Raw genomic sequence first — 72089 nt, 5'->3', positions numbered from 1 at the left:
AAAATAGGCCCCTGGGCTTTGATTTCGTCCAATTCCGAGAATATTTCGTTACTAGGATTTCTGAAACCAAAAACAGCAGAAGACAGCAACTGGCACTTCGGCATCTTGTTAATAGGTTAGTTCCAGAAAATGCACGAATATGACATAAAGTGTGCATAAAACATGTAGGTATCATCAATAATATGGCATAGAACATAAGAAATTATCGATACGTCGGAGACGTATCAAGCATCCCAAAGCTTAGTTCTGCTCGTCCCGAGCAGGTAAAACGATAACAAAGATAATTTCCGAAGTGATATGCCATCATAACCTTGATCATACTATTTGTAAACATATGTAGTGGATGCAGCGATCAAAACAATGGTGATGGCATGAGTAAACAAGTGAATCATAAAGCAAAGACTTTTCATGAATAGTACTTAAAGACAAGTATTAATAAGTCTTGCATAAGAGTTAACTCATAAAGCAATAAATCAAAGTAAAGGTATTGAAGCAACAAAAAGGAAGATTAAGTTTCAGCGGTTGCTTTCAACTTGTAACATGTATATCTCATGGATAATTGTCAACATAGAGTAATATAACAAGTACAATATGCAAGTATGTAAGAATCAATGCACGAGTTCACACAAGTGTTTGCTTCTTGGGGTGGAGAGAGATAGGTGAAGCTGACTCAACATAAAAGTAAAGAGAATGGTCCTTCAAAGAGGAAAGCATCGATTGCTATATTTGTGCTAGAGCTTTTATTTTGAAAACATGAAACAATTTTGTCAACGGTAGTAATAAAGCATATGAGTTATGAAAGTTATATCTTACAAGTTGCAAGTCTCATGCATAGTATACTAATAGTGCCCGCACCTTGTCCTAATTAACTTGGACTACCGGATCTTTGCAATGCACATGTTTTGACCAAGTGTCACAATGGGGTACCTCCATGCCGCCTGTACAAAGGTCTAAGGAGAAAGCTCGCATTTTGGATTTCTCGCTTTTGATTATTCTCAACTTAGACATCCATACCGGGACAACATGGACAACAGATAATGGACTCCTCTTTTATGCATAAGCATGTGGCAACAATTATTATTCTCATATGAGATTGAGGATATGTGTCCAAAGCTGAAACTTCCACCATGAATCATGGCTTTAGTTAGCGGCCCAAAGTTCTTCTCTAACAATATGCATGCTCCAACCATGAAGGTGGTAGATCTCTCTTGCTTCGAGACAAGACGGACATGCATAGCAACTCACATGATATCCAACAAAGAATAGTTGATGGCGTCCCCAGAAACATGGTTATCGCACAACAAGCAACTTAATAAGAGATAAAGTGCATAAGTACATATTCAATACTACAATAGTTTTTAAGCTATTTGTTCCCATGAGCTATATATTGCAAAGGTGAATGATGGAATTTTAAAGGTAGCACTCAAGCAATTTACTTTGGAATGGCGGGTAAATACCATGTAGTAGGTAGGTATGGTGGACACAAATGGCATAGTGGTTGGCTCAAGTATTTTGGATGCATGAGAAGTATTCCCTCTCGATACAAGGTTTAGGCTAGCAAGGTTATTTGAAACAAACACAAGGATGAACGGTACAGCAAAACTCACATAAAAGACATATGGTAAACATTATAAGACTCCATACCGTCTTCCTTGTTGTTCAAAACTCAATACTAGATGTTATCTAGACTCTAGAGAAACCAAATATGCAAACCAAATTAGCAAGCTCTAAGTATTTCTTCATCAATGGGTGCAAAGTATATGATGCAAGAGCTTAAACATGAGCACAACAATTGCCAAGTATCAAATTATCCAAGACATTTTAGAATTACTACATGTAGCATTTTCCAATTCAAACCATATAACAATTTAACGAAGGAGAAACTTCGCCATGAATACTATGAGTAGAACCTAAGGACATATTTGTCCATATGCAACAGCGGAGCGTGTCTCTCTCCCATAAAGTGAATGCTAGGATCCATTTTATTCAAACAAAATAAAAACAAAAACAAACCGACGCTCCAAGCAAAGTACATAAGATGTGGCCGAATAAAAATATAGTTTCAGGGGAGGAACCTGATAATGTTGTCGATGAAGAAGGGGATGCCTTGGGCATCCCCAAGCTTAGACGCTTGAGTCTTCTTAATATATGCAGGGGTGAACCACCGGGGCATACCCAAGCTTAGAGCTTTCACTCTCCTTAATCATATTGCATCATACTCCTCTCTTGATCCTTGAAAACTTCCTCCACACCAAACTCGAAACAACTCATTAGAGGGTTAGTGCATAATAAAAATTCACATGTTCAGAGGTGACACAATCATTCTTAACACTTCTGGACATTGCATAAAGCTACTTGGACATTAGTGGATCAAAGAAATTCATCCAACATAGCAAAAGAGGCAATGTGAAATAAAAGACAGAATCTGTCAAAACAGAACGAGTCCGTAAAGATGGATTTTATTAGGCCACCAGACTTGCTCAAACGAAAATGCTCAAATTGAATGAAAGTTGCGTACATATCTGAGGATCACTCACGTAAATTGGCATAATTTTCTGAGTTACCTACAGGAGAATTAGACCCAGATTCGTGACAGACAAAGAAATCTGTTTCTGCGCAGTAATCCAAATCTAGTACTTACTTTTCTATCAAAGACTTTACTTGGCACAACAAAACTTAAAACTAAGATAAGGAGAGGTTGCTACAGTAGTAAACAACTTCCAAGACACAAATAAAAACAAAGTACTGTAGGTAAAAACATGGGTTGTCTCCCATAAGCGCTTTTCTTTAACGCCTTTCAGCTAGGCGCAGAAAGTGTAACTCAAGTAACATCAAGAGATGAAGCATCAACATCATAATTTGTTCTAATGATAGAATCATAAGGTACCTTCATTCTCTTTCTAGGGAAGTGTTCCATACCTTTCTTGAGAGGAAATTGATATTTAATATTACCTTCCTTCATATCAATAGTAGCACCAACGGTTCGAAGAAAAGGTCTTCCCAATATAATGGGGCAAGATGCATTGCATTCAATATCCAAGACAACAAAATCAACGGGGACAAGGTTATTGTTAACCATAATATGAACATTATCAACTTTCCCCAAAGGTCTCTTTTTAGCATTATCGGCGAGATTAACATCCAAATAACAATTTTTCAATGGTGGCAAGTCAAGCATATCATAGACTTTTTTAGGCATAACGAAATACTTGCACCAAGATCACATAAAGCATTACAATCAAAATCTTTGACTCTCATTTTAATGATGGGCTCCCAACCATCCTCTAGCTTTCTAGGAATAGAAGTTTCAAGTTTTAGTTTCTCTTCTCTAGCTTTTATGAGAGCATTTGTAATATGTTTTGTGAAAGCCAAATTTATAGCGCTAGCATTGGGACTCTTAGCAAGTTTTTGCAAGAACTTTATAACTTCAGAGATGTGGCAATCATCAAAATCTAAATCATTACAATCTAAAGCAATGGGATTATCATCCCCAAGGTTGGAAAAAATTTCAGCAGTTTTATCACAAGCAGTTTCAGCAGTTTTAGCAGTTTCGGGTAATTTTGCGCGCTTTGCACTAGGAGTAGAAGCTTTGCTAACACCAATTATTTTATCATGGATAGTAGGAGGTGCAGCAACATATGAATCATTAGCATTGCTAGTGGTGGTAATCGTCCAAACTTTAGCTACATTTTCCTCTTTAGCTAGTTTTTCATTTTCTTCTCTATCCCACCTAGCACGCAGTTCAGCCATTAATCTTATATTCTCATTAATTCTAACTTGGATGGCATTTGCTGTAGTAACAATTTTATTTTCAATATCCCTATTAGGCATAACTTTCGATTTCAAAAGATCAACATCGGAGGCAAGACTATCAACTCTAGAAACAAGAATATCAATTTTATTGAGCTTTTCCTCAACAGATTTGTTAAAGGCAGTTTGTGTACTAATAAATTCTTTAAGCATGGCTTCAAGTCCAGGGGGTGTATTCCTATTATTGTTGTAAGAATTCCCATAAGAATTAGCATAACCGTTACCATTATTATAAGGATATGGCCTATAGTTATTACTAGAATTGTTCAGATAAGCATTGTTGTTGAAATTATTATTTTTAATGAAGTTTACATCAACATGTTCTTCTTGTGCAACCAATGAAGCTAATGGAACATTATTAGGATCAACATTAGTCCTATCATTCGCAAGCATAGACATAATAGCATCAACCTTATCATTCAAGGAAGAGGATTCTTCAACAGAATTTACCTTCTTACCTTGTGGAGCTCTTTCCGTGTGCCATTCAGAGTAATTGACCATCATATTATCAAGAAGCTTTGTTGCTTCACCAAGAGTGATGGACATAAATGTACCTCCAGCAGCTGAATCCAATAAATTCCGCGAAGAAAAATTTAGTCCTGCATAGAAGGTTTGGATGATCATCCAAGTAGTCGATCCATGGGTTGGGCAATTTTTAACCGAGAGATTTCATTCTTTCCCAAGCTTGAGCAACATGTTCATTATCTAATTGTTTAAAATTCATTATGCTACTCCTCAAAGATATAATTTTAGCAGGGGGATAATATCTACCAATAAAAGCATCCTTGCATTTAGTCCATGAATCAATACTATTCTTAGGCGAGAGATAGCAACCAATCTTTAGCTCTTCCTCTTAATGAGAAAGGGAACAATTTTAATTTTATAATGTCACCATCTACATCTTTATACTTTTGCATTTCACATAGTTCAACAAAATTATTGAGATGGGCAGCAGCATCATCGGAACTAACACCAGAAAATTGCTCTCGCATAACAAGATTCAGTAAAGCAGGTTTAATTTCAAAGAATTCTGCTCGTAGTAGCGAGGTGGAGCAATAGGTGTGCATAAGAAATCATTATTATTTGTGCTAGTGAAGTCACACAACTTAGTATTTTCAGGGTTGGCCATTTTAGCAATAGTAAATAAAGCAAACTAGATAAAGTAAATGCAAGTAAACTAATTTTTTTGTGTTTTTGATATAGCAAACAAGACGAGTAAATAAAGTAAAGCTAGCAACTAATTTTTTTGTGTTTTGATATAATGCAGCAAACAAAGTAGTAAATAAAATAAAGCAAGACAAAAACAAAGTAAAGAGATTGAGAAGTGGAGACTCCCCTTGCGGCGTGTCTTGATCTCCCGACAACGGCGCCGGAAAAAGAGCTTGATGGCGTGTATTTCACACGTTCGTTGGGCAACCCCAAGAGGAAGGTATGATGCGCACGGCAGCAAGTTTTCCCTCGAGAAAGAAACCAAGGTTTATCGAACCGGGAGGAGCCAAGAAGCACGTTGAAGGTTGATGGCGGCGGGATGTAGTGCGGCGCAACACCGGAGATTCCGGCGCCAACGTGGAACCTGCACAACACAACCAAAGTACTTTGCCCCAACGAAACGGTGAGGTTGTCAATCTCACCAGGCTTGCTGTAACAAAGGATTAACCGTATTGTGTGGAAGATGATTGTTTGCGAGAGAAAATAGTAAAACAAGTATTGCAGCAGATTTGTATTTCAGTATTAAAGAATGGACCGGGGTCCACAGTTCACTAGAGGTGTCTCTCCCATAAGATAAAAGCATGTTGGGTGAACAAATTACAGTCGGGCAATTGACAAATAGAGATGGCATAACAATGCACATACATGACATGATAAGTATAGTGAGATTTAATTGGGCATTACGACAAAGTACATAGACCGCCATCCAAGCTGCATCTATGCCTAAAAAGTCCACCTTCGGGTTATCGTCCGAACCCCCTCCGGTATTAAGTTGCTAAACAACGAGACAATTGCATTAAGTATGGTGCGTAATGTAATCAACAACTACATCCTCGGACATAGCGCCAATGTTTTATCCCTAGTGGCAACAGCACAACACAACCTTAGAACTTTACGTCACTTGTCCCAGGTGTCAATGCGGGCATGAACCCACTATCGAGCATAAGTACTCCCTCTTGGAGTTAAAAGTAAAAACTTGGCCGAGCCTCTACTAGAAACGGAGAGCATGCAAGATCATAAACAACACATGTATAATAACTTGATAATTAACATGACATAGTATTCTCTATCCATCGGATCCCGACAAACACAACATATAGAATTACATATAGATGATCTTGATCATGTTAGGCAGCTCACAAGATCCAACAATGAAGCACAATGAGGAGAAGACAACCATCTAGCTACTTGCTATGGACCCATAGTCCGGGGGTAGACTACTCACTCATCACTCCGGAGGCGACCATGGCGGTGTAGAGTCCTCCGGGAGATGAATCCCCTCTCCGGCGGGGGTGCGGAGGCGATCTCTGGATCCCCCGAGATGGGATCGGCGGCGACGAGCGTCTCGGTGAGGTTTTCCGTATCGTGGCTCTCGGTGCTGGGGGTTTCGTCACGGAGGCTTTAAGTAGGCGGAAGGGCAAGTCAAGAGGTGGCACGGGGGCCCACACCATAGGCCGGCGCGGCCGGGGGTGGGGCCGCGCCGCCTAGGGTTTGGCCACCCCGTGGCCCCTCTTCGTCTCGTCTTCGGACTTACGGAAGCTTCGTGGAAAAATAGGCCCCTGGGCTTTGATTTCGTCCAATTCGAGAATATTTCGTTACTAGGATTTACGAAACCAAAAACAGCAGAAAACGACAAGCGGCACTTCGGCATCTTGTTAATAGGTTAGTTCCAGAAAATGCACGAATATGACATAAAGTGTGCATAAAACATGTAGGTATCATCAATAATATGGCATAGAACATAAGAAATTATCGATACGTCGGAGACGTATCAATGGGACAGCATGCTCCGACCAAAGTCTCAGGGAGGTGTGGACTTCCGAGATATGCACCTGTTCAATCAGGCCCTACTTGCTAGACAAGCATGGAGACTTATCCAATTCCCAGATACCCTGTGTGCTCAACATTTGAAAGCCAAGTATTATCCTAATGGTTCCTTAATTGACATGGTTTTTGCAGGAAATGGATCATCGACGTGGCACGCCATCGAGTATGGCCTGGAACTACTGAAGCGTGGCATCATCTGGCGTGTGGGCAATGGAGCTCAGGTACAAGCATGGCGGGATCCCTGGATACCTCGAGATAGCTCTCACCTTTCTAGGCCTCCCAAATGCCACTGCCGTTATAGATGGGTCGCCGACTTCCTCTTGCCGGACGGTACATGGAATGTTGATAGAGTGCAGCACTAGTTTGCACCAGATGATGCCACTGGTATTCTTAAAATCCAGACCTCTAGGAGGAATGACAACGACTTTGTTGCCTGGTGCCCGGAGAAGCGAGGTATTTTTACAGTAAAAAGTGCTTATAGTCTGGCCTTCGACATCGCTATGCAAGACCAGAGCTGGGGAGCCACGAGTGGGCGTCCTAATGGTGAGCGATCATGTTGGAAATTGAAATGGAACTCCCTTGTCCCTCCCAAAGTAAAATTGTGTGCCTGGAAGGTTTGCCGTAATGGCCTAGCAACACAGGAGAATATGGCAAGGAGGAAAATGGCGACGACTAGTGCATGTCCGATTTGCGTCCAAGAAGCTGAAGATACATTCCATATTTTTATGCGGTGCCCTCAAGCTCGTGTTCTCTGGTTGGCGATGAAGGATGAGTGGGAATTGCCAGCAGATGACCTGATCAAGCCAACATGGATCGAGTGGCTGCTCCAGCTGCTCATTGTAATCCCAGATACGCAGCGTGCGAGAACACTATTGGTCTTGTGGAGGATTTGGCACAACCACAATGAGATCACACATGCAAAACCATGCCCCTCTATTGAATGTTCCCGTCGTTTCTTGTTGGGCTACGCCAACTCCATAACTCTAATCAAACAACACCCTGCGGCGGACATTACCAAAGGAAAAAAAATGATCATTGATCAAGGCTCTGCCCTAGGAGTGAAGAACAAGACCCAGGACGGGAGGCAGGTGCGCATGAGATGGATGCCACCAGGAGCGGATCGAGCCAAGCTAAACACGGACGGAGCATTCCTGAATAATAATGAAGCGGGTATAGGGATGGTCGTGAGAGACCACCATGGCAAAGTAATTGTTGCTGCTTGCTGCGAGATACTACAATGCCAAGACGCAACGGAAACGGAGTTTATGGCACTAAACTCCCGTTCTCAGTTGAAACTGATTGCTCTGAAGCTTTTAAACTCATCCAGGAGGCCACCCCGAATACCTCTATATATGCGTTTAGAATTTCTGTCATTCGTGAGCTCCTAAGGAAAAGAGAGATTTCCGTATCCAAGATTAGATGTGACGCCAATATGGACAGTCACGATCTTGCTAAACTAGGTAGGGTTAACTAAGCATAGGTATAGGTCGAACGTGTGGTTCATGGACTTGCCCACGGATGTGCGCCGGCCGTCGACCAAGACTGTAATTCCTCTATTATTTAATATATCTTTCTTTCCCACACAAAAAAAACATGCAAGTACTTCGGATGAAAGAAAAGAAAAGTTATATCCGGTAGAGGCCTGAGAGCATCTCCACCGGCCTGGCCCATTTCAGACACGAAAGTGTCCGTTTTGATTGGGCTGCGGACACGAAATTGGCCTTGTTGGCTGGTATGTCCGTTTGGGTCGGGTAGCCCAGCGGTCCGACACATTTTTGTGTACAATTTTTTTATTAATAGAATTATTTACATAGTGCCAAAAATCAAAAAAATACTAAAAAATAGTCCTAGCTACTAGTTGCCCGCCATGGCTCCCTACTTGTCATCGTCGTCGTTGACGAGGTCGATGAAGACTGGAGGTGCTGGCCCAATGCCATGGCAAATGCTGAGGCGTCGGTGGCGGCGTCAGTGCGGGAGGATGCCGTGTAGGCACGGGAAGAGGCGGAATAGGTGCGGGAGGAGTCGCCGGAGGATGCGCTAGCCTCCCTTAGGATAGCGCGGACGCCCGCAGTTGGACGGTGAGGCCATCCCACTAAGCGAGCTCGTCGAGCTCGCTATTGCCGATAGCCATCTCCATGGCCTACTCCGCGAGGTTCGGTGGCTAGAGTTCCTCCTCCACCGCGGCGTCGAGGACTATGACTTCCTCCTCCTCGTCGTCAAGGTTGATGTCGCGCTCCCGGTGGAAGAAGTCGACGACGCCAAGGTAACCCGCGTGGCGGCGTGGGTCGAACTCCCAGGTCCCGAAGGTGGACCAGTTGTATGAGTCGAGGGCGAATGCTGGATCTTCGCGCAGATCCGGTGGTAGGATGAAATGGCGGCGGTGGATCTCGTACCATCCGCAGCTCGGCATGGCTGCATTAGGCCAAGGGACCGACCGGTTCTCCTTGAACAACGGTTGCACGGGGCATTCTCTTTAGTGGCGTCAGAGGACCCGACCTCGCGGTCGTTCTTCATCTTGCGGAACGGTCAGCCCTTTCCCATGGCGATGTAGGGTGTCTATAGGTGAGGAGTGGCCTCATAGTGGCCACACTACTCCTCTTAAAATTGTTGGGCATCATCTTCAACTGGAGGGATGCCCAAGCATCGCCCTCGGACACACTGGCGTGTGGGGATGCGGGGAAGCGCCATGAATGCGGCGCGAAAAACGGAAGCGGTACCGGAGCCATTACTAGGGCGCGGAAGACGAAACACGCACAACTGCTAGCAGGCGGGCCCAAAGGTGATCTGACTCAACGCATTCTTGCTGACAACTTACCTAGATCTGATGGGTTAAACAACCTTGATGGTATGTTAGTATCTAGGATATAGGTTATACTGACATATGATTCTGCCACTCTTTAAGAAAACCAGGAACAAGTGCACTATCAAGAACAGATCACAAACTCCCATGGAATTGTCCAATGTCCGACACTCTAGTTTTAGAGTATCATTGAGTGGAAACGATTCCACACTATTGATAAAAGTTAAGTGGCCTCTTGCATTCTTCACAACTGGATCTTATGAGTTTATTCTATAGGAGGTTTTTCTATATATTATATAACATAAAAAAGTATATCATAAAAAATAATATCTAAAGTTTTTAATGGTATAGTTTTTGTACTTCTCTCATAAATAAAAGGATGTCAGAGATTTGTCTAAATTCAGATGTATATGTATCATAAATAGTATCAAGATGCATCTAAATTTAAACAAATTTGCAACATCTATCTATTTATAAACAGAGCTACTAATATATATAATTGGAAAATTTTGCCATACAACACCGTTATTTTTAAGCATATGCTGAAACACACCACTACTACATATCCGTATGCTGATCCACTTATTGGTTTCCTGCTGCTAAGTGCCATTCTTGATGCAGAGGCAGCAGGTACAGCCCAGTCATCAAGTCAACCACCTACCAGACCAGGAGCCAGGAGAGATCACAAACGGCGACGAGGCGGAACATACTCAAAGGACCGACGATTCCTCGCCGCTTGCCGGCGAGTTCACCTAGGATTCCGGCTCGTCCAGGCGGCCACCCAACCACCACTACAGCCCGGCACTATAGTACACCACCGCAGAAGTGAGGTGCTCGTGAGGTTGCCGTAATCTCATCTCCGGGGTAACCAACCCAGTCGAGCGGCCGATCCTTGATCCGTATCGGAGGGAAGAGGAGTCGAGGAGAGAAGATGCGGCCGCGGCTGGTGCTCTTCGGTGCCTCCCTCACCGAGCAGTCGTTTGCCTCAGGCGGATGGGGCGCCGCCCTCGCCCACCACTTCGGCCGCCAGGTACTCTCCGTTTGCGCCGCCGCTAGCTGCTGCGTATGGAAGTGATGTCGGATTTCTGCTGATTATAGGCGGACGTGGTACTGCGCGGGTTCAGCGGGTACAACACGCGGTGGGCGCTGAAGGTGCTGGATAGAGCCATGGAGGGGGCGGCCGCCGGGGGCGCGGACCCCGCGGCCGTCACGGTGCTCTTGGGCTCCAACGACGCTAGCCTGCCGGACCGGGCGGAGCCGCACCTGCACGTGCCGCTAGCGGAGTACCAGGACAACCTCCGCGCGATCTGCGCCCACTTCAAGGTTGCTGCTATACTGTCGTCCTGGAGCAGGGAATGCTGCTAATTGCTCGTTTCTTCCCTCGTATGTGGTTGAGATCCCTATGTGGTTTGCTTTTGCAGAATAAGTGGCCGTCTGCTGCTATCATCCTCATCACCCCTCCACCAATCTACGAGGCCGCGAGGATCAGGTAACAATAGCCCCCTCACCCTGCAGATATGTAATTTACTTAGCTTTGTTAATGGTGAGTGGTAAGGTCTCAGGTCAACAGAATAGGGTCAACTAGATATCTGTATGCTGATCCACTTATTTGTTTCCTTTTGCTAAATGCCATTCTTGATGCAGGTCAGTGATGTATTACTGACATGTATCTTTAAAACAATGTATTCAACATCATCAACATTCATTGTATCCCGGATTATTGTGATGAAGAAAACAGGGGAAACAACTGATTTTTTTTTTATTTTATACAGTGAATTGCGTCAAGTAAAACCTGTTAATCTCAATCGGAATGTTGTCAAGGAGGCCTGTGATCTGGCTGAAGTTTTCTTTGAATCAAATATTAGTAATTATGCCTTTTAGCAAAGCACATTGGTGAACAAGCCACACTTATTCCATATCTTTCCATGCAGGCACATATATGGGGATAATGATCCTTCACGACAGCCTGAAAGAACAAATGAAGCTGCAGGCACTTATGCACAGGCATGCATAGCTATTGCTAAAGAATTGGATCAGCAATTTGTAGACATCTGGACACAGATGCAGAAATTCCCTGATTGGCAGACATCTGCATTATGGTAGGAATCTTTTTATCCCTGTGTGAGCAAAATTTGATCATGCAAATTTGTTCTAACTTTTAGAACTCTTATATATCTCCTGGGCTAACATAAAAAAGCTTAATAATTGAAAGTGGCTGCTGTAAGAGAAATCGACAGGTGGCAATTCTCAGACAGACTGTTACTCAGGATTTACACTGATTGCTCAAAATCTGGTCTGTGTCCAGTTAGCTTTATGTCTGGTTCTGGATTCGGAAACACTGTTGGAGACTACCCAAAGAAAAGGCCGGATATAGAACACTTTTGAACGTTGTAGTGTGATGTTCTTCTTGGTTATGCTTCACATTCTTATGAGGGCAATAGAAAAAATTGACACCAAGATAAGATTCAGTTAATAATTTGCATCATGTGTCGCCTCTCAACAATGATTACTTAGCCACATAATTTTCACTTCATATTCTAAACCATGGCTCTGTTTTCTTTGCAATGACAGATAAAAACCTGCATTTACAAATAAAGCAAAGTACATAATACCTCTTTTGTTCCTTTGTGAAAACAGCTGAAGATTTTTCCTATGCTTCTTGAGCACAGAAAATTTCGCCTCTCCCCAAAAAAGAAGATTCTGTAGTAGATCTCTCAGATACTATATAATCGATAAAAAAAACATTATGTTTGAATTCTCACTTTCCGTTTTCTAATAGCCTTTAGTCTATGTGCTTAGAATAGCTTGAAACTCTAAAAGGGCTATTTTAGTCACTTTTCCCAATCCTGTTCTTCCTCCAGTGATTTTATATTCAATCATCAGTTGACGAGAATGCAAGTAAAATATTTTATTCATCTTCACTCTTATGCCCTGGCATTATGTGAATCGAGATTTTGATCATAGAGTATCTTGCCAAAGCATTATGAATTATGGTGTATCCTCATGACCATAAGCAGCAGATAACCTTATTATATCATGCAGTGACGGACTTCATTTCACCCCGTTCGGAAACAAGATTTTGTTCGACGAGGTGCTCAAAACACTGGAAAGTATTGGTTTCAGCAAACAGATTCTCCGATCGGATCTCCCTCTCTACCATGAAATTGACCCCAAGGACCCATTGAAAGCATTTGAAATTTGAACAAGGTATCTGCATGGCTTGATTATTCAGAAGGCGATCTCGGTGTGTTTGTCCTTATAACTGGGAAAACCTTATGCCATGTGCTGGACTTGTTTAGTAGCTGTGGTTTATGTTCCATATATTCCGTAAGTAATGAGCATTTCTATGGTTTTCAAGTGGAAAAGACTGAAAATAAACGGCATTTTCTGTTTTTTTTTTTCCTGTACATTTCGTAAGGTGCATTGAAGCTCTGATTTCTGTTGCTGTTTCTCACAGTTTGTAGCTTCTGCTAAACCATGGATGGTCAAGCATGCTTTCGGCTTCTCATATGTGACGTGGCGTCCTATATTGATGTTATTCTAGCTGATTTTGTGCACGATTATTGCGGTACTACTGCAGGAATGCTGCAAGTATTTTCTGTAGGGGATGCAAAATGGAAGTGTTTCAGAAGAAATGAAGCAGTAAATCTATAATCGTGGAAGGTCGGCGGCTCTGGCCTCTGGGTCCAAGGCCCATGGGAATACCAGCCTGTTGCGAGAAAGAGGATTGGTAGAGCTCGATTGGGCTAGTTGGGCCTGGGCCTATTGGTCGACTTAATTAGTCAGCCAGAAGATAGCTACGAATTAGCGAGCTTCACGAGGAGATCATGAGGTTAGCTATCTCTAGTCCATTTATCCCGTTAATCTCTACCTAATAATAAAGGGAGAAGCGTTTCCTCGGTTTGGTCCGTATGATCTAAGGTTTCTGCCAAAAAGTTTCGTCAATGTTTTTTTTTGGACCGTTTTGCCCTCCCACCAAATCGCATAATACATGGAAGTGCCACGGTACCGGTTTGCTCTTTTCTACCTCCCGAGCAGAACACAATCCACCGCCGGAAGGATCTGGTTGCCATCTGCCGAGCGCGGTGTAGCCTAGCGCCCCAGAAGTTCTCCCTCGTGTGGTCTCCATCCAGCTCGACGACAAGCGCTGTCCCAAGCCCGAAGCTCCAACCCCGTCGATCCCCAACCAGAATCCCCTGGCGCAGCTCGATCCTCGTGCAGCAGTTGCACTGCGTGTTCGCCGCCGCGCTCCCCTCCCAGCCTCAAGCGCCGCCCCCTCGCCGAAATCCTCCGTCCCGCATGGCACTCACGTCCGAGATCCCAGTCGGCGACCGGGCTGCCGCTGGGGATGACCTCATCCGCCCCACTTCCCCCATCCCTGATTGGTTCCCGGAAACGCATGAATCCACCCCGCTGCAAGGGCACGAGTTGGGGATTGCTTTTATCAGTTGCAAGGTTGCTAAGGAGAGTTTCGTTCATCATCAAATTCGCGAGGGACCTCGCGGGCGGGCCTCGTCACCTTCGAGGCTTCAACAGCCGCTGCCAAACGCGCGGATGCTCTGCCTCAGCGCCCTGTCCAACGACATAGCATGCTAATCTCCTGATAAATTGGGCTCTACTTTGCAGCCTTGCAGGGTGAGGGAGCATATTATTATTCATAACGCACTTTTGCATTCTCTAAATTCAGAAAAAAAATCACGTTTCAGACTTCAGACAACCCCAAATTATTATTTTATGCTTAATCTCTATAAAAAAAAGTACACTGTATTAGATTACAAGGTGTGACATGTTTATTTATTTCTCCGTTATAATCTTTTGTCGGTGCTCCTTGGTCTGACTATACAAGTTAGAAACAATTTGTTCGTTTTGGTTGGAGTGATGCTATGGTCATATTTATTGTTCCTAGGAGTGATAGGGTTACAGAAAATAAAAAGATTAGGGAAAAATTTCTACATTATATTTTTATTAAAAACAAAAGTGAGTGGGAAATGTTAGGCGAGTCCATCAACACTGCTCCAGCGCAGAAAAGAAAGCAAGGGACCATGGTCTGCTTGGTTCAAAGGAGTTCTTAGAATTATATGCAGATTCTTTGAATATTTAGTTATTTCGTTGGTCGATTGGTAAGGTTGATCTTATCATATATGTTCAGCTTAAATCGAACAAAAACTAATGGGATGAATTAAATCGCTTATTCCTTAGTAGTTTTAATAGGATTTTATCAGTTTTACTTGTGTTTGTTGTGTGTTTGGTGTTCTGAATGTTTATGGACAAAGCAGAAGGAAATGAGCCAAAGGGATGCAATATGGAGGAGCTATGGGGACCATGACTTAGGGTAAAAAGGAGTCAATTTTTTCCATCACAATATAATAAATATCCTAGACTATGGTAGTGTAGCCCTCATCCATATGAATCCAACGAGTCGAAGAACACCTTAATAGGAGTTTGTATGAAGAAATGGCGCTCAAATTACTCCAGAAGTCAATAATATTTAATAACCAGTGGTACGGTCATCACCGTATATCAATGCTCCGCCGGGACCGTTTCCTCAAACTGAACAATATTTGTGAAGGCCTGAAGATCATATCTGGTGCGGGGTTACCCAGAACATGAAACCGACATTCGAGAGCCTATATAAAGAGGGGAAAACCGTATATGCCATCAACAAATATTATTCACGAACACCACCATCACATCATTAAAGGGAGAAGATAAGGATACTTGGGCAAAAGAGGCACCGACATCGATCTGCATCAACACCATCATCATCCATGTGTCCATCATCGATTCCTCCATTTATCTTGTTGTAATCCAAAACTTGATTGTGGATCTGTACTTGTATGCCTACATACATTCATATACCTTTCATCTCATTGTCATGATCTTGCCTTGAATCTTTATTTGTGAGTAGTCTCTTAGTTCTTAAAGAGATGGAGGAACCCTAGCACCTCTATGATTTGAATTAAAGATTTATGTGTTCAGTTGCAATATGTTAAAATGGTTGTTGTCTTCGGTGATGTTGTATGTCGTGCATCATGCAATATTTTCCATCAGAGGCATTGAAAGCATTCATCATTAAGGATGGTTGGATGTACGTAGGCGTACATGTGACAACAATCCGCCGTCTCTTTCAATCATGTCTTAACGTGGAGTAAGAGGAACAAGGGCATATGACCATAGCCACGGGAAGACCCTTAATTATTGGAACTGTGCGGCATGCGATGGGAGAAGTTAGTGGTTATGAGGGTGTGGAACATCGCTTCTGGTAGCACCTTTATTTGGGCATATCCCCACTACACAAACATGTAGCAACAAACATACTGAATCCTAATCAACATAGTACCCATGCTAGCGGTGAATCCGTGTTTCCCCGAGAGCTCCTTTTATTCCTTTGTAGTTCATCTTAATATAATATGCATGTTTTTAATTTACTTATAGCATTTGCTTTACCTTGTTTAAATTATTGTTCTTATTCACAACTTCTTCAAACTATATGGTTGATTACAGTAGTTCCGTAGGAACATATAGGATAGGCTATTTTATTAATAGGGTGTGAACGGGGCTGTGTTGACAATACAGTCACGGGATTGTTTAGATTCTATTTTGCAAAACTCTCATGAAATCTATCTTCCAAATAAATATTTGATGTTGTTAAGTACTATACAACAACCCTGTTGTGGCACAGGGAAATCCATACATGTTAGTTGCTCTAATGAGTTATCTCCTTGTTCCTGGTTATATATAAACGTTTGTAATTTCATGTGGTTCACTATGTTTTATAAGATATAAGAAAAGCACTAGGAAGCATGCCCGTGCGTTGCACCGGGAAAACACATAGTTTGAAAAAATTGTGATGACAGAACATAAGCAGTCAATAGACTTTGCATGATCCAACAAAGTTTAACGTGAGTATAAACTTAATCCAAATATTTTCTACGAATATAGCGAAGGAAGAACAATGGGTCAGAATAAAGAACTCATAATAAATATACACCCTCCATCCAAGAAAGGATGTGTCAATTTTATCTAAATTTGGATATATCTAGACATGAGTTAAGAGATCCTTATTGGACGGAGAAAATATAAATTTTGTGCTATCTTATAACAATGCATAAATAAAATGGACCATGTTTAGTTCCTGCAAAAAAAAGACCAGAAGGAAATTCATTATTCAAACTAACGAAGGCACTGTCATGTATATTTTGAGGCAACCATATATTACTTAAACAGAGGAATCCCCCTAGAAGAAATTCTATACATGCCAGATAGATATATTTACTGGCCGTTGATCTGTTGCACACTGTCTGGTTGCCTCTTGCAGTGATGCAGAGATCAAAATCTGACACAAATTATGAAGTAACAATCTAAATATTTGATAGTTAAATACCACTCTGAATATTGAATAGTACGTCTGATAGCAGCATGAAAAGATGAAGTTCAGTAGCTTTCACCAAAGAACTGCAAAGTGACACCAGAACCAAACCACACTTAGTATAGCAATGACTACTCTCGATGTAGCAAATGATTCTACAAACTTGGGCCGCTGGCTGCCAGTGCTACGACCTGATCTGGACGGTAAACGGTCATGGATCGGAAGATCCGCACGGCGAACCTGGTGGAGAAGCTGGAGAAGCTAAAGACCTGCTGCGTTAGATCCGTATATAGCTCACCTCGGCCGGGTGGTTCATCGATCGCCAACGCAGGCGCATACCACGTTCATGCAGAAGGCATCAAAATCCTGACCGCGTCGCGTGCGTGGTGTGCACCATGGCGGCATCGCGCCATCATCGCCTGCCTTACGGAGTCACGGTGGGGCAACACTGCAAGTAATCTGGATCGATCACGCTCACGCCACGATGGCCCTCGTGGTGGTTGCGTGCACCGAGGCGCGCAAGTTCCGGATGATCGGGAGTCATCAGCTTAATTATGGGGATGTAGCTGTAGTGGCAGTGATGTGGGATTTGCGCCGTTGGGGCAGATGGAGTTCTTCTCCGCGTGCCTGGCCAGGCCACCGGCAGTCCAAACCCGTGAGCCGGCCAATCCCGACAACGTCCGCGACTCAGGTGGTGATAGCGAAGAAGGCACATGCTATGGCTTCTAGAGGTGCTCCATGGTCGATTCGTTGCAGTAGTAGTATTTTGCCGATTCGATTTGGCCATGGGACCATGCCTGGCGAGAGCTCAAGATAACAGGACGGCGACAGCGACGTACGGGCGCGACGGCTTGGAACAGCCGAACAGATCGAGGCCTCGAGGCCTCGCTTGCGTTTCTCTTCCGTTGATCTATGAATATCGATTCTGGCCTTCGGGGTTCGGGTAGAGAGTCATCGACGGGCTGATCAGGGATATATATAGAGAGACACAATGCAGAGTTGCAGGCCACGACGTGTTAGACTGTTAGATGGTGTTTTGGTTGGGATGGGACTCTGTCTGAGGGACATACGTCTGAAGCCTTGGTTCGTATCAAACTCTATTGAGGTACGCCGTGGGATCGTTAGCTAGGAAGGAACTCTTTCTCACCTGACGAATCGAGTGAATCGATCGGACGAAACGACGTACGAACCAAGAAACACGGACCAAACCACGGAAACACTTCTCCCTTTATTATTAGGTATAGATATAGACTAGCAAAAGTGCCCGTGCGTTGCGACGGGAAAAAATATATTGCAATGAGTGGCGATCACCTGCAACGTGGGGCTGATAACATGTTTGAGTGTTGCGACCATGACAACGATCTCATAGTAGCCTCCGTCTCCCTCTAGTTGAAGTGGACATAGGGCTTACATAAGCGTCTGTCGCGCAATGTCAACTTCGACAGTCCGGTCTCCCCAGGCGTTTGTTAATCACAATGTAGTTGCTGACAATCGGTCATCGTTTCTAGGACCTCGATATAGATCCTTGGAGTTATCGTCGAGGCCATTGGGTACGCCTTAGAGGTGGTATATCAGATATAGATTAATATAATTATATTATTTGCTATATATTTTTATTTCCTTGCAACAAAAATAAGTAGCTTTTCTAAAATTTGCACAGTACAAAAGTTTACATAAATTAAAAAGTAAAAATGAAAAGCAAATTAAACATGAGCTAGAGTTGCTAAAAAACAATTTTGCAAACACACAAAGCAACCTTTAATTTGCTCAAACATTTTTCTTTCTTCCAAACAACATCTAGCAGCAGTCATTTCGCTGGACAGCGCGGCTGCACCGCACCACGGCGACCCAGGCAAGGAAGCTCGTTGATATGAGTATAGCATCACGTGAAGCCAACCAGGAGCTAGTGAGGTCTGACCGGTCAAAATCCCCAAATCAATCCCCAACCAAGACTCGACCTCCGCGGCAGCCCATCCCGACTCCAACTCGTGCGACGTCGCCGCCGGCCTGCAGCACCCCACCGCCGACGGCCACCTCGCTTTCCAACTCACGCGCTCGACGGATCTGGAGGAGGGTCTCGGTGGGGAGGAGTCTTCACCACTCGACCGTCCCAGCATCAGCGTCTCCTCACCTCGGGCCAAGCACTGGCGAGGGAAGCCCCACGCGCGAGCCTCCTTCTCGCCTCGTTCCGCGTACGGCCGGTAGCAGTAAAAAAACAATCAAGTACAAAGGCATATAACAACATTTGATTTATACGTAAACATGGATTCGCCCGTTGCTACGGGTGGATTATAACACCGGCGCCACCGGTATCTCCCACGATGGCTATCGCCTTCATGGCCTTAGGTGATGGCTGGTGTGAGTCGTCTACGACTACTGTATTGATACTCTGCCTTGAGAGATGTGAGGAGGCGCTAAGTGCGGAACTTCGGATGAGGGAGCAAAATTGTTGACATGTATTCTACAGTACTTTCACTTTTAACTAATTTGGAACTCAGTAGCCTTGAAATTCTAAAGAAGAAATTATCGCTTCTGAGTTCTGACGCAATAATATCTCACAACAACGTAACCCCATGATCGTATTTATAAAAAAAAAAATAGGAAAGAGCAACCTGAACTGCAAAAGCACGCCATCTCAATATAAATGTTTCCTACGAAAACTACCTTTTGCGTGGGGCGTTGCTTGCTTCGTTCAAGAGTGTCCCGCGGGAAGCAGATTACCATCACGCCCTGGCGACGCCCGCAACCAGACGAAGCGGAGGCAGCCGTGTTTACTCGGTAACCCATCTCAAGCAACAGCACAACCTTCTTTGACAGCCAACAATCCCGTGCAATTGCCTGTTTAATCATCTTTATGCACCCTCTTTTGATTATGCACCATGCAAGGCAGAGCCCACATTCCCATCTAATTACCTGCCACAATTAATCATCTCCGTGCACCGCTCGGCAGCCCCCCCAACGCAATCCCTTTCGTTCAATTTGGCAACCGTTATTTGCAAGACCACATGTTGGTGCTTCCAGGTAATTTGCCACGGTATATAAATCGGCTGCACTTGCTACAGATGAGCGATGTGGGACTATTCCATCGTCTCCCTAGTAGTGCATTTTGTAAAGTATATACGTGAGCCCCTTAAAATTGCTCAACTTAGCACAGCCCACCAGAAACAACGTACGAAAGACTCTGAAGCAGAGGCACCCAGGCCCAGACCACGAGGACAATTAGCCACGGAAGCTACCGCACACGCGTCCTCCCATGCAGCGCGATCACACCCGTCCGATTACGATCGCAGTGAGGATAAGTAATTGCTAAATATCCAGCATGGTCCCACTTGTAAGGCTTTCTACTCTCTCGTTCACTTTCCCCATTCTCCACCGACGGGATCTGCCCATTCCCCTCCGCCCGCATCACCTGGCCATGGTCTCCCTCCTAGATCAACAAGATCCCCCGCTCGTCGAGGATGAGAACGCCATGCTTGTTAAGGGCGACTTCAGCAGGTGTTTCCGCTGCAACAACGGTGGCGGAGAGCGCGCGCGCTCGTCGGCAGCGGCGGTTCTGCCTTTGGAAAGCTCGCGCGCTTAGCGGCGGCGGCGGTTCCACCCCAGCAGAGCCCGCGGTTCCGCGCCTGGAGATCCCGCGCGGTCGTCATCGGCGGCGGTTCCGCGCCAGGAGCGTTGCATACTAGTTATTGTTGCTTGATCATGCCAAGAGGTAAACTAATGGGATGCTTAAATCGAATAGAGGTTAACTGGAAACGGTTATTTTAGCTTTCTGTTATTTCTGCTGTTCTAGAAGAGTGTCACATTAGATTAAAGCAGATGAACCGCGCAAGGATGGTGCGGAGCTGGAAACCAGGAACAAAATTTGGTCCCAAATCGACGCATCTGACCACGGCTTGATCTGACAAGCGATGGAGCGAATCCATTGTTTCCTGAGGAATTTGCTAGAGCGGCGATGTCGAAGAACACGGCCATGCCGGATCTTAAGTCGCCGGTGCAGCGGTGCTCTCTGCGCTCGCCGGACCGGTCGGGTCCATCGCACTCTCGCAATCGAGCCGAGGTGGACTTGACCCTCGGCATCTCCAAGCGTCAACAAGTGCTCGCCTTCGCATGCGCACGTACAACACGGCCTCGAGGCTCGAGTAGCTCGGCATCTCCAAGCATCGGCTCGCGCTCGCCCTTCCTCCACGCGGCGTCATGGCACGATTTCGCTTGGCACACGGATGGGCTAATTCCAAGATTCAATCTACGGAGGCTGCTTGCTTTTGCGCCCCTTGATGCCGATTGAAGACCGTTGCATGTCTAGGCTGGGCTCTCTATCTCAATGCGCTTCACCGAGGAAGGTAAATCTGAATGAATACTCAAATTTAATTTGTGTTCTAGGTTTACTTAAAGTCTAATCTTCTAAAGTTTGATTAAATATTTAGCAAAAACTATCAATATCTACATTGGAAAATATATAGCATTAGAATCATCATAACTATATTTCTATATTATATAGTGTGGTTGTTGATATTTTTCGTATATTTTTTATTAAACATAATAAAATTTAACTTGGAATAAACCCGGAATGTGAAGTAAATAAAAACGGGGGGAGTAAGAGGTAAAACAAGAGTATAGAATATAATATTATATTACACTTAAATTAAGACTCATGTCTAAAATAGTTGATTAAGTAAATAAAAGGAGCATATGAAATAAAAATTAAACATTACAACGAAATGTTAACTACAGTGAGTTACACGAGTCGATCGGCTTTGGAGAAAAGTGTAATTCCCATATATTTCTATCGAAATGTTTATTCTTTCTCTCCCATTGCAACACACAAACACTATACTACCTTCGTCCCAAGGAATAAGGCGCACACGTATTCCAAGACGAACTTTGACCATAAAAATTGAGCAATAAAATTTTGGTTATATTATATGTAATTAGCATCGTTGGATTCATATTGAAAAACACTTTCTAAAGATGTTAATTTCATACAAATAATATTTATATATTTGAAGTAATTCTTAGTCAAACGAAAAGCACGTAAAACGAGGACGCCTTATTCCTTGAATCGGAGGTAGTATATATTGTACGGTTGATCGATCTAATTAGCCTAGCCCAATGTCCGTGTACGTCATGTGGGAGATATTCCTCTACGTTGACAACACACCGTAACATAATAGAAAACCGCCGGGAAGAAGAAGGGTAACAAGCAAAAGAGGAGGACGCCTGTGCTTAGAGTTATTCAATCCGTCATGGCACGGCCGAGAGATGTTGCATGCGGTAGCAGTCCCGAGGGTCGCCCGCCTTGCCGCACATGGGGGCAACCGGATCAATGGCCGCGGGGATAGATACTACAAAATTTTGAAACCGTTGGCAGAATATTATCTGTAAACAATTCATTTGAATTTATGTCTTAACAAAATTTAAGAATGATGTCCACCATCATCAAAGGATTGTGGTATTACAAATTGGTATAGTGAGATACTTTGAAATCTACTATTATTATAAATAGGAGAAAATAAGACCATCATCGACAATGGTGATAAAGAGGAGAATTATCAACACATATCGTTTTTAGGTACTTTCTTACCTGGACCCGGTGCAACGCACGGGCACTTTTGCTAGTAGAGGCTCTGGCCAAGTTTTTACTTTTAACTCCAAGAGGGAGTACTTATGCTCGATAGTGGGTTCATGCCTGCATTGACACCAGGACGATGGACGAAAGTTCTAAGGTTGTGTTGTCGTCGTTGCCACTAGGGATAAAACATTGGCGCTATGTCCGAGGATGTAGTTGTTGATTACATTACGCACCATACTTAATGCAATTGTCTCGTTGTTAGCAACTTAATATCGGAGGGGGTTCGGATGATAACTCTGAAGGTGGACTTTTTAGGCATAGATGCGAGTTGGATGGCGGTCTATGTACTTTGTCGTAATGCCCAATTAAATCTCACTATACTTATCATGTCATGTATGTGCATTGTTATGCCCTCTCTATTTGTCAATTGCCCGACCGTAATTTGTTCACCCAACATGCTTTTATCTTATGGGAGAGACACCTCTAGTGAACTGTGGACCCCGGTCCATTCTTTAATACCGAAATACAAATCTGCTCGCAATACTTGTTTTACTATTTTCTCTGCAAACAATCATCTTCCACACAATACGGTTAATCCTTTGTTACGGCAAGCCGGTGAGATTGACAACCTCACCTGTTTCGTTGGGGCAAAGTACTTTGGTTGTGTTGTGCGGGTTCCACGTTGGCGCCGGAATCTCCGGTGTTGCGCCGCACTACATCCCGCCGCCATCAACCTTCAACGTGCTTCTTGGCTCCTCCTGGTTCGATAAACCTTGGTTTCTTTCTGAGGGAAAACTTGCTGCTGTGCGCATCATACCTTCCTCTTGGGGTTGCCCAACGAACGTGTGAAATACACGCCATCATGGACCCCGACCACGACAACAGTGCTGGGCTCTACCATACACTCCTACGCCGGTAGCTGCAACCCATCCTAGACCGCAATACCGTGGGGACTTAGGACTCCCCAGCCTCACCATCTTGCTCCTTCGAGCGACAAATGTACTACGGACTATGCGCGTGGGGACTTAGGACTCCCCGGCCTCACCAGCTTGCCCCCTTGGATTACAAGTGTACTACGGTAAAGCGCATTCGTTGATGAACGAGAGGTGGAAACACTTTTGACTACTCCGTCCCACTCCGGATCTTATGGTTAACACGGGTATTACGGCACAAGAATCATCTGGCGACATTTGTTGTTTAATCCTAGATGGATGTAAACCCGTGCAATGGAACCTCCACCATATCAACACAATCCATGGTTCCATTGCCCACCACATAGTCATATTCATAGTTATGAAAGTAGTGGTTTTGATTTTTATGCAATAGTGATAACCATAATACTTTGCAAGTAATTTGATAGAAATACTCAAATGACATGAGCAAGTGATGAACTTGCCTGAACACTGCAAAGTTTTGCAGTTGGAAGGTGTGGACTGACCCTTGTCCTTTGTCTCTGAAAAAATAGCATCATTGTCCGATAAGGGCAATGGTTAAAGAAGCAATTATGCATGATTCCATTTTTAGGGTTTGTTCCCCCCGTCCGACATCGTTATTATTTCATGTAAGAGGTTGATACTAAGAATAATTTGGGAATACTTGATTTAAAGTAAGACACAACCTTGAAATATTGTCAAGGTGTTTTTTAAAGTCCAAATACATTAATGGACTTGTTTTCACTATATAAAATTAGGTGTGTGATTTAAATGATTATTTAAATCATCTAAATAGGACTTATTCTTAATTGTCTTCAAAAATTCTCTTAGATATTTTATTTAAATAGAGAATTTTATGCTGATCATTTTTCATATTTTTAAGTTATTTTTAAGAGCTTTCAATAATTTTCTATTGAATTTCAAAGTTTCATATTTTTATTGAATTGTAAAAAGTCCTTTTTGCCCCCGGGCCCACTGTCGGAGGTGGCCGGTGGGTTAACCCTAACCCGAGCCGCTCGTCCGGCTCGGTCGGACGCACCCGTCCCCTTCCTCTCGCGCACGCGCTAACCCTAACCCCTCTGAGCTCTGGCGACACCCGCGTCGCCGCCGCCTTTGCCGATTTTCTCCGGCCGACTCCGGCCATCGCCGGCGGTGAGATGGGTATCAATCGAACCGTCGTTCGACGGCGCTTCGATTGATCCGTGTCGATCTGCTTTTCCTCGCCGCCGCCGTTCTTCCCCATCATTCCCGTGACATGACCGCGGGCGAATCACCGCGATCTCGTCGTTGCCGACGAGCCTGGCGCCATGGCGTGTGATACGTCTCCGACGTATCGATAATTTCTTATGTTCCATGCCATATTATTGATGATACCTACATGTTTTATGCACACTTTATGTCATATTCGTGCATTTTCTGGAACTAACCTATTAACAAGATGCCGAAGTGCCGGTTCTCGTTTTCTGTCGTTTTTGGTTTCGTAAATCCTAGTAACGAAATATTCTCGGAATCGGACGAAATCAAGACCCGGGTTCCTATTTTCACCGGAAGCATCCAGAACACCGGGAAGGACCGGAGGGGGGCATCGGGCCCCCGGACCATAGGCCGGCGCGGCCCGGGCCCCGGCCGCGCCGCCATATGGTGTGGCCACCCCTTCGACCCTCCTGCGCCGCCTCTTCGCCTATATAAAGCCTCTCGTCGCGAAAACCCCGATGCGAAAAACCACGATACGGAAAACCTTCCAGAGCCGCCGCCATCGCGAAGCCAAGATCTGGGGGACAGGAGTCTCTGTGCCGGCACCCGGCCGGAGCGGGGAGGTGCCCCCGGAAGGCTTCTCCATCGACACCGCTGCCATCTCCACCGCCATCTTCATCACCGCTGCTCGCTCCCATGAGGAGGAGTAGTTCTCCATCGAGGCTTGGGGCTGTACCGCGTAGCTATGTGGTTCATCTCTCTCCTATGTGCTTCAATACAATAATCTCATGAGCTGCCTTACATGATTGAGATTCATATGATGATGCTTGTAATATAGATGTCATTATGCTAGTCAAGTGAGTTTTACTTATGTGATCTCCGGAGACTCCTTGTCCCACGTGTGTAAAGGTGACAGTGTGTGCACCGTGTGGGTCTCTTAGGCTATATTTCACGAGAATACTTATTCACTCGTTGAATGGCATAGTGAGGTGCTTATTTATATCTCTTTATGATTGCAATGTGTTTGTATCACAATTTATCTATGTGCTACTCTAGCAATGTTATTAAAGTAGTTTTATTCCTCCTGCACGTGTGCAAAGGTGACAGTGTGTGCACCGTGTTAGTACTTGGTTTATGCTATGATCATTATCTCTTGTAGATTGCGAAGTTAACAATTGCTATGATAATATTGATGTGATCTATTCCTCCTACATATGCATGAAGGTGGCAGTGTGCATGCTATGTTAGTACTTGGTTTAGTCTTTTGATCTATCTTACACTAAAGGTTACTAAAATATGAGCATTATTGTGGAGCTTGTTAACTCCGGCATTGAGGGTTCGTGTAATCCTACGCAATGTGTTCATCATCCAACAAGAGTGTAGAGTATGCATTTATCTATTCCGTTATGTGATCAATGTTGAGAGTGTCCACTAGTGAAAGTCTAATCCCTAGGCCTTGTTCCTAAATATCGCTATCGCTGCTTGTTTACTTGTTTTACTTGCGTTACTCACTCGCTGCATTACTACTGCTTGTTTACTCGTCCCGGGCAAAACACTTTTACGGTGCCGTTGCTATCGCTTATTCATACCACCTGTATTTCACTATCTCTTCGCCGAACTAGTGCACCTATTAGGTGTGTTGGGGACACAAGAGACTTCTTGCTTTGTGGTTGCGGGGTTGCATGAGAGGGATATCTTTGACCTCTTCCTCCCCGAGTTCGATAAACCTTGGGTGATCCACTTAAGGGAAACTTGCTGCACGTTCTACAAACCTCTCGCTCTTGGAGGCCCAACACTGTCTACAAGAATAGAAGCTCCCGTAGACATCAAGCACTTTTCCGGCGCCGTTGCCGGGAGGAAAGGTAAAAGGCACTCATACTCCGGTCTCGGGTAAAGTACTTTTCCGGCACCGTTGTGTGTGTGCTCGAAGCTATTTACTTTAGATCCCGCAATTGCATCTTTTTGTTTCTTGTTTACACTAGTTTGGCATAATGGACAACAATGAGCTTCTTATTCTATTTCCCGATTTAAAACATGGATTGTTTGATGCGAAAATTAAAAAACCTATGAAATCTTATTTGCATGTCGGTAGTAATATTAGTATGAACGCTTTGAACACCATTGTTGATAATAATATAGAAAGTTCTAAGCTTGGGGAAGTCTGGTTTTCATGATCTTTTTAGTCCCCCAAGCATTGAGGAGAAAATTTTCTTTGATGATACTTTGCCTCCTATTTCTGATGATTATAATGATAGTGGTATTTTGGTGCCACTTACTGCGGAGAGAAAATTTTGTTGTGATTATAATATGCCTCCTATATTTGATGATGAGAATAATAATGATAGCTACTTTGTTGAATTTGCTCCTACTACAATTAATAAGAATAACTATGCTTATGTTGGGAGTAGTAATAATTTTATGCATGAGACTCATGATAAGAATGCTTTATGTGATAGTTATATTGTTGAGTTTGATCATGTTGCTACTGAAAGTTATTATGAGAGAGGAAAATATGGTTGTAGAAATTTTCATGTTACTAAAACACCTCTCTATGTGCTTGAAATTTTTGAAGTTACACTTGTTTTATCTTCCTATGCTTGTTACTTTGCTCTTCATGAACTTGTTTATTTACAAGATTCCTATGCATAGGAAGCATGTTAGACTTAAATGTGTTTTGAATTTGCCTCTTGATGCTCTCTTTTGCTTCAAATACTATTTCTTGCGAGTGCATCATTAAAACTGTTGAGCCCACCTTAACGGCTATAAAGAAAGCACTTCTTGGGAGATAACCCATGTGTTATTTTGCTACAGTACTTTGTTTTATATTTGTGTCTTGGAAGTTGTTTACTACTGTAGCAACCTGTCCTTATCTTAGTTTTATGTTTTGTTGTGCCAAGTAAAGTCTTTGATAGTAAAGTAAGTACTAGATTTGGATTACTGCGCAGTTCCAGATTTCTTTGCTCGTCACGAATCTGGGTCTAATTCTCTGTAGGTAACTCAGAAAATTATGCCAATTTACGTGAGTGATCCTCGGATATGTACGCAACTTTCATTCAATTTGGGCATTTTCATTTGAGCAAGTCTGGTGCCCTTTTAAAATTCGTCTTTACGGACTGTTCTGTTTTGACAGATTCTGCCTTTTATTTCGCATCGCTTCTTTCGCTGTGTTGGGTGGATTTCTTTGTTCAATTACCTTCCAGTAGCTTTGAGCAATGTCCAGAAGTGTTAAGAATGATTGTGTCACCTCTGAACATGTGAGTTTTTGATTATGCACTAACCCTCTAATGAGTTTGTTTCGAGTTTGGTGTGGAGGAAGTTTTCAAGGGTCAAGAGAGGAGGATGATATACTATGATCAAGAAGAGTGAAAGCTCTAAGCTTGGGGATGCCCCGGTGGTTCACCCATGCATATTATAAGAAGACTCAAGCGTCTAAGCTTGGGGATGCCCAAGGCATCCCCTTCTTCATCGACAACATTATCGGGTTCCTCCCCGAAACTATATTTTTATTCCGTCACATCTTATGTACTTTGCTTGGAGCGTCGGTTTGTTTTTGTTTTTTGTTTTGTTTGAATAAAATGGATCCTAGCATTCACTTTATGGGAGAGAGACACGCTCCGCTGTAGCATATGGACAAGTATGTCCTTAGGCTCTACTCATAGTATTCATGGCGAAGTTTCTTCTTCGTTAAATTATTATATGGTTGGAATTGGAAAATGCTACATGTAGTAACTCTAAAATGTCTTGGATAATTTGATACTTGGCAATTGTTGTGCTCATGTTTAAACTCTTGCATCATATACTTTGCACCCATTAATGAAGAAATACTTAGAGCTTGCTAATTTGGTTTGCATATTTGGTTTCTCTAGAGTCTAGATAACATCTAGTATTGAGTTTTGAACAACAAGGAAGACGGTATGGAGTCTTATAATGTTTACAATATGTCTTTTATGTGAGTTTTGCTGTACCGTTCATCCTTGTGTTTGTTTCAAATAACCTTGCTAGCCTAAACCTTGTATCGAGAGGGAATACTTCTCATGCATCCAAAATACTTGAGCCAACCACTATGCCATTTGTGTCCACCATACCTACCTACTACATGGTATTTATCCGCCATTCCAAAGTAAATTGCTTAAGTGCTACCTTTAAATTCCATCATTCACCTTTGTAATATATATCTCATGGGACAAATAGCTTAAAAACTATTGTGGTATTGAATATGTACTTATGCACTTTATCTCTTATTAAGTTGCTTGTTGTGCGATAACCATGCTTCTGGGGACGCCATCAACTATCCTTTGTTGAATATCATGTGAGTTGCTATGCATGTCCGTCTTGTCTGAAGCAAGAGAGATCTACCACCTTCATGGTTGGAGCATGCATATTGTTAGAGAAGAACTTTGGGCCGCTAACTAAAGCCATGATTCATGGTGGAAGTTTCGAGTTTTGGACATATATCCTCAATCTCATATGAGAATAATAATTGTTGCCACATGCTTATGCATTAAAGAGGAGTCCATTATCTGTTGTCCATGTTGTCCCGGTATGGATGTCTAAGTTGAGAATAATCAAAAGCGAGAAATCCAAAATGCGAGCTTTCTCCTTAGACCTTTGTACATGCGGCATGGAGGTACCCCATTGTGACACTTGGTCAAAACATGTGCATTGCAAAGATCCGGTAGTCCAAGTTAATTAGGACAAGGTGCGGGCACTATTAGTATACTATGCATGAGACTTGCAACTTGTAAGATATAATGTACATAACTCATATGCTTTATTACTACCGTTGACAAAATTGTTTCATGTTTTCAAAATAAAAGCTCTAGCACAAATATAGCAATCGATGTTTTCCTCTTTGAAGGACCATTCTCTTTACTTTTATGTTGAGTCAGTTCACCTATCTCTCTCCACCTCAAGAAGCAAACACTTGTGTGAACTGTGCATTGATTCCTACATATTTGCATATTGCACTTGTTATATTACTCTATGTTGACAATTATCCATGAGATATACATGTTACAAGTTGAAAGCAACCGCTGAAACTTAATCTTCCTTTGTGTTGCTTCAATACCTTTACTTTGATTTATTGCTTTATGAGTTAACTCTTATGCAAGACTTATTAATACATGTCTTGAAGTACTATTCATGAAAAGTCTTTGCTTTATGATTCACTTGTTTACTGATGTCATTACCATTGTTTTGATCACTGCATCCACTACATATGTTTACAAATAGTATGATCAAGGTTATGATGGCATGTCACTTCAGAAATTATCTTTGTTATCGTTTTACCTGCTCGGGACGAGCAGAACTAAGCTTGGGGATGCTTGATACATCTCCGACGTATCGATAATTTCTTATGTTCCATGCCATATTATTGATGATACCTACATGTTTTATGCACACTTTATGTCATATTCGTGCATTTTCGGGAACTAACCTATTAACAAGATGCCGAAGTGCCAGTTCCTGTTTTCTGCTGTTTTTGGTTTCGTAAATCCTAGTAACGAAATATTCTCGGAATCGGACGAAATCAAGACCCGGGTTCCTATTTTCACCGGAAGCATCCGGAACACCCGGGAAGGACCCGGAGGGGGCACTCGGGCCCCCGGACCATAGGCCGGCGCGGCCCAGGCCCCGGCCGCGCCGCCATATGGTGTGGCCACCCCTTCGACCCTCCTCGCGCCGCCTCTTCGCCTATATAAAGCCTCCGTCGCGAAAACCCCGATGCGAAAAACCACGATACGGAAAACCTTCCGGAGCCGCCGCCATCGCGAAGCCAAGATCCGGGGGACAGGGAGTCTCTATTCCGGCACCCTGCCGGAGCGGGGAAGTGCCCCGGAAGGCTTCTCCATCGACACCGCTGCCATCTCCACCGCCATCTTCATCACCGCTGCTTGCTCCCATGAGGAGGGAGTAGTTCTCCATCGAGGCTCGGGGCTGTACCGGTAGCTATGTGGTTCATCTCTCTCCTATGTGCTTCAATACAATAATCTCATGAGCTGCCTTACATGATTGAGATTCATATGATGATGCTTGTAATCTAGATGTCATTATGCTAGTCAAGTGAGTTTTACTTATGTGATCTCCGGAGACTCCTTGTCCCACGTGTGTAAAGGTGACGAGTGTGTGCACCGTGTGGGTCTCTTAGGCTATATTTCACGTGAATACTTATTCACTGTTGAATGGCATAGTGAGGTGCTTATTTATATCTCTTTATGATTGCAATGTGTTTGTATCACAATTTATCTATGTGCTACTCTAGCAATGTTATTAAAGTAGTTTTATTCCTCCCGCACGTGTGCAAAGGTGACGATGTGTGCACCGTGTTAGTACTTGGTTTATGCTATGATCATGATCTCTTGTAGATTGCGAAGTTAACAATTGCTATGATAATATTGATGTGATCTATTCCTCCTACATATGCATGAAGGTGACGAGTGTGCATGCTATGTTAGTACTTGGTTTAGTCTTTTGATCTATCTTACACTAAAGGTTACTAAAATATGAGCATTATTGTGGAGCTTGTTAACTCCGGCATTGAGGGTTCGTGTAATCCTACGCAATGTGTTCATCATCCAACAAGAGTGTAGAGTATGCATTTATCTATTCTCGTTATGTGATCAATGTTGAGAGTGTCCACTAGTGAAAGTCTAATCCCTAGGCCTTGTTCCTAAATATCGCTATCGCTTGCTTGTTTATTGTTTCTATCGCGTTACTACCGCTGCATTACTACTCGCTTGTTTACTTGTCCTGGGCAAAGCACTTTTCTCGGTGCCGTTGCTACCGCTTATTCATACCACCCGTATTTCACTATCTCTTCGCCGAACTAGTGCACCTATTAGGTGTGTTGGGGACACAAGAGACTTCTTGCTTTGTGGTTGCAGTGGTTGCATGAGAGGGATATCTTTGACCTCTTCCTCCCTGAGTTCGATAAACCTTGGGTGATCCACTTAAGGGAAACTTGCTGCTGTTCTACAAACCTCTGCTCTTGGAGGCCCAACACTGTCTACAAGAATAGAAGCTCCCGTAGACATCAGCGTGCTGGCGCCGCCGGCCTTCGCCGCCGTGGTGCGGAGCGCTGCGGCGCTAGTCGGGCCTGGCATGGCCTGGCCAGGTGCCGCCGTGCCTTCGGTGCGCGCCGCCGTGGCCGCCACGGCCACGCTCGCCGTCTCGCTCGCTCCAGGTACATGCGCCTCCATCTTCTCCCTCTCTTCATCCTCCTCTATGCCATGCTCTAATTACTCGCCTGCCTCTCCTCATGGAGATGCTGGCACTGCCTGCTGCTGTTGCTTCTGCGCCTTTGTGTGCCTTGCGCCAAGCCAGCCCTGGTGCTGTGCTGGCTGCTGCCATGCGTATGCTGCTCGTCGTGCATTAGCTATGGATTTTGGTTGCTCGTTGCTCTTCTATTTTGCTCTATGCACTTCGTTGCATGCTGAATTCCTACTCGTGGCCTTTCGTGATTGTTCATGAACATCCAGGTGATGCTCATGGCCTGCCGGCGAGCTCCCGTGATCATTATTGCTACTAGGATAACCTCGTGTGTGCATAATCTTGTCCCTGGCTTGATCATTATGCATGATCCTTGTAGTATGCAAGTGACAGTGTCTCTGTTCTTGATGCTACCTTCACCAATTACTCAAGTGTATACATTTATGGTGTTCTGGCTTGTTTGCTGTGTGCAATTCTTGTAAATCTACAAGTGCCAGTACCCCAGAGTGCTCTTCTGTGTGCTTTAATTTCATGATCATGCTCAATTGAGTATTGTTACTGACTTGGCAGCTTCATCCCTTGATGGAGTGCTTCTGGATACAATTATACTACTGTATTCACTTATCTGTGATGCAATTGTTCAATTCCTGTGGCTGGCCTTATTGGCTGGTTCATGTGTTGATTATCTGTGGCCAGTTAGATATATGATGTAATTGTTGCCTGTGCCATGCTGTTACTTGATTCTATGTATGTGTGTGGCACAGATTAGTGCAAGTGCTTGCTCAAGCATCTGCTGACACTTGCAGTGATCTATTGGATCATTAGCATGGGTCTGTTTTATGATTTACTTGTTAATCTCAATTATCTATGTTGCTTTAATTAATTCAGTGGATAATTGATGTGAACTATACAGTGATGATCATCACAGTTGGTTGGATTAGGCTAGATGGATGCCCACGAGTGATTGGGAACCCTAGCCCTTCTTTGAACCCAATCGGGGTGATGATATATGCATTTGGCTTGTTGGTGTGGTTGATCTAGGGTTTGAGGTGACCCCGGCGGTAGTCTTGTGTCTGCCCTAGAGTAGCTCCCCTATTTGTTGGCTGGCTGTGATTTGATGGATAACTCACTCGGAAGTAACCATGTTGGTTTTCCAAGTACCTTTACTCGTTGACAACAAAAATAGATAGGATCCGTCTAATATCCGATGGCTTGCTTGGCTTTAGGTGCTAGATGATTTTGGAATGGCTAGTTAGGGATTAATCCGGGTTGGATTTCTCCGGTATGTCATCCGGTTGACATGCCAATGTTCCCCTTGGAAATCTCCCACTGTCTCGTTCTCTAGTTTGCTTGCACCAAAAGGCTTAGTAGCCAAGTGATGATGCAAACAGGGTTTCATACCCACTTTGCTTCGTGATGCAAGTGTATGCTTATTTATGAGCAAAACAGAGTTTTGCTCGAGTTGATCTTGTTTATACCTCACTCCAGCTCCTAGATGATTTGTTGGTGTAGAGGTTTTGCTTCGGTGGTTGGTTTGACTTGCCCTGCTCCTCCTTGTAAGGTTGCTGCTTGATCTACTCCATGGTTTGCTTCTCAACAGAAAACAGTTCCTTGCTTGAGCTGTTCCTGGATGAGGGTTCTGGCTATGTGTTCTTCCTGTTCTAAGTGTTCTTGTTCTCTGATGACTTACCAAGTTGCCTGCCGATGAATGAGCTAGGTTTTGCTTCTGAAAAGATTATATGTGATGCTCCCTTGCTCTCCCTGGTCGACAGCTCTTGCTTGTCACTTTGGTGACTCACTGTGTGTGTGTGCTGCATGCACACAGCCCTGTGAGCAGGCTGTGTGTGTGTATAGGCAGGTGCTGTGCACCTGGACCTGAAACTTGGCTGTGGCATGGATCAGCTCGGCAGCTTGATCATATCCCCTTCATTTACTTTATTTGTTAACCTGCCAAGTGGCTTTGCCACTTGGCTTAATTCTGTTTTTGCTTTGATTTGTGCAGGGAATCAACAATTGATCAAAAATGGACATGGAGCTCATCAAATCCAAGATCAAGTGAAGATGATCTTGTAGTATTTAGACTAGGGTCATTACTTGTACTTTTCTTTTTATTCTCTTTTATTTATTTCATTTTCACCAATTCTTGTAATGTGTTGTAATTCATTTATTTTCTCTTATGAATATTGTAATGACAATGTAATTTGTGTGATGATCAATAAAGCTCAAAGTTTTCCCTAATGAGCTTTACTTTGTTATAAATGTTCATTTTGTTAATTATTGATTATTTACTTAATGAATTTCCTCACAATTGAATTATTTAGGGTAATTATTTAATGTTTGAATTTGAAATTCAAATTCATCATTGGTTTAAATTTAACCATGTCACTTTATTTAGAATTCAATCATGCAAACTCTCCCCTCTCTTCTCAAAACCCTAAACTAGTGAAGTGAGATGCAAGTTTGTCCCACTCTCGAAACCCTAACCCTGTAAGGTGTCGAGAGTGAAACTTGTCCCCCTTCGATGCAGTTTTTGTTTAAAAGCGCGAAATTTCCCCAGAATTTACTATGCAATGCACATCCGGTTTCGTGTTCTTTGAATATTTAGTTATTTCGTTGGTCGATTGGTAAGGTTGATCTTATCATATATTAGTTTTCCTCTTTTCTGAACGGATCTAGCGATACCTAGGCTAGGACGGGCTGGGGGAGAACGAAGGCTTTGAAGAAGACGATGGCCTTCTGGCCGTTGATCCGGCCGGCGGTCCAGAAGGCAGCGTCGAGCGCCACCTTCGACGCACACGCCGGGGCCGCGCATGCCTGACGTCTGCTCCAGATGCATTTGCCCAACCAGTAGGGCGCACTATGAGGAGGCGAAACACAATGCCATCGTGGAACGCAAGAGCCGGAAGTGGCGCGCAGTTTGCCTGGAATAGACAGGCGGCCGCCGACGGTCTAACTCGGCTCCGAGCACGCCGGGACGCCGAGAGGAGATGGTGTAGGCGAAGAGGAGAGAGGCGCAAAGAGCCTCCGGGGAGACGGAGCGCGTGCATGCGCGCGTGGTGGAAAGCCCCGCCAAGGTGAAGGCCAACGGTGGTGCCAGGCCAACAATCTAGGGCGGAATCCTCACGCCGACGGGCAGCGACGGGCCATCCAGTTTACCAAGAGGGAAATCCTTGCGCCGCCGCTAGCAGGCCACTCAGAGTGAAATCATCGGCCTGACGGTGGCAAGGAGGTCCACCTAGCTGGTGTTTTTCCCGGTGCAACTCGGCAATAAGAAAACTTAGAAAGAGTAAAAATTATAAGAATTGCAAATCTAAAATAAATAACTAAAGAATCACAATTTTGATTTAGTAAAAACCATCTACCGCCAACAAATAACTTCTTTCTTTTCTCTTTTGTTGTGTAATTGTTCTATTGTAATTAATTAAATCGGTTCAATTCTTGTCCTCATATTGAAATGAATCGGGATTGATAAGGAGTTAATTAATGATGTTTGAGCTTGTACTTTTTTTGAGTGTCTATTTATTTTCGATTGGTATCTATGGATTGATCACAAGCCGAAACATGGTTAGAGCTCTAATATGTCTTGAACTTATACTTAATTCAATTAATCTAAATCTCGTAACATTTTCTGATCTATTTGATAGTCGCCAATTAAAAGGAGACATTTTCGCAATTTTTGTGATAGCCCTTGCGGCTGCTGAGGCCGCTATTGGACTATCCATTCTTTCTTCTATCCATCGTAATAGGAAATCAACTCGTATCAATCAATCTAATTTATTGAATAATTAGACTATGGAATAATTGGACTTTTTAATTAAGTAGACATACAACGCCATGGGCAGCATTGGCCAACAGCGGCTTTAGTCAAACACAGAGTAGGACTACGTTTACTTGACGTATGGGTGGACACAGTGTTGCTGCAGCCCTCCTTGTTCATGCGAGCCACGCCGCTGTGCTCAGAGCGCGCTCTTCTGTGAAGCTCCTTGCCCGTCCTTTCGTCACCAGATTCGTGTTTAGTTAGCTCACACTCTTTGCCCATCTTTCCGCCGTTAGACTCATGTTTATGACCGAGGCTGCTTCCAACAATGCTACATTGTTATCCCGACGCTGCTTGCTGATTCCAGGAGCCTTCCGAACGTATATGAACTGGTGCGATTTACTCTAAAGAAGCGATGTGGGACTATTTGCAGTTTAGGAGACAACGTCCGATTCCCAACAGGCCAATAGCAGCACTGCGTTTCTAGCTAACCCGTAAAACCCAATCGTTCGGCCCAGCGGCCCACTCAATTTTGTCCCACATCGCGAGCGTGGGCGTGCGAATCCGTAGCTTAATCAACTGGCCCCATTCATCTAATCTTTTACCACCTGAAGGCATAGTTGCAGTCTAAGGAGGAACATAATGCTTTGTACGACACAAAGCTTGTCAAGTCAAATGTAGCATATCCATCAAAAGATTACCTGCTACAGTCTACTGCTAAACAAAAATTGTGTCACCCATGGGCCATCGCTCGATGCATCAATGGGACTACAGAAGACTTGTTCCCAAGCTGGTCTTATGGTTGGCACAATGATATCAAGTCGGTGCAGCTTGGCCTGTTGGCCTTCAAAAACAATAGCACAGGCATTCCAACTGTGATTCTTGGCCAATTATAATTCTTTAAGAATGGCTTCAGCTTCAAAAGCGCTACTGTCGTACTGAATTACACTACGATTGCAGTATTACAACATTAACCATTTTGCAATCACAGAGCAGAGAGCACTACTACCTCCTTTTCAAGAACACGATAAAAACAGATCAAATTGAAGGTGCTTAATGCAGAGAATCGCAAGGTAGGCAAGCATTTGCAGCCGAAGGAGCAAAAGACTTCCCATTGCAAGCCAGACGTAGAAGTTTTCTTAGAGCCATTTCATCGAACACTTGCCCAAATCCCAACAAAATTCACCGAGGCCTCAGATCTCCTAGAAAGCAAAATTAGTTGAACGCACCGACAATCGCTTGTTGGAAATTGGGAAGTACGGCGAAGGAGCTGTACGTCGAAGGAGCACCTGATGGTCTGAGTTTGGACTGCGCGTCGGGGAGCTCAGACCTCGCAGGGTTCGACCTCCCCCACACCCACCTCTCTGGAGAGCGCCCGTAGTAGCGCCGACCGCCGGCAACCTGCAGATCTAGCCCGGCCTGCCGGTTCCAAGGGCGGAACTTCACGGACAGGCCGGACGACCTGGAGGCTGCGTCGTGCGTGTGCAGGAGATGGACATGCTGCGTGTGTCTTGCGAGGCCGGTCCCCCTGGGCGTCTGGCCGCCGGCGTTGTGTGTGAGCGAAAGGGAGGTAGCGTGGGACGGTTGGAGGGGATTTTTCTGTGGACGAAACAGAAACAAACGATGACGAAACGGTACATGGCAAGTGATGTATTATGTGATTTGGTGGAAGGGCAAAACGGTCTAAAAAAATAGCGTTGACGAAAATTTTGGCAGAAACTTTAGCTCCTTTATTATTAGGTATAGATTAACGGGATAAATGGACTAGAGATAGCTAACCGATGTCAATAGTGGGCCTATTGGTCGAGATGCAAGGAAGACCCGTTGGCTGCCGAGTTATATGTGGAATAAAAAAAGGAGACCCGCACGCTGCCTGAGTATATGGAGTTAAAAAAGGGATGGAGTGCTTGTAGGAACAGCGGCATCGTATGGCCAGCCGGAGGCATTCGGAGTTCGGCCCGATTCGTGCCGGGAGCATATAAGTGAGGGCGCCGGTGGCTGTAGGCATGCGGAGCTTGGAGGCGCGGCGGTGGTCGTGCGGAAGCAGCAGGAAGAAGCGGTAGTGAGAGGGGGGGATAATTGCATGGAAGAACAGAGATGGGGGATATAAGGTGAATGGGCGGTCGCTCCACAGCCAGGCACACGTGGCGTGTCACCACAACCATCTGCAGGGCACGTCCGCACTATCCAGAGGCATCCAAGGAGGACGCGCAAGATGCGATCATCCGGGGGCAAACTGAACTTATACTAGATTTAGATGTGCGCCTTGGCGCACGATCCCGTTAAGCTCGTGTCAATGTACATTTTATCTAACAGGGATAAAAATTAACTTCTAACATAATAATATTTTTTTAGATTTCACAAAACAATGCCATTAAGATATGAAGTTAGGATAAATCACATGAAAGTACAAACAGAGCAGCAAACCAAGTGTAGCGAATAGGTGAGCAATATCATAAACAGGTATATGGATACAATCATTGTGTAGCTCGTCTTATGCTTTTTTACTATGATAGGGCACACCTTGGCACGTGGCCCATCTTTCACACAGATGAACATTATGTCAAACACTTTAATCTTAGAGAATAACAGAGGTAGAAACCAATACAAAATCATCATTTGTGTACCAAAACTTATATAACCAGCTATTCATTTTGGTTATACAGAAGTGGCTTTTGTTACACAAACGTGGTTTTTTGTTATCCTTGCTCTCTCCTTAATCTTTGCTTCATATTTGGTTTCTCCATTGGGAATCAAATTTGCGAAGTGATATTTGTCTGACCTGCCAAGTGATATTTGTAGATTATACAAAAGTTTCTCAGTTCTGTCAAGTGATATTTGTACATTATACAAATGCTTCTAAACTTATCTTACCATCTTATTTCATAACCGAATATCATTTGACCATGAATGTTGTATTGCACTAAAATTATATTCTGCCATGCGTGTGTTTAATGTGCAAAAAAGAATCACCTCTTCAAACTCAACTGGAGGTGTCGCCTCAAGCAAACCTTTAGACCCAATCCAAGGCGGTGATTCATGGAGCAAGGCTCTCATGACAGATCAGACAATAACATCTTGCCATCGCTATACGAAATGCAAGAGGATATTTAGATCAAACAAAGTAACTCTTTATAACTAACACATGAAGATCAAATCGGAGAAAACGTACCTAGGTCCAGCCTATCAGAGGAACAGTCGCAACAACAGCCTGCACCAGCCCACAACCTGAAACAACGAAGATCAAAGACATAAAGTTAGACGGCGTATATTTCTTAAGCACCTCTTTGTGATTTTCTCCACCTCATCTAGTTAGAGCAACGAAAATCAAGTCAGGTTTTTGGCAAATCAAAGAGAAATTCGTAAATCAGCAGCGGATTTGTTTCACCAGCTCACCAAGTTAGACATCAACGAAAGTCAAAGAGAAATCACACAAACAAATTCCTCTTCAGTCAACATATAAAAACTAACCAAATGGAGGAGCTCATATGACCTTGGAGCTATCTTAGCTTGTCCTTGGCCAGTGAAAAAATAATCCTCGCCCTATAGGATTTAGTATTGTCTTCATCAACTCCTCCACCTTCACCCATCATTCCCTTAAACTCAGTTGTAGGATCTATAGTAAATGAGAGACAAACATTACTTAACAATTATCAGAATGAAGATATTCTGCAAGTGAATCTGTAACCATCAATATGTCAAAGCTACATAAACAGCTGGAACAACATAGCGAGTGTAAAGTCTTAATCCTTCTAACATAGTAAGATGTCAATACTCTTAGTTATGTAATCAAATGAACTCAAATAATTCTAGAGAAAAGAAAATGAAGAAGCAGCCCCCTAAGTAATCAAATATCAACATTATGTGTTAAAAGTCATAATGTGCTCCTCGAGATATGGAAGATACCAAAAGCAAAAAAAAAAAAAACACAAGGAAGTTAACAGAAGCCATCGCTGGACAACAAATTTCTCTTCCTTATTTCACTTATAAAAGTTCAGTCTACATGCGAATGATGGCGGTATTAAGGGTAATAGCTATGTGGATTTGAGGAGAAACTCCCTTACATTCGGAGATTTCATGGAAAAAGTATGACCATTACCATCATTGTCACCACCATCACCATTGCCAGATTTTTTTTTAGATAAAGGGAATATATTAATATCAAAAGATACCAATTACACCCAGTCTCTGCAACAACACCCCACCCTAGAGGCGGTACAGATGCACACAGCAAAAAAAGAGTAAAGAAAACTAAGAAATAAAAGTCCTGCTATAGCATTCCGTACCTAGCAACAGCAATACAACCACAACACCTGAAATACAGACTCTTCAAAAGCGACGCCTCCAAGAAGGGAACAGTGCACCAGCACGGTTGTCGCTCGACCAAAGGTCTTAGATTTTCACCCTGAAGATAGTCCCCACTCTCAAAACAATGCCTACAACAAGGTCATTGCCAGGCACAACCAGTTAAGGCTAGACATTGGGTTTTCACCCTGAGATGTAAGACTCTGAACTTCACATGTGCTGCCGCCCCCACATGCATACCACTGCTGCGGAGCCCGGAACGCCAAGCAAATCCCGCATCACGGAGACTCTAACCTCCTTTAGCCAGTCCACCAATCTAGCCTTCATGATACTCCTTTTTCCGACTTCACCATGGATAGAAAAGTCACCTGATGTCAACACAGAATAGTGCTTCGCGCCGCTCCCTTCGGAACCAAACGGTCGGAATAAAAACATGGGTGCGCGCGACGGAATACCACCCGATCCAGTGCCGCCAGTCCCTCCTGTCGGATCACCATGTCGGATCACCAGGGGAGAGGACGGCGGCGCGGATCATGCGTACCACCGTCGAACCATCACCTGTGGCGGAGGCCGCCACCGCTCCACCGAATCCTCCATGGCTACCGACGGAGAGCATCAGGCCTCGGCCAAGTAGCCGTGCCGCCCGGCTTCCTCCAATGGCGCTTCATCACCTCCCATGGAACGCCGCCGCGGAAACCCGCTCCTCCCCCTCGTCGTTCGACGGAAGGGGTGCCGCCACCGCCGCCGATACCGGGGCCGGGGCCGGGGCCAAGGCCAGCGCCGGGGCCGAGAGGCGGCTAAGGTGCGGTGGTCCGGGGGGCGGCTGCTCGGGGCGGGGCGGGCGGATCCTCTGCCGCCTGGGAGGGGGCGGGAGCGGGAGAGGAGGAGGCGGTGGCTAGGTTAGAGGATTCACGATCGCAACGGCGGGCAGGTCCTACCTCATCACCATTGCCAGATAAATCATCACCTTCATCACCGTTGTTGTCATTGTCAGAATTTTCATCTGTTCTATATACTCGCTTGACGCATCACCACCACCTAACATGAAAATCGTAATCAATTGAATGGTGTAAAAGCTTTCATTACATTTTGCTGGAGGGAACAGGTACGAGTAAGAGAATTAGCAATATTGTAACCTCCATTACGTCTGCGTGAATTCGACTTTGCTAGCTCAATGTGCAAACAATCACCATTCTTGGGATAAAAAAACAGATCCCTGAAAGGGAATGCATAATTGATTAGTTATAGTGAAAGTGAAGTACCAACACATATGGATATAGGTATGAAGTTAAAACGTAAAATTTATAATCTCGGATCGATGTGTGTAAAGCTTATAGCCTACTTATATGGTTAGGTTTTCACTGACTTGATATACTACTGTGTAGTGGCCAAAAATAACGGAGAGGCATGGACGCATGATTTCAGCATTCTATTTCACCTATGCATGTAAAGAAAGCATATGACTTCCACAACAAGCACTGCCAATTTTTCACTTGGAATATGGATTTTAATACTGACTAAAGCTAGCCTTGTGTTCATTGCATTAAGAACTGCTCCTAAATTTATGTTCGCATTACCACAGAAAAATCTACAGAGCAGAACCAGGAAAATGTCGGAAGGAAATTGACTCGCACCAGAAAAATAGCAGGACTTGTGGCACTCCGCAAAAGGCTGCAGAGAATTAACTTGGGCGTGGATATTTGTGAGGCGGGCTGCTTGGAAGGGGAACTAATGACTAAAGCAAGAGCAATACATCGATATTGATTGGATTCTGTGCAACCACTGCTTGATACGCATCAGAAGTATGCTTTATTAGCTTATTGAATCAAATCATCAGGGAAAGATAGACTGTCTATCATATAGAATAGTGGATTCAGCTGTTTTCATAGGTCAGTAGCAGTCTTGTAAGCAAGCCCCATATGTTCAATCTATACAAGAAAGAAGAAGGAATTACAGCTTTTAGCGAATCACTTCAAATGCAAAGTAGCTAGAGGGAGGTTTTAAACACCGCCACACCTGTTCACAACTGTCACCTCTTAGGCATGAGAGCAAACACATGAAGTCCGACGGATATACATGAAACAAACCACACAGACAAGCAATCAAAGCATCCTGAAGCGACTCTAGAAGATGAGTTGGCATACCTCGGTGGGGAGAAAACACGAAATCCAAGCTCTATGAAGTTGGACGCTGCGGCCGGAGCTAAACCTAGACGGTGCGAATCTGAAGAAAAACAAAATCGGTAACCATGAGGCACCAGAATGGAGCCATCTGCAAGGAACGCCAAACAAAGAAAGTAAAAGATGAAGCATACCTCACGGATCATGGAGCTTACCAATTTATTTTATACAAAACCAAATACGAAATAAAAGCAGAAAACTTGATTCCTGTCTTCCTAGCTTCAAGAGAGCGTTGATATGTTTCTGCATTCTTCTTTGAGGAAAAAAATAAACAACCAAATTTAAAGATCATCAACTCTCGTTCTTCTGTAAGATGGCGATGCCCTGATAATATATAATCCTTTGAGCGCATAGGAACATCATCCAACGCCATAGAATCAGACTCAGATGGAGTATATTCTGATGTAAAAAAGGAATAAAAGGTAATAGATCAATGTGCGGTAATTATAAGGTAGAAACAAATTGATTTTAGTAGAAAACTGAACCTGAAAAATCATCAACAGAAGATTTTACTGCAGTTGTCTTTTGTGATGTTCCACAGCGTTCATATGAATCCGAAGAAACAGAAGTCAAGGCAAATAAATAAGCATTGAGAGCCTAACCGTACCTATAGTTTGCCAATCTCAACATAATGGTAAAATGGAGAACTAAACCAAAACTTATTTAACATCGACATAAAGAAATTCAAAATACGAAGAAAAACCTATCTTATTTCATTCTGGGGTATAAACCATAAGCTGATAAAAAATAGCACGTTCAAGGAGATCACGCAAGTGAAATAACTTGAGTTAGTAGCAGCATATTAGGATAAATGATACCACCAAATTAATGTAGAACCATCTTTAACCTATGCGATCTGGAGGAAAACAATTCCTCCTTTTTTGGCCCACGGGAGTACTCTCTTTTATCCTAAATCCACAACAATGACGACATGCAACTTAAAACCCAACAAAAGGACCAAACAGTATGAATCTGAATACAATTATCACCTCCAGTATTTAAAAAAAAATCATATAGCAGCAGAAGGTAAATACTGGCTTTAGGGTAACCATACAGGAATATCTCTTAGTATGCAGACCATTGAAACGAAACTTTGAAACATCTTTCCAATTCGTGTTTATTTGCAGGGCCAGAGGATTTCATGACATTTCAGAGTTACTTATATGACAACATCATGTTAAATTACTACTACATTAAGCTTTGCTGCTAGATGCCGTTCTGATCAATAGGAAGCGTACCTCAATTTGACCACCAAAGATGTAGGCAATGGTTAGGAATAATCTTCTATATTTTAAAGCTAATACAAGCCCACCTTCCAGATGAAAGGCTCACTGTGCTGATCATTTTGTAGTTGAAAATGGCAGACCATGTGTTTTCAAAGGCAAATGAATTGGACAAACAATAAATCTTACATACTTAATTAAGAGACAGGGAAAGCCTTAACTGGCCATAGCCAATTAAATATGTAGTGTAGAGTGTATTGGTATATACATTCCGATCAGTGCTTATATACAATACTTCACTACTAACTAAGATGACGTGTGGACTCTCTATTTCAGAATTTGTCAAGGCATGTGAAGGTGGTGTAAGTGAAGCCAAGAGTTTGTTTTGTTCGGTTGCAACCACATTACATGGGCTGCAGAAAAATTGCAGATAGAGTACTCAGTTCAAAGAAGTCATTCTAGCACAACCTGGTATACATATATATATTGGGGTCAAGATCTGATAGTACCTCGTATGTTAATTTCTCTTCCCTATTCCTGTAGACATGGTTCTCTGGTGACGTTTCTTCAGCATCTGCATAATATAATCAACCATAGAGGATTTTTTTTAGATCAATAGGCCGTAGCCCCATTCCACTTTCCATAGAGGAAATATGTATAACTTGATTGGCAGAAACAACGATATAATAGGAATTTAATTGTCAAAATGGTTTTACCAGCATCAAAAGAGGAGGTGATTCTATCTGTTCTGCTATCTCCGACGATGGTGACACCTGAATCAATTAGTGTTCTGTTTATGGCTTCTATATAATCAAGCACAACATTACTGGCACTCTGCATGGAAAATTTCAGAGAAGACCAAATTTAAAAGTTAGGAAGGATGAAATACATCACGAAGGAAATTGTTTGAACTGAAACTATTTAAAGCAATGACAAATGTGTAGCCATAGGTCACAACAGATTTTTTGATCTAATAAATAAATAGCTGGAACTGTAAGTGTCTGCCCTAAATTTGGTGAAGCAGATTTATACATGATATAATTGTACATATGTTATGATTTTAAAAAATTCCGAATTTAAAGAAAACACGGCATTACTGAAAGGAACTCAAATTGCGCACTTTTCATCTAACGGCTTGACGCATATGTAAGAGGAGACGGGAGGAACGAGGAGGGGGATTGGAGAGAGGAACGAGTGGGAGGAGACGACCAGGGCAGACCCGCATTTTCCCCCTTCTCCTGAGCCAACCATCTGACGCCACGTGGACCAACAGTTGAGGAGACCTATATATGGGAACACCCAAACATCGTGTGCCAGATTTCCTATCGTGGATAGGCCAGGAAGGCTCCGTGAGGGGGCGTCGTTTACACCTTCAGATTCAATTGACTATTAGACAGATCGAACCGAATGTTGTTACAAAGCTCGATGGCTTGGGGCGATTTTCTTTTAAAAGACTAATGGCACTGTGTGAATTATAAAGACTGCCGAAAATATATTTTTGTGAAATATTATAAAGAAAACGTGTCAACTGTTATAAAGATTGAGGACACTTTGGGAATTATAAAGATTGATCATAATATGTAATAGTAAAATGTTCTAGATATAACGAGTATTTCATTTTTTCTAAATCAAAAATTGTTTAACTTCCGCAGCAACGCGCGGGCATTGTCCTAGTTAATCGTTAATATCAATAAGATGAACGGAGCTAAAGGTGTCGAGCAAACAAGTGCTCGTTGGAGCATCTCTGTCAGATACCTTACGTAAAAACGAGAGTATAAGTCAGCGCAAATTCTGCGCTCGCGTGGGCTGGCGCCAATATTTTGTTTTATAGTTTTAGTTTACGGGATCTAATCGTCGCTGGTAAACTCCAAACCAAAACCGTATACATCAAATTTGATAATATGATAACATCGAATGTGACAATATGTTACATTATTTCACAACAATGTTTGCATCTAACATCCAAAATATGAGAAAAACATCGTCTTCACGCAATCATCAACCATCATGACGAAGAAGGAAGGCTCAAGTAAAACCATCGTCGCCGGTAGCACCACCGGCGACACCACCACTCTCCGTACCGGAAGCTTCAACACAGGCTATGCTTCTCCTTGTAATGATCTTGAGCCTCCTCATATCCCGCCACACTTTAGTGAAGGAATCCATGGTGTTCATATCCATCTTCATCGCATATTCTCCTCCCAAACAATTTCTACCATGCCTTCTTCTCCTCAAGTGCTATCCTCCTCTCCTCCAACTCACAAATTGCTTGCCACCTTGCTTACTTCATATCATTCTTCTTCTCAATCATGACTTTCTTTACTTACAAAGTCTTGAGTGTCATGCTTTCCTTTGACCTCATGAACTCATCGATCTTGAAATCCAGCATCAAACTTGATCTTTTCCTTGGCCTTCTTGTTTCCATCTGGTTTCCCCTTGTTGGCTCCTTCCTCATCACTTGCATCATCCAAACATAGCATAGCTTATTTCTTTGGTGGTGCTTCTTGCTCCCTCAATTTCCACTTGTCAAGATGCGCGGGCAACTTCCAACAATGTTATAGCGTGGATGGTATTCCCTTGGAGGCCTCCATTGATTTGTACCTCTCCATCGCAATTGTTTCCTACATTCGCAAAAGAAATGCAGAATAAATGCATATGTCTTGCAACACAATCACGCAAATGCAGAATCCAATGCACTCACATAGTCACCGATAGAGACACCACTCGGTGGTGCGTTCCTGACTTGCTCCATTGCTCTACTCCACCATCTACAACAAGCCTTGATCACATCCTACCGGCCTTGTAGGGATCGATAGGAGAGATAGACCGGTGTTGAAACATGAGGCATGAGGTAAGAGAAATTATGTTCGATCCGCTGCCAATACTTTTGGTCAGTGTCGTGCACCACATCGATGGACACTTGCGATCATAACCACACCAAGCAAGCGTCTTTGATTTCTATGTTATTCATGACTCTCTTGTTCTTCCCTTTCGCCGTGTTGAAGACCTCCTAATCAATCTCCTCCAACGCGTCTTGACCATAAGCGACAGCAACCTCAACCTCTTCGCCATCATCCTACCCGTCCAACTCATACGTATCAAGCGGCGACTCGGTAATGCTCACCTTGGCCTCGTTTAGCATATCCATGAATGAGTTCGGAACATCGTTCCCATTGTACCTCGGAGGCATTTCGATGAACACGTTGGTGGTGCCGATGTCGTTGTCCTGCGATGCGTCGATCTCGGCCACCGGCAGAGCAGGCGGAGGAAGGCCACTTCGCTTCACGGTCTGCTTCATATTCACGTTGTCCCCCGACTACTTGGCATTGTCCCCATGCTTTTTACGTATTGCCCCCTCTTTGGCCGAGTTGGCGGAACGACCATCATTGCAGCCTTGGCCGGGGTTGCAACAACGGCGACGGTTAGGGAAACACCAAGGAAGACGATGTGGGTGCCCGCGTGCTTCCTCTTCTTGAGGACAGAAGCGGCAGCAGCCGAGGCACCAGCACGTAATGTCGGAGCCCATGGAGGTGGCGGTTGAGGCCGCGCGACCACGTTGGAGGCCGGCGGGAGCTCAAAGAGGTCCGTGACGTCGAATCCGGTAAGCAGTGGCGGAGGAGAGGAGGTTGGGAGGCAGATCAACGATGGCGATGACGCGGAAGCGGGAAATTAGGGGCCGAAACTTTTGTCCCACCAAATCGAGAGGGGGAGTGCGGGTCGCACTTATTTTTTCTGCGAAAACGGAGTGTGTACCGTTAGGGAGAGGAAATTTGGAGAGCCCCTTACTCTTTTCCTGGATCGTGGTCTTTTACGAAATTTGATCGGCGAACGAAATCGAACATAAACGGTAAAGAACATAAACCGTAAAGTAGCTGTTATTTTGCGAAAATACATAGTGAAACCTAGTTTTATTGGAACCTGTTGTACTGTAGCGGCTAAAATATCGTATTCTAGAGCTTCAAAAATTCCGAACAAATTTTTTGCGCGTAGAGGACACAATTATGTACGTGAGTGAGTGTCATTTTTCATACTCGAATTTGAAAGTATGTAGCTTAGGAAAAAATGATAAGTTTCAGATGAATAGTAATATGAAAACTCGCTCGCACAATATTTTTCGAACTTAGTGGTCGGATAACTCTGTAACTTACTGCTGAACTAAGTTTAATCAGGTTCTGCAGTGTCCAAAAAATCGCTTACGTTATTTTGCAGTTTTCTCGAGTTTACGATCTGTCTTAAGCTTGTCAAGCTTTGAAGCTTTGTGTCTAGTAGATTGATAGTCTTTTGGTCCCCACTTCTTAATCAAGCAGCTTCAGATGCTCTTCTAGACGTTTCTTTTGTCACACCACGTCCATGGATGATGGCCATCGACATCGATCTATGCACCATCATTCTATTTTTGTCGACCAGAGGTCCAGAGTACATGGCTGCTATGTCGACACGGCAAGATACACAAGCTCACGAAACTAGTACCTCCAATTCTGGTATCGCTTTCCAGAGACCAAAACTGGGTCGATTTACACAAAAATAACCTTTTTCTGAAACTATAGCACAGACTAACCTCTCGGACAAACTATTTCACCCATCTAACCCTTTTGTGTGGCGCCTCTCCCATGGGCGCCGCACCTGACCGAGTGGCGCCCGTGTGTCCGGTGCCACACTCCCATCCGACATGGCGCCCTTGACGCTGAGGTGTGCTCGAAACTGACGTGGCAGGATGTGTGGCGCGGCCCACATCGGCGCCACACTTTGAAAGTGTGCCGCCCGTGGCAAGGGCACCAGACATCCACTTATGTGTGCACAACCCATACTGTAAGACAATTCTCTAGGAACTTAACCGTTTTGGCGACCCTGTTTGTGTGGCGCCGACACCATGGGCTCCAGTGTGGCGCCTACGGCACGGGCGCCACACAAAGAGGATCGTCAAAACGGCTAAGGACTAATCTTCCGGAGCCCCTGGATGTTTTCGACGTAAAAGTTGATATAAGTTGACATGTGTGGCGCCGAAGCCATGGGCGCCACACAGTGCAGTGTGGCGCCTATGCCATGGGCGCCACACATTGACTTGTGCTAAACCATGAAAAATTCTACCATATTTCAACAGTTTTGAACACAACATTGCACAGAACATGTAGGACACAGCATAGTGGTTCAAATAACACATAAGGTTCGACCACATCAAGGTTCCAATTACAATAAGGTTCAACGACATGAAGGTTCAAGAAGATCAAGGTTCACACAACATCATGGTTCGACAACATAAAGGTTCGACAAAAAGAACATAGCCAAAGGGACATCACTGCGTGGCAAAGGCTCCCTCCCCCCTCGCCTTCTTCTTCTTAGATTCTTCAGCTAGTTCTTCCTTCTCCCTTATGTCACGAGCCAACTGAACCACCGAGTCGAAGAAATGGTGGCGCTCCTCCGTCTTTGAAGCTTCCGCTTGAGCTCTTTCCTCCTTGATGCGCTCAACCTCCCTAGCCACCTCCTCTAGGTGCATCCTATTGGCCCTCTCCCTCGCTATTTGAGCAAGTTACCAGTTCTTCTGGAATTTTTCCCTCCATAGACGGTCCCGTTCGGCCTTGATCTTCTCATTCCTCTTCTTCTCGCGCCATATGTATTCCTGATACTCCCTTTGCATACGGGCACGCTCGGCCATCTTATTGTCTTCCTCCTCCTTCTTCTTCCTCTCAAGTTCTTCCTTGTCCCTCTTCCGCACCGTCCTCACAGCCTCCTCCCAAACGGACTCGTCCTTCTCATTGCCCTCCCACGCCCCCTTCCCCTTGGTGGGTTGAGCTGCCATACCTGAAAACCAAATTGAAAAACCAAAGTTAGTCATGGAATAGGAAAATAGAAAGTACAATACAATTAATATATTGGAGACACATACGGATAAGGCCCCGCTAGGTATCCTAGCATACTAGTACCCCGACGTCCACCATGGCGACCTCTACTAAGCCCTACATGAATCCTTGGTTGCCTTGGAGCTTGTCGCCATTGTGATTGATGGCTTGGGGCTTGTTGCCTTGGAGCTTGTTGCGAACGAGCTTGTTGCCTTGGAGCTTGTTGCCTTGGAGCTTGTTGGCTTGGACCTTGTTGCGAAGGAGCTTGTTGCCGTGGGGTTTGTTGGCTTCGATCTTGTTGTCTTGGAGTTTGTTGGCTTGGGGTTTGTTGGTTTGGAGGTTGGTTTGAAGCTTGTTGGCTACTTGATGCTTGGCTTGTGCTAGCATCATTGCCCTTTGATTTTTTGCCGGATGTACATTTCCTTTTATTGTGCCCCTTACTATTGCATGATCCACAATTAGTTGGCTCGCGAGCCTCTTGGAATAACTTGTTTCCCGAATGACCCCATCTATCCATATCTCCGTGATACCTCTTTGTCTTTCTTCTTCCACGTTTCACAACCTTCCATTCCGGATCTGGCCAAACTTGCACTCCATGATACTCCGGCCATTGTGATTGGTCCAAGTAGGGAGAAAACCTTGGAGCCCATGTCCTCTTTGTGGCTTCGATGGAGAACTCGGCCTCCCGAACGATGAGCGGGTTATTGTAGTCGACACGTCTAGTGCGTGCCGCTGTTAGCAAGTGGGAGCAAGCCAAATGAAGCAAAGAGGGCCTCCTACATGTGCATTCACATGTCTTTAGGGACACACGGAAAGCCCGGCCTCCGTGTTGGACACCACCTTGTGTGGTGCCTCCCGGCTCATTCACTTGGTAAACCCAGTCAACATTGTCATAACATGTAGCCGTTTGGGAGTCCGCCTTCCTCGCCTGAAATTCCATGAACTCTTCAACCTTCGTTGGGAACTCGCAGTTCCTAGCAATTTCCTTCCCCGTTTCATCGGTGTACTTCTGGAAATAGACATTCCACTTCTCGAATGTGTATTGAATGACTGCCGTCACGGGCAATGCACGAACACCCTTCAGCACATTGTTGAAGCACTCAGCCATGTTGCTTGTCATTTGGCCATATCTCCTCCCATCCTCATCATAAGCTCTTGCCCACTTTGAGTTAAATATAAGGTGTCTATGAAGAAACTCTTGACCACCCACGTTGATGTAGGGATACGTTGCATAGAAAACAAAAAATTTCCTACCGCGAGAACGCAAACCAAGCCAAGATGCAATCTAGAAGATGGGAGCAACGAGGAGATGATCGAGACTCACCCTTGAAGATTTCCAAAGCCTACAAGAGTAGGCTCTTGTTGCTGCGGTAGACGTTCACTTGCCGCTTGCAAAAGCGCGTAGAAGATCTTGATCACGGTGCCACAGTCGGGCAGCACCTCCGTACTCGGTCACACGTTCGGTGTTGATGAAGACGACGTCCTTCTCCCCGTTCCAGCGGGCAGCGGAAGTAGTAGCTCCTCCTTGAATCCGGAAGCACGACGGCGTGGTGGCGGTGGCGATGGAGAACTCCGGCGGAGCTTCGCTAAGCGTGCGGGAGAGGTGGAGGAGAGAGGGGCGGCTAGGGTTTGGGAGAGGGGGTGGCCGGCCTCAAGGGGCGCGGCCAGCTTGGTGGCTTGTGGTGGCCGGCCCCTCCCCTATGCCCCTCATTATATAGGTGGAACCCCAAGTGTTGGACTACAAGTCTTCGAATAAGACCCCAACACAAGAACCTTCCATGTAGTAGGGAAACCTACCCAAGGTGGGACTCCCACCCAAGTGGGATTCCCACCCTTCCATGAAGGGGGTGGCCGGCCCCCTTGGTGGAGTCCACCTTGGACTCCCCCTCTAGGGTTGGCCGGCCATGGGGAGGTGGAGTCCCTCCGGGACTCCTCCTTCCTTAGTGATTTCTTCCGGACTTTTCTAGAACCTTCTAGAACCTTCCATAAATGCACCGGATCATTTCCAAACTTGGAATATGACTTCCTATATATGAATCTTATTCTCCGGACCATTCCGGAACTCCTCGTGATGTCCGGGATCCCATCCGAGACTTCGAACAATACTTCGAACTCCATTCCATATTCAAGTTCTACTATTACAACATCAAACCTTAAGTGTGTCACCCTACGGTTCGTGAACTATGTGGACATGGGTGAGAACTCTCTCCGACCAATAACCAATAGCGGGATCCGGAGATCCATAATGGCTCCCACACATTCAACGATGACTTAGTGATCGAATGAACCATTCACATACGATACCAATTCCCTTTGTCACGCGATATTTTACTTGTCCGAGGTTTGATCATCGGTATCACTCTATACCTTGTTCAACCTCGTCTCCTGACAAGTACTCTTTACTCGTACCGTGGTATGTGGTCTCTTATGAACTTATTCATATGCTTGCAATACATTAGACGACATTCCACCGAGAGGGCCTAGAGTATATCTATCCGTCATCGGGATGGACAAATCCCACTGGTTGATCCATATGCCTCAACTCATACTTTCCGGATACTTAATCCCACCTTTATAACCACCCATTTACGCGATGGCGTTTGATGTAATCAAAGTACCTTTCCGGTATAAGTGATTTACATGATCTCATGGTCGAAAGGACTAGGTAACTATGTATCGAAAGCTTATAGCAAATAACTTAATGACGTGATCTTATGCTACGCTTAATTGGGTGTGTCCATTACATCATTCATATAATGATATAACCTTGTTATTAATAACATCCAATGTTCATGATTATGAAACTAATCATCTATTAATCAACAAGCTAGTTAAGAGGCTTACTAGGGACTCATTGTTGTTTACATATCACACATGTATCAATGTTTCGGTTAATACAATAATAGCATGGTATATAAACATTTATCATGAACATAAAGATATATAATAACCACTTTTATTATTGCCTCTTGGGCATATCTCCAACAGTCTCCCACTTGCACTAGAGTCAATAATCTAGATTACATTTTAAAGTACCTAACACCCATGGCATTCTGGTGTTGGTCATGCTTTGCCCTAGGGAGAGCTTTAGTCAACGGATCTGCTACATTCAGATCAGTGTGTACTTTGCAAATCTTTACTTCTCCATCTTCGATGTACTCGCGAATCGAATGATAACGCAGCTTGATATGCTTCAGCCTCTTGTGTGACCTTGGTTCTTGTGCATTGGCGATGGCACCCATGTTGTCACGGTAGATGACTAGTGGGTCCAATGCACTAGGAACCACACCGAGCTCTACAATGAACCTCTTCTTCCATACCGCTTCGATGAAGCCTCCGAAGCCGCTATGTACTCCGATTCCGTTGAAGACTTTGCCACCGTGCACTTGCTTCGAGCTTGCCCAGCTTACTTGCAGCACCATTCAATATAAACACGTACCCAGACTGTGACTTAGAGTCATCAGGATCAGTGTTCCAACTTGCATCGGTGTAACTTGTTACAATGAGCTCTTGGTCACCTCCATAACAAAGAAACATATCCTTAGTTCTTTTCAAGTATTTCAGGATATTCTTGACCGCTGTCCAGTGTTCCATCCCTGGATCATTTTGATATCTGCTAGTCAAACTAACAGCATGTGCTATATCCGGTCTTGTACATAGCATGGCATACATGATAGAGCCTACTGCCGAAGCATAGGGGATCTGACTCATCCTTTCTCTTTCTTCTGCCGTAGCCGGACCTTGAGTCCTACTCAAGACCTTGCCTGGTAACATAGGTAAGAATCCTTTCTTACTTTCGTCCATTCTAAACTTCTTTAGAATCTTGTCCAGGTATGTACTCTGTGATAGCCCTATTAGGCGTCTTGATCTATCTCTATAAATCTTGATGCCTAATATATATGATGCTTCACCAAGATCTTTCATTGAAAAACTATTATTCAAATAACCTTTTACACTGCTTAATAGTTCTATATCACTCCCAATCAATAATATGTCATCTACATATAATATCAGGAATGCTACTGAGCTCCCACTCACTTTCTTGTAAATACAGGCCTCTCCATGACACTGTATAAACCCGAAGTCTTTGATCACCTTATCAAAGCGTCGGTTCCAACTTCTCGATGCTTGCTTCAGTCCATAAATTGAACGCTGAAGTTTGCATACTTTGTCGGCATTTTTAGGATCGACAAAACCTTTGGCTTGTACCATATACAACTCTTCCTCAATGTCTCCATTAAGGAACGCCGTTTTGACATCCATCTGCCAAATCTCATAATCGAAAAATGCAGCTATTGCTAATTAACAAAATCCTCACAGATTTTAGCTTCGCTACAGGTGAGAAAGTCTCATCGTAGTCAACACCTTGAATTTGTCGGAAACCCTTTGCGACAAGTCGAGCTTTATAGACAGTAATATTACCATCAGCATCTGTTTTTCTCTTGAAGATCCATTTTGTAAGGGTATTTTACCCTTATCCATTATTTTGGTAACAATGACACCGTGCTAAAGTATTATCGCCTAATATGTTTATAAGGATAATCTCAGGTATTAGGCAATGAGGCATAAATGGTGTATCAAAGGAACAAGAAGGCTAAAGGAGACCCCCCACTTCAACAACAATCGAAAAGGGGTCTACGCAGAAATCCGGTCCGCAGCCCGGTCCAACCGGGCCAGCAACCGGCCGATCCGACGTCTTGGCCGGTCAACCGGTCGCCAACCGGGCGAGTCGGCGCACGGCCCGGTCAACCGGTCGCCAACCGGGCTCCAAACGAAGAGCCAGCAGATCCGGTTGCCGACCGGTCAGCGGGCCTACAGACCGGCGAGTCCGGCGTGCGGCCCGGTCGACCGGTCGCCAACCGGGCGCCAACCGGAGGAGCTCCAGGAAGACGCAAAGGGAATCCGGTCTGTGGTCCGGTCAGACCGGCCTCACCGCCGGGCTGTCCGGTCTGTGGTCCGGTCAACCGGGTTTGTCGAGGGAAAAGCTGAGGTGGCAAGTGACCAACGGCCATATTTCGAAGAACACTATAAATAGGCCTTCTTCTACCTCTGAACAGTTAGGCACTACACTACAAGCTGTTCTTGAGCTCTCTCTCTCTTACTCCATTGCTAGAAACACCAAAAGCCTCAGATCTACCTCCTCCTCCACCCAAACTCAAATCCCTCGGGGAATCGTTAGAGGAGGACCCGATCTATTGTTCTACCAAGCCAAATCTCATTCCCCCTTGTATTCATCGAGAAGCTTGCTTCCTAGGGTTCCTTGGAAACCCTAGGTGGGCAAGAAGGAGTCCGGAAGCATCCGGGCTGTGGATTTGCTCCGGGCAAGATTGTGAAGGTTTGGAGGCTACCTCAAAGTCTACCACAAGTCGGTGAGCTATTCCTTCGTGGGATAGGCTCCGGAGAATAGGGTGAGCCTTCGTGGCGTGGGGAATCCTTCGTGGGACCTCCACCCCTCCAAACGTGACGTACCTTGTTGCAAAGCAAGGGAACACGGGAATACATCCTCTTCTCCGCGTGCTATCGTTTATCTCTAACCGAACTCCTTACTTGTGATTTAACTGCCTGTGAGAGCCTTCGTGCTCGAGTTAGTTGTATCCTCATATAGGTTGCTTCACCTAGTTTGCATTAGGCTCACCTTTATATTCCGCAAAGCCTAATATTTCAAAGAAAGAATTAAAACTTGTAGAAACCTATTCACCCCCCCCCCTCTAGGTTTACCATCTCTATACTTTCAATTGGTATCAGAGCCTGGACTCTTATTAAGGGCTTCACCGCCTTAAGAGTGAGATGGATAAACTCTTCGAGGGTCTAGATGACGACTCTAACCTTTCGGTTAAAGAGATGAAATCTAGACTCTTGGCATATGATGCCGAGAAGAAGAAAAAGGAGGATGAGCTACAAAACCAAATGACAGAAATGTCTTCCATGCATAAGAAATTAACTAGTGGACCTCCTCCTAGTACGGCTTCGGCCTCTCTAGGGAATTTCCATGAAGTTAATCATGACTATCCCAAAAACACTTCGCCCATGCCTCATATAAACCATAGTGGGAATGTCCCCCATTTTGATGGAACTCACTTTCCTTTTTGGAAATCTTCTATGGAATCTCATATTCGCAGCTGTAGTGTGGAGTTATGGGAGATCATTGTTCATGGATACCGGGAGCCAAAAGATCCCATTCGGTTGACCTCCACCGAGTTCTACAACCGTCAACTCAATGCCTCCGCACGTGACAAGATTAGAAGTGGCATCAACCGCAAGCTTCTTGATCAAGTCAATGACATCGACTCCGCTAAAGAGTTGTGGGATCGGATCGTAGTACTCCAAGAGGGAACCGATTTGATCCAATCAGCTCTTTATGAGACCGCAAAGCAAGAGGCTCACCGAGTTCATGATTCGAGATGGAGAATCAGTGGCCGATGCTTATGCTAGGCTTGGTGCTCTTAGAGTAAGAGTCAAGGGACTTGGTGTTGAGAAGTACAATGATGGCTTCGAGATGAATGAAGCATTCATAAAGTCCAAGGTCATTGCTATGATTTCCGTCAAGCAAGAAGACACCAACCTTGCACTCAACTTGCAAATCATGACCAAGAGTGCCGATCTCAACTCCGATGATCTCGTCTCCTATGTGGCCGCCAATGAAAACATGGCCAAAGCGGGAAAGAGGCTCATGGCAATGAACCGTGTTGATGAAGCCTCACACAACCATGAAGGGTCACACAACCTTGCTCTCAAAGCTAGGGCCGATCATGGAAGCAAAGAAGACTATGAAATTGAAGAAGAAGAAGAGATGACTTCAACTAGTGACATTGCTACCGACTTTGCTTTCTTTGCCAAGAAATACAAGGCAAAGTTCCCAATGCTCCTCAATGACAAGAAGAAGAAGAAGAGAACTTGCTACAATTGTGATGAAGATAGCCACTTTGCAAATGAGTGCCCTTATGAGAAAAGGGTAGACAAGCCAAGATTCATCAAAGGGGTCAAGCCAAGATTGAAGCCAAACCCAATCAACGATCGATACAAGAAGAACAAGGGAAGAGCCTTTGTTGGGGCCGAGTACTTGTCCGATGATGAAGAGGAAGATGAGGAGAATGAGGCCGGGGTGGCCGGCTTGGCTTTCTCTAAGCCCGGGTCACTCTTCACATATGACTACTCCAAGGACTACTCCACGGAGAATGATGTTGGTTCTTCCTTCATGGCAAGAACAACTCAAGATGATGACTCCGATGACTCTCCCTCCTCTACAATCGTTGGCTCTTGTCTTATGGCAAGGGAAACCAAGGTAATGGAACCTCCACCTTCCCTATCTAGTGTTCTTGATGATGAAAACGAAAATCAAGAAGAATTAATTGTGCTTAAGGAACTCTATGATGTTAGATGCACCCTTCGTGGTGAAGCACTTGTCAAGTTTGATTTCTTGATGGACTCACTCAAGGAAAAGGATGAGTCCATTGAGGAATTAGAATATCATTTAAATGAGAAGGAACGGAGATTCAATCTCCTAAGACAAGAGCTAAAAACCGAAAGGTGCATATCTCAAGGTCTTAAGCAACAAATTGAAACTTATGAACTTGATAAAGTTAAGGACCTAGAAACTATTGATAGGGCTCAATCTTTGACTCAAGTGCTCCATACCTCAAAGGAGGAACTTGAAGTTGCTCATGCTTCTCTCACTAGGGATCTTGACCACCTTGAAAGAGCTAACAAGCTTGTTAAGGATGAGCTCAAGAAACTTGGAGAGAACCATGACCTACTCCAAGAAACCTACACAAAAGCACTTGAATCAATGAAGGATCCCATTGTTGTTGAAAAGCATGCTAGTTCCCCTACCTCTTTTACTAGTGAGCATGCTAAGCTTGTTGAGGAACATGTTCGTTTACAAGAGGAACTCTCTTTGCATGTTGAGACCAATGCATATCTTGAATCCTTGGTGACTAAATATGGTCTCGACTATCATCCTAATGAATCCTCTTGTGAGCATGCATCTATTCTTGAGGAAAATGTTAGGTTAACAAAGGAACTTGCAAAGTTCACCACCGCCAAGAACAAGATGGGATTGGATGACCTCTTGAGTAAGCAAAGGTCAAACAATCAAAAGTTTGGACTTGGATATGTTCCCAAGTCTCACAAGAAGAAGAACTAAAACAAGGAGAAACCCGCTCAAGATAAGAACAAGAAGGTCACTAATAATGGCAAAGCCTCAAAGGGCAAAGCCACTAGTGGTGACCGCACGGGGCCAAACGATCACTATGCATTATTTGTTGATTATTATGGTGATGTCTATGCTAACTATGTTGGCCCTCCTAATGGCTATGCTTATAGAGGGTACTCAATTTGGGTACCAAAAGATATTGTTGCCATTGCAAAGGAACCCATTAATCGATGGGTTCCTAAATCCTCTACTTGATTTTGTAGGGATATTCCTCCGGTGGTCCAAAATGGGTGTTTGATAGTGGATGCACCAATCATATGACCGGAGGAAGAGGTGTGCTTGATCAATTCATTGAAGATATCAACAAGAAGTCAAGCATTACCTTTGGTGATAACTCAAAGGGAAAGGTACTTGGGTATGGCAAGGTAGCAATCTCTAAGGACTTGTGCCTTGAGACGGTTATGCTTGTTGAATCCCTTGGCTATAACTTACTTTCTATATATCATCTTGCCGATGCCGGTTACAATTCATATTTTACTAGTTATTGTGTGAAAGTCTTTAGGAGTGACAATCTCAAATTGGTCCTCGTTGGATATGTGGAGAACAACCTTTACGTGGTTGACCTCTCGAAAGAGAGCTCCTCTCACTCCACATGTCTAATGGCGACCAAGCATGACGAAGGTTGGTTGTGGCATCGCCGCCTTTGTCATGTCAACATGAGGAATCTCAAACAACTCCTAAAGGGTGAACACATTGTGGGACTAACCGGCATTTCTTTTGAGAAAGATCGTGTTTGCAGTGCATGTGTAGCCGGAAAGCAACTCAAGAAGAGACATCCTATCAAGAGTATCGTCACCACATCTAGGCCTTTGGAGGTCCTTCATTTGGATCTCTTTGGGCCATCACATTATGATACTCTTGGTGGGAGCAAATATGGACTCGTCATTGTTGATGATTACACAAGATACTCTTGGGTCTTTCTCCTTAAGTCTAAGGACGAGACCCATAGGGAATTCATCATCTTTGCCAAGAAAGCTCAACGTATGTATGAATCCGAGATCAAGGCGATAAGAACCGACAATGGCACCGAGTTCAAGAACTACACCATGCGAGAGTTTGTCGATGATGAGGGCATCAAGCATGAGTTTTCGGCACCATACACCCCTCAACAAAATGGTGTTGTTGAAAGGAAGAACCGGACTATCATTGAGATGGCAAGAACCATGTTGAGTGAATTCAACTCACCCCACAACTTTTGGGGAGAAGCCATCTGTACGGCCGTCCACTACTCCAACCGGCTCTTCCTCCGTCCCCTCCACAACAAAACTCCATACGAGCTTCTTACCGGTAACAAGCCTAATGTCATGTACATTCGTGTCTTTGGATGCAAATGCCTTGTTAAGAACAACAAAGGAAAGCTCGGTAAATTTGAAACTAGAACCATAGAGGGCATATTTGTTGGTTATGCGGAGAACTCTCACGCCTATAGGTACTACAACCGGTCCACCGGGACTATTGAAGTATCTTGTGACGTGGAGTTCTTGGAGGATAATGGCTCCCAAGTGGAGCAATTTGTTCCATGTGTTGCAGGTAATGATGATGATCCATCTAGTGCCATCAAGCATATGGGCATTGGACACATTCGGCCCATGGAAATTCATAGTGATGATCAAGATGATGGAATAGAAGTATCAAGCACTGCTCAAGTGGAGCCTAGCTCAACTCAAGCCGAACCATCAAGTGCAACTCAAGAACCATCCTCCACTCAAGATGAGTCACATTCCGAAGAACAAGAAGAAAGTCCTCATCCCACGGAACAAGACCATGATGATGATCAAGAAACATCCTCAACTCATGTTCAATCTCAAGTGGTCCCTCATGATCAAGCACTAGCAAGAGATGAATTCATTGATCATGAAGGAACCATTCGGAAGATCAAGGCCGCTACAAGGGCAAGTGACATGAAAGTAGATCATGTCCTTGGTAGCATCTCAAGAGGAGTGGTAACTCGTAGACACCATGCATTACTTATCACTTATTGTCAACACCATGCTTTTGTGTCTAGTTTTGAACCACTCAAGGTACATGAAGCCTTGGTTGATCCGGATTGGGTAATTGCCATGCAAGAAGAATTGGAGTCTTTCACTCGTAATGAAGTGTGGTCTCTAGTTGAGAGACCCAAAGATCATCGCATCAATGTTATTGGGACCAAATGGGTATTCAAGAACAAGCAAGATGAGAATGGCATTGTCATACGAAACAAAGCAAGGTTAGTGGCGCAAGGGTTTGCCCAAATAGAAGGTATGGATTTTGAGGATACCTTTGCGCCGGTAGCCCGTCTTGAAGCTATTCGTCTTTTGCTTGCATTTGCATCTTTCCACAATTTCAAACTATATCAAATGGATGTGAAAAGTGCATTTTTGAATGGCCCTCTAAAAGAAACCGCATATGTGGCTCAACCCCGGGTTTCGAAGACCCATGCCGACCCAACCACGTGTATTTACTCCATAAGGCACTCTACGGTCTCAAGCAAGCTCCACGTTCTTGGTATGAGTTCCTTAGGGATTTCTTACTACATGATGGGTTTTGCATGGGTACGGTCGATTCCACCCTTTTCACCAAACGGGTTAAAGGGGTGGCCTATTTATATGTCATATATATGTTGATGATATTATCTTTGGTGGAACTAACCCCAATCATAACAAAGCTTTTGAGCTATTGATGACTAGGAAATTTGAGATGTCCATGATGGGAGAGTTGAAGTTCTTCCTAGGCTTCCAAGTGAGGCAACTTGCAAAAGGCACCTTCATCTCTCAAGAAAAGTATGTGAAGGACATGCTCAAGAAATTCAACATGACCAATGCAAGCCCAATGAAGACACCCATGCCCGTAAAGGGGCAACTTGGCTCATGTGGCGGTGAGAAGGATGTGGACATAAAGGTATACTGCTCCATGATAGGATCCTTGCTCTACCTTTGTGCCTCTAGGCCGGATATCATGCTAAGTGTAGGGATGTGTGCTCGTTTTCAATCCGCTCCCAAGGAGAGCCATTTAATGGCGGTCAAACGGATTCTAAGATACCTTGTTCTCACTCCTACTCTCGGGCTATGGTATCCAAAGGGGTCAACTGTGGTGACCCTGCATACCACTGCATGTTGTAGTATGCCAGTCGTTGATATAACATTCACGAAGTACCATTTCGCAAATATTACATCCCTCAGAGTAGTACAACAGAACATAGCAGGGTCCATAACTCATTCATTTATTATTACAACTATCATACACATGTCGTCTTGGAGCTCCTCTTGGGTCCTAAGAGGAATACTCCTGGGTTCGAGCGAACCCAACTTAACTTACAATACCGGAGTCTCATTAAACTAAACATTTATTTCATCGAGCGGCTAAATACTAGAGTTCGGGCTGCTCGGTTACTACTACTATCGGATATCTCTAGGCTTGTTCTCCTCCAGAAGCCTCCCCGGATCCGTAGACTATGAGATAGTCTACTCCTTCAACACCTCCCGAGAGGTCGGGTTCATCATAGCCGATGATCTCGGCTCCTTCATTGTTGTCGTAGTCCTCCTCCGGACGATTCGGACAATCTAAGCATGGGATTTAAGAGTGGTATGAGTACGAGCGTACTCAACAAGTTCATTATAGATAAGAGGTGTTTAATGCACTAACTACGATATTAGACCGAGAAAGTCTAATACCAATGCGAGGTTTTGGTAAACATTTCTTCAAGAGGTTGCTTTTATTTCAAAGAGCTATGTCCGTCGACCTTCACCGGTTTACTAGAACTTCATGGAGCTCCTTTCCGGCCGCGTTCGCAGTTCCTCAATCCCGGAACAGGGAGTGACAGGTCACGGTTCTTTACACTCTGCGGAGGTGTGTTGCTTTACCCATAAGAGATCTTAACCTTGGTGCCAACCGGGCAGCTTTCCCGTCCACACTTCCTTCGGTGTGAGGCCCGGTATAAGGTCTAGCCAATCATGTTCCTCCGCTACCTCGAACACCCACCCTTTGTTGCATACCCCGACCCCGGGTCCTCGTCGGTCCCATTATTCCCGTAATTTCAGGGTGGACCCCGACCACGACAACAGTTTGGGACTCGTTAACCAAACTCCTTCGCCGGTAGCTGCAACCCATCATAGACCACATTACCGTGGGGAATTAGAAGGGGATCCCCACCCACCAATTGTTCCGCAAGCAAGCAACCGTCTACGGTAAGCAACGGCTATACCGTGGGGAATTAGAAGGGGCTCCCCACCCACCAATTGCTCCGCAAGATACAACCGTCTACGGTAAGCGAATCCGTTGATGTTCAAGAGGTGGAAACACTTTTGACTACTCCGTCCCACTCCGGATCTTATGGTTAACACGGGTATTACGGCACAAGAATCACTGGCGACATTTGTTGTTTAATCCTAGATGGATATAAACCCGTGCAATGGAACCTCCACCATATCAACACAATCCATGGTTCCATTGCCCACCACATAGTCATATTCATAGTTATGAAAGTAGTGGTTTTGATTTTTATGCAATAGTGATAACCATAGTACTTTGCAAGTAATTTGATAGAAATACACAAATGACATGAGCAAGTGATGAACTTGCTCGAACACCTGCAAAGTTTTGCAGTTGGAAGGTGTGGACTGACCCTTGTCCTCTCGTCTCTGAAAAATAGCATCATTGTCCGATAAGGGCAATGGTTAAAGAAGAAATTATGCATGATTCCATTTTTAGGGTTTGTTCCCCCCTTCCGATGTCGTTATTATTTCATGTAAGAGGTTAGTACTAAGAATAATTTGGGAATACTTGATTTAAAGTAAAATACAACCTTGAAATGTTGTCAAGGTGTTTTTAAAGTCCAAATGCATTAGTGGACTTATTTTCATTAAAGAAAATTAGGTGTGTGATTTAAATGATTATTTAAATCATCAAAATAGGACTTATTCTTAATTGTCTTCAAAAATTCTCTTTGATATTTTATTTGGGTAGAGAATTTTTGAGTTCCAGTATCCGATCCCCAACGCCAACCCCTGGAATTCTCGATAGGAGTCTCAGAACGCTGGTGGTTTCCGGATTCCTCTCCACCCTCGTATCCCCCATAGGAACTACCCAGATAGTTCCCAGGTGTAACAGGTGTAGGTTCACGTGCAAGTGGATCAATACTGATGTAGTCACCAGCTGAATAAACTGGTGTGTGCACCACATTCTCCATAGGTTCTTTCCCCCTACTCACCTCCTTGGGTTCGATGAATTCCTTAAGCATCGTATCAATTGCTCCTATCGGATGATGATTCAATCGAAAGAGTAATGATATGAAGTTACGGCTATTGTCCATGTATTTGGCTGCTTCGGCTGGTTTGCTTTTGGCATATTTGAAATGGTTCGGCATGGGATCATTGTCCTCCTCCATATGAGGAATGTGTGTAAATTCGGAACCCATAAGCTCTTTCGTCTTATGCTCCCGAATATCGGTTATGGCTCTCATAACAGCTATATGGTAAGCTGTGTTGGTTGTCCTAGCTTCTCCAGCTGGCATGACTACGCTCATTCCCCTAGATTCGGGGAGTCGCAGTCCTACCCTGCACTTGGCCAACACCGGACCATCATAGAACATGTATTTCTTTACTGGAATCTGGGAATCGCACCCAAATTCCAGTAACATGGCTCGTAGGATATCTGCAAGTCCTCCTTGGTACTCATTCAGTGTGGAATCCATAACTTTCACGTTTCTTCCCGGTCGTGAACTTGCCATGTTGGCTGTAGAAATAGAAAGATTATGAGATTAGTAATAATGCATCATAATAGAGATAATAAAGAATTATCGCACTAAAAGATATGATTGTTGTATTCTCAATTGAATATACACCATATTTTTAGAGAATTCTTTACTAATCCTATTTGACTCCTAACGTTTGGTCCCATTTACTAGGTTCCAACCTAAGGTCAAAGCTTTGGCTCTGATACCAACCTGTGGTGACCACCGCATACCACTTGCATGTTGTAGTATGCCGGTCGTTGATATAACATTCACGAAGTACCATTCCGCAAATATTACATCCCTCGAGTAGTACAACGGAACATAGCGGGGTCCATAACTCATTCATTTATTATTACAACTATCATACACATGTCATCTTGGAGCTCCTCTTGGGTCCTAAGAGGAATACTCCTGGGTTCGAGGCGAACCCAACTTAACTTACAATACCGAGTCTCATTAAACTAAACATTTATTTCATCGAGCAGCTAAATACTAGAGTTCGGGCTGCTCGGTTACTACTACTATCGGATATCTCTAAGCTTGTTCTCCTCCGGAAGCCTCCCGGATCCGTAGACTATGAGATAGTCTACTCCTTCAACACCTCCGAGAGGTCGGGTTCATCATAGCCGATGATCTCGGCTCCTTCATTGTTGTCGTAGTCCTCCTCCGGACGATTCGGACAATCTAAGCATGGGATTTAAGAGTGGTATGAGTACGAGCGTACTCAACAAGTTCATTATAGATAAGAGGTGTTTAATGCACTAACTACGATATTAGACCGGAAAGTCTAATACCAATGCAGGTTTTGGTAAACATTTCTTCAAGAGGTTGCTTTTATTTCAAAGAGCTATGTCCGTCGGCCTTCACCGGTTTACTAGAACTTCATGGAGCTCCTTTCCGGCCGCGTTCGCGGTTCCTCAATCCCGGAACAGGGAGTGACAGTCACGGTTCTTTACACTCTGCGAGAGGTGTGTTGCTTTACCCATAAGAGATCTTAACCTTGGTGCCAACCGGGCAGCTTTCCCGTCCACACTTCCTTCGGTGTGAGGCCCGGTATAAGGTCTAGCCAATCATGTTCCTCCGCTACCTCGAACACCCACCCTTTGTTGCATACCCCGACCACGGGTCCTCGTCGGTCCCATTATTCCCGTAATTTCAGGGTGGACCCCGACCACGACAACGGTTTGGGACTCGTTAACCAAACTCCTTCGCCGGTAGCTGCAACCCATCATAGACCACATTACCGTGGGGAATTAGAAGGGGATCCCCACCCACCAATTGTTCCGCAAGCAGCAACCGTCTACGGTAAGCAACAGCTATACCGTGGGGAATTAGAAGGGGCTCCCCACCCACCAATTGCTCCGCAAGATACAACCGTCTACTGTAAGCGAATCCGTTGATGTTCAAGAGGTGGAAACACTTTTGACTACTCCGTCCCACTCCGGATCTTATGGTTAACACGGGTATTACGGCACAAGAATCACTTGGCGACATTTGTTGTTTAATCCTAGATGGATATAAACCCGTGCAATGGAACCTCCACCATATCAACACAATCCATGGTTCCATTGCCCACCACATAGTCATATTCATAGTTATGAAAGTAGTGGTTTTGATTTTTATGCAACTAGCAAGGTGGCCCTCGCAAATGCGAGGGCAACATCTATAATGTCTCAAAAGGAACTCTAAAATAAATCCATAGTTCCATAGATTATCACGTAGTGTTATATATTTCACAGTCCATATAAATAGGCAAATATTTTTTTTATTTTATCTAATAAGATTATAAGGAACTTGTTGCTTGAACCAATCTTTTTAGAATTGTAATAGTGCAGTGATCAACACATCATTTTTAAATGTATACATGCTACTAATTTATTTTTTCTTATAAAAACAATACTTTGTGTCCTTGCACATGTCTTTACCCTTGGGATATAAGATATAATCAAAAACTTTTTTGCGGGCTACATGTTTTGTTTTTAATTATGTGTAGTTAATTAAAAATCATACAAACAATGTATTATATTTTTCGTATTATTTGGCTATTTACTTTCAGAAATTAAGATGTAGCAGTAGTTCATAATGAATGATAAGAAAACATAGTATTATGTGCTAACTGAGAAAACACGTGTCATTTCTGGTTACATAAAGGAATATAAGATTTCCAACAACATGGTTAAGCCCCAACCAATCAAATCTCGATGGTATTATGTGCTAACTGAGAAAGTCTGGGTTAGATAGTATGGAAAAGCCGACGAAATAGCAGATTTCTGGTCTCAGCGCTTTTGTATCGATGATTGATCTGCTGTTGCAGGTCCTTGACGCCAGAGAAACTATGGGCAACTAACTATATTACAACTTAATCAAGATGAATTTACATGAGAAACTATATGCATACCAACTTCACAAAGCATATTTATCTAGCCATCTAGGAGTATATATACACGTAAATTGCTCATGCCTGATTTAGCGTAACTTTATGCATACCAACTTCACAAAGCATATTTATCTAGCCATCTAGGAAATTATATACACGTAAATTGCTCATGCCTGATTTAGCGTAACTTTACCTTGTTCCTACTCCTTCTTTTATGTTGCTGCTGTCTATCATCTCCAGAAAAAAACATGATACATACAAAAGTAACACCCCTTGACCAAGTGACCCATTTAATAACAAAAAAAAACTCGAAGTTACTTGCTGTGCAGGTAAATCGGAGTAGTTATTCAGTTACACTTGAACTTTATATGCTGCAGAACATGTAGATGTGCAACCATGCATAGTTTTAGTCGTAGAGGCTACTTTCTCCCTCCAACCACAAATAAATGTACTTTTACTTTTGTTCTAAGTCAACTATTTTAAAATTGTCCAACTTTATAAAATAGGTAGCAATATATTTGACATGGATTTAATATATTATGAAATTACATTTCAATACGGATCTAGTAATGCTAATTTAATGTTATAAATATTGCTACTTTTCTGAAGTTATTCGGAATTTAATTTTTTTTTTTTGTTAATTTGGTCAAACATAACTTTTTTCTACCTAGGAAAAATCTAAAATTACACTTACTCGCAGACCGAGCGAGTAGTTCAGCGGCGATTAACCAACAAAGATTAACACATGAACCATCGTCTCCTATATTAATTCGATATTAGATCGACCAATCAAGATTCCAATGTGAACCATTGCAAGTATATAGAGCTAGAGCATAGTTGTGAAACAAAATAAAGATATGTTTTTAGATCAAATACCGACATGTTAATACAATGAAAGAAGTCGAAAAATCATCCATTGCACTAACCAACATCATTATGCCTAATGTCGAGTTCCAGATGTGTGAACTACATGAAGGATTCCAAAATTATCCTTTCAAAATATATTACAATGCAACAATTTCTAATGACCTTTTGAAAATAGTAGAACAATATTTAATGGCCAAACAGCTAAAAAGGCAGAGAATACACAAAAGCAAAAATACCATATGCATGCACCGCTCAAGATCCAAAGTCTGTATTTTCAAAAGTACAAATATCTAATGGACTTTTCAAAGTACAAAAATATTAATTGCCCAACAGCTAAGGAATGCCAAAAAAAATATAGAAGAAAAAATAGTATGCCAACCACGCGCAGCAATTTAGCTGGTGACCCAATGAAATTTCGGCATCTGGCAAGGTTAAACAAACCTCAATCGCACTATGCTGCTGGCGGCGGTGATTCATGGAGGCACTGGCCACCGGTAGACATGCATGCTGCTATTGATTTCATCATAATAGCGCAATTGCAAAGGATGCTAGCAAATCAGACTGTTGGAAATAAAAAAACAACGGCAGAAACTAATGATACATAAAATTAAAAAACTGGGCACAAAGGAGGTTACCCTCTAGGCCTCTCACTCTGCATATGTTCCAAGTTCCAGCAACAATTTCTTTGGAACAGTAATAGCTGTAGGGTGAACCTGGATGACAGATAATACATTGTTGACACATTTATCAAAGATGCAAATATATTAGCGATCCATAAGCATAATGGACGTATTAAGTAAGTGTACTTGAGTTCCTGTAAACAATGATTCACTGTCTTCCTAGCATCATCGACATTCTAGGGCAACGACCAACGCCAACATCTCTGCACATCCTGCCTGTGGAAATATGCAAAATGAGTACATGAAATAAATTAATATGACCTTATTTGCGGAAATAATTTTATTTGTTGTAAAACATTACCATGCAATAGAAAAATATACTGATTAAAAGTAACATTATTGCCAAAAAAAAGTTCAGACTTAAGCTTCATAAATCCCAAATATGTTCAGCTTCTTGACGGATTCTTCTACCTTTCTTACTTACTTTCTTGCATCAACAAAACGGAATGGAACGTGAGATCCCATAAATCGGGGAGCATGATTCATAAGAAACAGAGAGTGGGGATTTTGATGCAGGACTGCATCAACTCAATAAAGGTTAGATTAGATATGAAATTTGTAGTCAGTCAACTTGTCAAAATATTAGTACCATGAAAGCTGCGATCTTTATGCAAAGGCATGGAAAGCATCCCTGTCGCTTTACACAGCTCAAAAAAAGAGGGATATCACGATACTGAGATCGTTACAACAAAATAGCCAGAAAATAAGATCCCAAAATACCCAGTAGCAGTGCATCACGGCTGGTGCAGTATGGCAAGCTGATTTGTCTGCTAGCGAATGTAATATATTTAATCGGTTAGACAATGATGGTTGTCGTGGAAAAAAATTGGCACGATCTGAAGTATCTATGCAGGAGGGAGAAAAGCATGCGACCGGAAGAGGGAGAGAGTGCATGGGGATCGGGCTGAGAAAAGCCATAGAGTGGCTTGCCTGCAAAACACTGTCACCAAATTAAGGCACCAAATTTTCTACAAAGATGGTGAGTGTGACATATTTGTGCATGCTTACTAAATAAATTCAGAGAAATACTTTGACTTACCAGGCTATATGCTTTTACAACAAAATAGCCAGAAAATAAGATCCCAAAATACCCAGTAGCAGTGCATCACGGCTGGTGCAGTATGGCGAGCTGATCTGTCTGCTAGCGAGCATGTAATATATTTAATCGGTTAGACAATGGTGGTTGTCGTGGAAAAAAATTGGCACGATCTGAAGTATCTACGCAGGAGGGAGAAAAGCATGCGACCGGAAGAGGGAGAGAGTGCATGGGGATCGGGCTGAGAAAAGCCATAGAGTGGCTTGCCTGCAAAACACTGTCACCAAATTAAGGCACCCAATTTTCTACAAAGATGGTGAGTGTGACATATTTGTGCATGCTTACTAAATAAATTCAGAGAAATACTTTGACTTACCAGGCTATATGCTTTTACATGCAGCATACGTACCTAAAAGTTCAGCACGTTCTACCTGCGCGATCCATGGAAAGATGCAATTAAATCTCTCTTTTAACTTTGAAGATGTCATTTACATAAATGAACTAAATCATCAAATTACACCCAAAGAAGATGCATGCAAGAATTGCAAAAAAACTTGTAGCTAGATGTTAGGATGGCGTTGCTGAAGCTTGTAGAGCTCGGGAAGAGATGGGCAAGTGGGTACCTAGCAGCCGCATGCCAGTAGCGATTGGAACTCGAACTTATGGCATGCCCATCGTCGGAGCGTTGCTGGTGCACGGAGGATGGCGTGGAGATGGCCGGCGGCTACGGCCACCATGCGATCCAAACCGGAGAGAACTATGCGATCCAAACGGTGGAGAATTGAAACGCCACCATGAGATCCAAACGGGAGAGAATTTGAAGTATGGATGCAAATTACTTTAGAGTTTTCTTTGGAGGAGAGTTCCAATCCGTACTTAGCAGCCCTGTGCCCATCCAGCATCGCTTGAAACACATGGGATGCACAACGTGAAAGCTCCAAAGTGCAAGGAGGATTGACGTAGAGATTGCGGCCGGCCGCCGCGACCATGGGATCCAAGCTAGGGAAGAAAGTCGTAAGTCTGCATGTAGATTAGTTTAGGGTTTCAGAGGCACACGGGAAACTCTAATATCTTTTTTTTTATCGGAAATCTGCACGCATGTGTAATGGCATTGGTGGGTAATTTTTTTTTTGTAAGGACCAATGTTATCCAACAGATCTATTGGCTACAAATTTTTACTCTACAGAATAAACGGTTGGATGTTTCTGATTATTGTGGTAATTTCTAGGTAATTCCCTTTTTTCTGGTTAACCCGTAATATACTTTTAATATATAATAGATAGTGATAACCATAGTACTTTGCAAGTAATTTGATAGAAATACACAAATGACATGAGCAAGTGATGAACTTGCCTGAACACTGCAAAGTTTTGCAGTTGGAAGGTGTGGACTGACCCTTGTCCTCTGTCTCTGAAAAATAGCATCATTGTCCGATAAGGGCGATGGTTAAAGAAGCAATTATGCATGATTCCATTTTTAGGGTTTGTTCCCCCCTTCCGATGTCGTTATTATTTCATGTAAGAGGTTAGTACTAAGAATAATTTGGGAATACTTGATTTAAAGTAAAATACAACCTTGAAATGTTGTCAAGGTGTTTTTAAAGTCCAAATGCATTAGTGGACTTATTTTCATTAAAGAAAATTAGGTGTGTGATTTAAATGATTATTTAAATCATCAAAATAGGACTTATTCTTAATTGTCTTCAAAAATTCTCTTTGATATTTTATTTGGGTAGAGAATTTTTTGCTGATTAATTTTCATATTTTTACTTATTTTTTTAGAGCGGTATTTTATTTTATAAAATTCTTGGAAATTCTCATTTAAATGGGTATTTTGGAAATGTCCAAAATACCCCTCGGTCCCACAGTCAGGCGGTCGAGCTGGTTAGGTTGGACCAGCCCAGTGGGCTCGGTCCAACCGACCCAGTCGCTTCGTCGCCCCCTCGCGCTCGAACCCTAATTCTCTTCTCGCTCTGGCGACGCGCGCGTCGCCGCTCCCTTCGCCGAATTGTTCGGCCGACTCCGGCCATCGCCGCCGGCGAGATGCGGCGCATCTGATCCGCCGTTCGACGGCGCTTCAGATCCACCGCGCCGATCTGTGTTTCGCCGCTTCCTCGACGCATCCCCATCGTCTCGCTCGCTGCCGTGGTGTGCTTGCGGCGAGTTCGCCGCCGCCGATGCTCCCGATGCCGAGGCCGTGTGCCTCGCTGTGCCTGCGCTGGAGCCTCCGCGCTTTGGCGACCGCCTGGCTTGGCCATGGCTTGGTGCTGTCGTGGCCAGGCTGTGCCGCCGTACCGCCATGGTGACGCCGTCGCGCTGCTCCAGGTTAGTACGCCTCCATCTTCTCCCTTTCTTCCTCCTCCTCTATGCCATGCTCTAGTTACAAGCCTGCCTCTCCTCATGGAGATGCTGGCACTGCCATGCTGCTGTTGCTTCTGCGCCCCTGTGTGCCTTGTGCCAATCTAGCCCTAGTGCTGTGCTAGCTACTTGCTATGCGTATCTTTCTTCGTTGTGCAATTGCCATGGATTACGGCTGCTGTGCTATGCTATTGTGCTCTCGTAGCTTGCTGTTGCAACTCATGAACTCTTGCTCATGAGCATGCCGTGATGCTTTGCTTTATTCATTTGTTACTCTGCTGCTGCTATCTTGCTCCCGACTCTCTGTGTGAGCAATTACTACTCCCTGGCTTGATCATGGTGCATGATCCTTGCCTTTGGCAAATGCCGGTGCTCCTGGTGTGCTATCTCTCGTGCTATAATTCATGATCATGCTCAATTGAGCATTGTTCTTGACTTGGCAGCTCCATCCCTTGATGGAGTGCTTCTGGATACAATTATAATGCTCTATTCACTTATCTATGATGCAATTGTTCAATTATATGGTTAATTTATTTATATGGGCAATGTGATGTTGCTATGCTAGACTGTGGTGACCTGTAGCAAGAGCTAGTGATGCTCTGATGATCAATTTATAATTTCTTGCTTGTGAGCAAATGTGTGCTCTCCACTGTGACTCACTGATGCACACCGGTCTTGCTTGTGCTTCATACGGGCTTAGCTTTGTGTGTGCTTGGTGCTTGTCTAAGCATCGGCGGATGCTTGCAATGATCCATTGGGTCATCTGCAAGATCCAGTGCATCATTAGCTTGCTCGCTTCATTTATCTCGCTTAGTTTGCCTTGATATTTGGATATTCGATGTGAGCGCCTTGCGAGTGATGATCATATAAGTGGATTTGGTTAGAGCTAGAAGGATGCCAACATCTGTTGGGAATCCTGGCTCCTTTTTGAACCCATCTGGGTGATGATATTAGTGCATGGCTTCTCTGTGGAATTTGGTATAGTGGTTGAGGTGACCACGACGGCAATTCCTTGTCGTTAGGGTAGCTCCCACATGTGTTGGCTTGCTTGTGATTTGGGAAATACTTTACTTGGAAGAATCCTTGTGGTTTTTCCGGTTTCCTTTGATGTTGATAAACATGAATAGACACTTGATAGTCTATCCGTCCGATGGTGTAGTGGCTATAGGTGCTAAGTGAAGCCGACTAGCTAGATAGGATTATCCCTTGTTGGATTTCTTTGATTATGTCATCTGGTTTGGCATAGCCAATGTTCCCGAGGTGCTTTCCTATTTGTTTCTCTCTTGTTCACTTGCACCATTTTGGCCGGTAGCCATATGATGACTCACATATAGGGTTTCTACCCTTGTTGGTGTCTTGGAGATCATGCTTGTGCAATTTATGAACAAAACCATCTGGTTTGTTCATGTTAAGGTGTATACCTCACTCCGGCTCCTAGAAATAGTGTGTTGGTGTAGAGGTTTTGCTTCGTGCTGATTTCTTAGCTTGCCCTGCTCCTCCTTGTGGCTTGTGCTTGATCTACTCCATGGTTTACTTCTCAACGGAGACAGTTCCTTGCTTGAGCTGTTCCTGGATGAGGGTTCTAGCTATGTGTTCTTCCTGTTCTAAGTGTTCTTGCTCTCTGAT

The 72089-nt window shown here is 43.8% G+C and overlaps 1 protein-coding gene and 3 long non-coding RNA genes across 4 annotated transcripts; 1 reads left to right on the top strand and 3 right to left on the bottom strand.

Annotated features, from left to right (window-relative positions):
* Positions 1 to 10277: 10277 nt before the first annotated feature.
* On the top strand, positions 10278 to 13085 carry LOC124666952 (GDSL esterase/lipase At5g45920-like). Its single transcript, XM_047204288.1, has 5 exons — positions 10278 to 10676; positions 10745 to 10969; positions 11068 to 11135; positions 11578 to 11745; positions 12689 to 13085. The coding sequence occupies exons 1-5, from the start codon at positions 10578 to 10580 to the stop codon at positions 12846 to 12848; spliced, it is 720 nt and encodes a 239-aa protein (XP_047060244.1). The 5' UTR covers positions 10278 to 10577; the 3' UTR covers positions 12849 to 13085.
* Positions 13086 to 38170: 25085 nt separating this feature from the next.
* LOC124666028 lies at positions 38171 to 39594 on the bottom strand. Its single transcript, XR_006990783.1, has 4 exons — positions 39148 to 39594; positions 38849 to 38904; positions 38650 to 38763; positions 38171 to 38458 (listed from the first exon to the last, which is right to left on the bottom strand). It is a non-coding gene; the product is annotated as an uncharacterized LOC124666028 (long non-coding RNA).
* A 1794-nt stretch (positions 39595 to 41388) lies between these two features.
* On the bottom strand, positions 41389 to 43271 carry LOC124666027. The gene is made up of 4 exons (XR_006990782.1): positions 42647 to 43271; positions 42126 to 42560; positions 41996 to 42007; positions 41389 to 41696 (listed from the first exon to the last, which is right to left on the bottom strand). It is a non-coding gene; the product is annotated as an uncharacterized LOC124666027 (long non-coding RNA).
* Positions 43272 to 43675: 404 nt separating this feature from the next.
* On the bottom strand, positions 43676 to 44214 carry LOC124666029. The gene is made up of 3 exons (XR_006990784.1): positions 44101 to 44214; positions 43894 to 43958; positions 43676 to 43797 (listed from the first exon to the last, which is right to left on the bottom strand). It is a non-coding gene; the product is annotated as an uncharacterized LOC124666029 (long non-coding RNA).
* Between the last annotated feature and the right edge of the window lie 27875 nt (positions 44215 to 72089).

This window comes from Lolium rigidum, chromosome 6 (assembly GCF_022539505.1).
Source record: "Lolium rigidum isolate FL_2022 chromosome 6, APGP_CSIRO_Lrig_0.1, whole genome shotgun sequence".
Taxonomy (NCBI): Eukaryota; Viridiplantae; Streptophyta; class Magnoliopsida; order Poales; family Poaceae; genus Lolium; species Lolium rigidum.
This window is presented reverse-complemented; position numbering and strand designations above follow the sequence as displayed.

Excerpts from the sequence above, each read along its gene's own strand:
- LOC124666952 (XM_047204288.1), top strand. The coding sequence starts at position 10,578 with ATGCGGCCGCGGCTGGTGCTCTTCGGTGCCTCCCTCACCGAGCAGTCG. Across the intron at positions 10,970-11,067 it reads CGATCTGCGCCCACTTCAAG|AATAAGTGGCCGTCTGCTGC; the intron begins GTTGCTGCTATA and ends TTGCTTTTGCAG. Across the intron at positions 11,136-11,577 it reads TACGAGGCCGCGAGGATCAG|GCACATATATGGGGATAATG; the intron begins GTAACAATAGCC and ends CTTTCCATGCAG.